Here is a 67,049-nt window from a genome sequence, read left to right as displayed (position 1 = left end):
TCATGCCAGGTCTGGGCTAGAGGCTGGGATACATTGATGAGAGGGTGCACTAATTTTCCTGCCCTCCTGAAGCTTCCAATCCAGGAAAAACCAACTTTCAAGAAAACAGAGACTGCTTTCCCCTAGAAGCCAACAACATGGTCCTGAATAAGCTTAAAAATGTTTTTTCAAAAAGTGGAGAAATAGCACAATCTAGCAATACGTAGGAACTAAAATGGGTGAGCTGATTCTTCATTCACCTGGCAAATATCCACTGAGTACCTATTCAAGCATTCCTGGCACAGGCATGAACACTTAAACAGTCAAACAGAATACCAGAAAGTCAAAGTCAGTGTTCCCACAGAGAACACAGAGAATGTGGCAGCACCAGAGAGAAGCTAACTCAGCCTGACAAGCCAAGAGGACTTGGAGGCTTCATCTGAGACGGGTCTTGAAAGACAGAAAGGTATTTGCAAGACGTAGAAAGGAAAAAGCATTCTAGGTAAAGGAAACTTCACTTAAAAAGATAGAAAGGTGTGACAAATAGATAATCTAAGATCACACCTCAAGGAGCTAGAGAAGCAAGAACAAACCAAACCCAAACCCAGCAGAAAAAAGGAAATAACCAAGATCAGAGCAGAACTAAATAAAATTGAAACAAAAAAAAAATACAAAGATAAAATGAAACAAAAAGCTGGTTCTTTGAAAAGATAAATAAAATGTATAGACTATTAGTGAGATTAACCAAGAAAAGAAGAAAGAAGATCCAAATAAGCACAATTAGAAATTAAATGGGAAATATTTACAACCAATACCACAGAAATACAAACGATCATTCAAGGCTACTATGAACACCTTTAGAAAATCTGGAGGAGATGGATAAATTCCTGGAAATATACAATCCTCCTAGATTAAACTAGGAATAAATAGAAACTCTGAACAGATTAATAACAAGCAGTGAGATTGAAATGGCAACTTAAAAGCTACCAAAAAAAAAAAAAAAAAAAAAAAAAAGGCCAGGACCAGATGGATTCACAGCTGAATTCTGTCAGACATTCAAAGAAGGATTGGTACTAATCCCATTGACACTACTTCAAAAGATAGAGAGAGGGAATCCTCCATAAATCATTCTATGAAGCCAGTGTCACTCTGATACCAAAACCAAGAAAGGAGGCCGGGCGCGGTGGCTCAAGCCTGTAATCCCAGCACTTTGGGAGGCCGAGACGGGCGGATCACGAGGTCAGGAGATCGAGACCATCCTGGCGAACACGGTGAAACCCCGTCTCTACTAAAAAAATACAAAAAACTAGCCAGGCGAGGTGGCGGGCGCCTGTAGTCCCAGCTACACAGGAGGCTGAGGCAGGAGAATGGCGTAAACCCGGGAGGCAGAGCTTGCAGTGAGCTGAGATCCGGCCACTGCGCTCCAGCCCCGGCGACAGAGCGAGACTCCGTCTCAAAAAAAAAAAAAAAAAAAAAAAAAAAAACCAAGAAAGGACATAGCAAAAAGAGAAAACTACAGACCAATATCCCCAATGAATATATGTGTAAAAATCCTCAACAAAATACTAAATAACTGAATCCAACAGCATATCAAAAAGATGATCAAAAAGACCATGATCAAGTAGGTTTTATACCAAGGATGGTTTAACATAAATGAATCAATAAATGTGACAGACCACATAAACAGAATTTAAAACAAAAATCACAGGATCATCTCAATAGATGCAGAAAAACCAGTTGACAAATTCCAGCATCACTTTATGATTAAAACCCTCAGCAAAATCGGCATAGAAGGGACATACCGTAAGGCAATAAAAGCCATCTATGACAAACCCACAGTCAATATTATACTGAACAGAGAAAAGTTGAAAGCTTCCCCTTGAGAACTGGAACAAGACAAGGACTCTCACTTTCACCACTTCTATTCAGCATAGTACTGGAAGTCCTAGCCAGAGCAATCAGACAAGAAAAAGAAATAAAGGATATCCAAATCAGTAAAGAGGAAGTCAAACTGTCACCATTTGCTGATGACATGATCATATACCTAGAAACCCCTAAAGACTCATCCAAAAAGCTCCTAGAACTTGTAAATGAATTCAGCAAAGTTGTAGGATAAAAAATTAATATACACAAATCAGTAGCCCTGTTATACACCAACAGTGACCGAGCTGAGAATCAAATCAAGAACTCAACCCTTTTACAATAGCTGCAAAAATAAAAATAAAATACTTAGGAATATACTTAACTAAGGAGGTGAAAGACCTCTACAAGGAAAACTACAAAACACTGCTGAAAGAAATCATAGATGACACAAACAATTGGAAACACATCCCATGCTCATGTGAAACTGTGAAAATGACTATACTGCCAAAAGCAATCTGTACATTCTTTGCAATTCCCATCAAAATACCACTATCATTCTTCACAGAATGAGAAAAAAAAATCCTAAAATTCAAATGGAACAAAAAAAGAGCCTGCATAGCCAAAGCAAGACTAAACAAAAAGAACTAATCTGGAGGCATCACGTTACCCAACTTCAAACTACAGTATAAGGCCATAGTCACCAAAACAGCATGGTACTGGTATAAAAATAGGCACATAGACCAATGGAACAGAATAGAGAACCTAGAAATAAAGCCAAATACTTAGAATCAACTGATCTTCAAGAAAGAAAACAAAAACATAAAATAGGGAAAGGACACCCTATTCAACAAAATGATGCTGGGATAAGTGGCAAGCCATTTGTAGAAGAATGAAACCTGATCCTCATGTCTCACCCTATGCAAAAATCAACTCAAGATGGATCAAGGACTTAAATCTAAGACCTGAAATCATAAAAAAAGACAGCATTGAAAAACCCTTCTAGACATTGACTTGGGACAGGATTTCATGACCAAGAACCCAAAAGCAAACACAACAAAAACAAAGATAAATAGAAGGATAAATAGAAGGAACTTAATTAAACTAAAAAGGTTCTACACAGAAAAAGAAATAATCAGCAGAGTAGACAGACAACCCACAGAGTGGGAGAAAATCTTCACAATCTATACATCTGACAAAGAACTAATATCCAGGGTCTACAAGGAACTCGAACAAATGAGCAAGAGAAAAGCAAACAATCCCATCAAAAAGTGGGCTAAGGACATGAATAGACAATTCTCAAAAGAAGATATACAAATGGCCAGCAAACACATGAAAACATGCTCAACATCACTAATGATCAGGGCAATGCAAATCAAAACCACAATATGATAGCACCTTACTCCTGCAAGAATGGCCATAATCAAAAAAATAAAAAACTAACAGATGTTGACATGGATGTGGCAAAAAGGGAACATTTTTATTCTGTTGGTGGGAATGTAAACTAATAAAACCACTATGGAAAACTGTGTGGAGACTCCTTAAAGAACTAGAAGGGATCTGCCATTTGATCCAGCAATCCCACTCCTGGGTATCTACCCAGAGGAAAAGAAGTCATTATACGAAAAAGATATTTGCACATGTATGTTTATAGCAGCACAATTTGCAATTGCAAAAACATGGAACCAGCCCAAATGCCCATCACTCAATGAGTGGATAAAGAAAATGTGATATATACGTGTGTGTGTGTGTGTACATATATGTGTATACATATATATACCCATATATATGTGTGTATATATAAACGTGTGTATATATAATATATGTAACATATATAAGATATTGTGTGTATATATAGTGTGTGTATATACGCGCACGCGCGCGTGTGTGTGTGTATATATAAAAAATGGAATACTACTCAGCCATAAAAAGGAATGAAATAATGGCATTCCCAGCAACCTGGAGGGAGTTGGAACCATTATACTAAGTGAAGTAACTCAGGAATGGAAAACCAAACATCATATGTTCTGACTTATAAGTGGGAGCTAAGCTATGAGGACACAAAGGCATAAGAATAATACAATGGACTGTGGGGACTTGGGGGAAGGGGTAGGAGGGGGGTGAGAGATAAAATACTACACATTGTGCATAGTGTACCCTGCTTGGTTGATGGGTGCACCAAAATCTCAGAAATCACCACTGAAGAAAACCATGTAACCGAAAACCAACTGTTTCCCCAAAACCTAATGAAATCAAGGGAAAAAAAAGAAAGCTAGAAAGGAGTGAAGATCGGTCTATTTGGGTAAGTACAAGTGGCGCAGTGTGGCTGGGACAAAGAAGAGGGCTCTCAAGGGAGGAGAAATAGGCAGAGGCAGAATTATGAAGGAGTTTCTGCACCAATCAGAGGCATTCAAACCTCCTTAAGCCTCAATTTTCTCCTCAGTGGATGAACATCATGAGGCTCTTATAAAGAGAAAATGCACTAATGCAAGGGAAGATGTTTATATGACATCTGGCATCTCACTGGCCCTCAGGGAGCAGTAGTCACTTTATGCTAAGAATTGCAGAATTTTAAACAGCACAACAGCACAGTCAGCTTGGAGCCTTGCAAGATGCCAGTGAGGAGGCTGCTGTGATCTAAAGGGAGACACTGGCTGCCTGGAGTCCACATGCCCTTGGCCTACTCCAGAGGTCACCTGCATAAGTTGCAAACATGCAAACAGATTCTTACATCTTGCTGCCTGAGAACTTGGTCTAGTATTGGATTCTACTTAGCTACATGCAGGGCAGACCAGAGTGCTGATGAATTAATGCCCCAGGAGCAACTCTCAACCCATAAGGCATGGGCATTGGTGGATGCGTGTCCCTCAGTGGGACAATTCTGAGGAGTATTCCACACAGCCTCTCAGAGGACCCCTAGTTGGACTGAGCTCCAGGGACCCCTCCACAGGTAACCCGCTCATTAATCTAACCTTTCTTAGCTTCTCTCCCTTTTGTGTCTCACTTCCCCACTCCCTCACAGTGCTTCCTAGGATCACCTCCCAAATAAACTTCTCACACCCAAATTCTCAGGATCTACTTTTGGAGAAATGCAAACTGAACAGTTGGTACCAGATGACCCTGTAAAGTAGAACTCAGGAGAGGATTCTGGAATTAAATCACTAACCAACCAGACAGGAAAAAAATATATCAATTCTGGTAGCAAGTGGCATGCTTTTTGCAACATCACAATTCATAAGACTCCCCTGTGATGGACTGGGCACATATACAAGTAGAAGGAGAATCAAAGGGTATGTCATAGCTTCAGCACTCCAGCACTTGAAAGACACGGCAGTGGCAGCTACAGGGGCTATGGAGTTGATGAGTTTTTGTTGTCTGCCACTGAAGCCTTAAAGAAAGAGGATCTGTTGAGCTCAGGTAAGTACACCATCAGCTCAGGACACTTTATGAAACTTGGGAAGTCTCAGAGGCACCATTTAAAGAGACACTCGTCTCCTGCAACTGTAGGGTGGACTGTGCCAAAAACCAGAGCTCAAAATTTTACTGTAAGCATGCTTGAATCATAAAATTCACAGCCTCAGTCAGTTAGGCCCCCAGTACAGCAGAAGAAGTAGGACCATGAGACTTGGGATTCAGACTTCAGAACTTTTGACCCGAATATTCTCCTAAGCCTTGTAGGTTGGCATAAGTGTCTTCCTTCCCCTTCAAAGAACAGCCTCCCATTGCCAGGAGCCCATGCAATAGTTCTCGCCTACAACATATGTCTTCCAAGGTAATGGTTGTCCTCCTGCCTCTCCCTCATCACATCCCACCCTTAGACCAAAAACTATGTGTGGTCTCATCTCAGCATGGCTTGAGGGAAGTGGTGTTTCTTACATGGGACCTAACAGATTATTCACCATCAGAGCTGCTGAAATTAATTAAAATATACCAAGAGGAACTGGAAGATTATGTGTGAGAGTGTGTCTTGAGGACATTGCATCATGGTGGAGGGAGACTATAAAGGCTAGGTAGGAGATAGTTTATTGAAGTGGGTGCTCCTGTAAGTTGCTGCTGTAACTCAAGATTTCACATCCTAACAAGAAGAATGCGCAAAGCCAGTCTTAAGACATAGCTAGAATGGTTCCTTAAAGCTTGAAGTACTTTAGAGCTTGGAGTACTGTACAGGCCTACAGTAAATTAGGTAGAAATGCCATAACTATGTTGGCAGAGTATTACAGAAGGGATCAGAGAACTGGGCATGCTAGAATGGATTTATGGCATAAGACCAAACAGCCACTAAGTTAAGTAAGAGGGCTAGAGAGCACTCAGTTTGCTAAATGAGTGTGCACTATGGAATAAAGAATGTACTATGAGAAACTCCGTGGTGGCTTTCTTCTGTAAGCCAAGTTGATGGTAAAGATGTAACTGTGGAATTGAGCTATCTAATGTAAATAGGAAGATTGATTCTGAAGTGTCAGGGTCCTGGTAGTGACACTTAATCAGAGGCAAGGTGTGTGTTATAGGCAGCAAAACTGGAATGGGAAGCAGAGACTCTGACCTTCAGGGATCTGTGGTGATGGCTAATAGAACATGGTGTCTCTAGAGATGAGACAGATGGGCAGCCAACTAGGGTTGACTTACAAACCAAAAAATATACAAAGCGTGAAAGCTGAAGACTGACAACCAGTTGCCACAGTGGAAAATAATAATTCATGGCAATCTGAAGACTTGAGCCTATTCTCAGCCAGAGTCCATTGATTGGAGAGGTGCCCAAATCCCCTTGAGGAAGGATGCCACAATGACTTAGCATGCATGTGTAATACATATAAAGCCCTTTCTCAAAAAGCACTATATTCAGTTACCAGACTAATTGTCTACTGGAGAAAGGAGGATACCCAAGTCTTTTTTTCAGCTTTATTGAGGTGTACTTGACCTCCTGGGCTCAAGTGACCCTCCTTTGGTATATGTATATATTGTGAAACAATTATCACATTCATGCTAATTAACATATCTATTACCTTACATAGTTATGATTTGTGTGTATATGTATTTGGTGAAACACTTAAGATCAACTCTCTCAGCAAACTTCAAGTGTACAAACCAGTATTATTAACTATAGTCACCATGTTGTACATTAGATCTCCAGAGCTTATTCATCCCGAATAACTGAATCCTAGTACCCTTTGACCAATATCTCCTCATTTCCCCCATCCCTCAGCCCTTGGCAACCACCATTCTACTCTGCTTTTATGAGTTCAACATTTTTTAGATTCCATATATGAGTGAGATCATGCTGTGAGTCTATGTCTGGCTGATTTTACTTAGCATGATGTCCTCCAAGCTCATCCATGCTGTCCCCAAGGGCAGGGTCTCCTTTGTAAAGGCTGAATAATATTCCATTGTATATATCTTCCACATTTTCTTTATCCATTCTTTTCATATCTTGGCTATTGTAAATAATGTTGCAGTGAACATGGGGGTGCCAATATATCTTCAAGATACTACTTTCATCTCTTTTGAGCATATATGTGCCCAGAAGTGGGATTGCTGGAACATACGCTAACTCTATTTTAATTTTTTGAGGACATCCATACTATTTTCCATAATGACTATACCAATTTACAATCCAATCAACTGTGTATATGGGTTTCTGTTTCTCCACATCCTCACCAACACTCGTTTTCTTTTGACAATACCATTTTAACAAGTGTGAGATGATATCTTGTGCTTTTGATTTGCACTTCCATGATGATTACTGATGTTTTGCACCTTTTCATGTGTCTTTTGGCTATTTGTATGTCTTTTAAGAAATGTCTATTCAATTCTTTAACCCATTTTGAAAAGGGGTCTTTTTTTTTTCTTTTTTCTTTTTTCTTTTTTCTTTTTTCTTTTTTTTTTTTTTTGCTATGGAGTTGTTTGGATTTCTTATATATTTTGGATATTAACTCCCTATCAGATGTATGACTTGCAAATATATTTTCCCCATTCTGTAGGTTGCCTTTTGACTCTGTTGATTATTTCCTTTGCTGTGCAGAGCTTTTTCGTTTGATGCAATCCTATGTGTCTCCTTTTGCATTTGTTACCTGTGCTTTTGGTGTCATAGCCAAGAAAACATTTCCCAGACCAATGTAAAGACGATTTCTTTCTATGTTTTCTTCTAGCATTTTATGATTTCAGGCTTACATTTAAATATTTAATCCATTCAAACTGATTTTTCTGTGGGTGTGAGATAAGGATCCAGCTTCATTCTTCTGCATGTGGATACCCAATTTCCCCAAAATCATGTATTGAAGAGACAGTCTTTCTATTGCTGCTGATGTGAGTAGGCAAAGAATAAAATAAAACCGAATTTAAAAGTATGAAGAGACCATCCCTGATCCATTATATGTTCTTGGCACCTTTGTCAAAGATTAGTTGACTCTAGATACATGGATTTATTTCTGGACTCTCTGTTTTATTTTATTCCATTGGTTTATATGTCTGTTTTTATGCCAGTACCATACTATTGTGATTACTGTAGCTTTGTAATATATTTTGAAATCAGAAGTGTAATGCCCTCCAGCTTTGTTCTTTAAGCTCAAGATTGCTTTGGCTATTTGGGGTTTTGTAAGAATTTTAAGACATTGTTTTTCTATTTCTGTAAAGAATGCCATTGGGATTTTGATAGGGATTGAACTGAATCTATAGATCACTTTGGGTAGTATGGACATTTTAGCAATATTAATTCTTCCAATTCATGGACGTGAGATGTCTTTTCATCTTTATCTTCTTTAATTTCCTTCAGTGTTTTATAATTTTTAGCATACAAGTCTTTCACCTCTTTGGTTAAGCCTATTCTGAAGTATTTTATTCCTTTTGTGGTTATTGAGAATGGGATTGTTTTCTTAATTTTGAATAGTTCATTGTGTATAGAAACACAAGAAGTTTTTTTTTTTTTCTTTTCTCAACTTCTATTTTAGGTTCAGGGGTTACATGTACAGGTTTGTTACACGGTAAATTGTGTGTTGCTGGGTTTGGTATCCAAATGATTTAATCACCCAGGAAGCGGGCATAGTACCCAACAAGTAGTTTTTCAACCCTTACCTCCTGTCATCCTCCCCTCTGAAGTAGGTCCCTATTGTTCCCATCTTTGTGTCCATGTGTACTCAATCACAACAGATTTTTGTATGTTGATCTTTTTATCCTACAGTTTTCTAAATTCTTTTAAGTCTAACAGTTGTTTGTTGAGTCTTTAGGATTTTCTACACATATGATCGTATCATCTGCAAACAGATAATTGTGCTTCTTTTCTGATTTGAAGACCTATTTCTGTTTTTAATCACTAATTTCTTTTTAATTATTGATTGATTGATTGATTGATTTTTTTACAGATGGGTTCTCGCTATGTTGCCCACACTGAACTTGAACTCCTGGGCTCAAGGGATTCTCCTGTCTCAGCTTCCCAAGCAGCTGGGACTACAGGTATGTGCCACCAACCTGGCTTATTTTTTTATTTTTTAATTGACACATGTAATTGTGCATATTTATGGGATACAATTTGATATTCCAATACATACATATGTTATATAATGATCGAATCAGGGTAGTTAGCACATCCATCACCCATGTATTTATCATTTCTTTGAGGTGAGAACATTCAAAAGCCTGACTTTCTGGCTATTTTGTAATATACAATACCTTACTATTAACCATTGTAACCCTACTGCGCAGTAGAACATTCCTGTCTTATTGTAACTTTGTACTTGTCTCCCAACCTCTCCCCCTTTCCCTCCTCCCCAGTCTCTGGCAACAACTGTTTTACTCTCTACTTCCATGATTTCTTTCTAAGATTCTACATATGAGTGAGAATGAGCAGTATTTGTCTTTCTGTGCCTGGCTTATTTACCTTAACATGATGTCCTTCATGCTCTTCCATGTTCTCACAATTGACAGCATTTCATTCTTTTTATGGCTGAATAATATTCCATTGTGTATATATAACGTATTTTCTTTATCCATTCATCCATTGTTGGACACTTAGTTTGATTCCATATCTTGGCTATTGTAAATAGTGCTGCAATAAATATGGGAGTGCAAATATCTCTTCGATGTGCTGATTTCATTTCCTTTGGATGAACCCAGTAATGGGGTTGCTGGATCATAGAGTAGTTCTAGTTTTAATTTTTTGAGGGACCTCCGCACTGTGTTCCATAATGGCTGTACTAATTTACAATCCCACCAACTGTGTGCAAGTGTTCTGTTTTATCCACATTGTCACCAACACTTTTTTTTTTTTTTTTTTTTTTGAGACAGGGTTTCGCTCTGTCCCCCAGGCTGGAGTGCAATGGCACAATTGTGGTTCACTGTAACCTTGACTCTCGGGCTCAAGTGATCCTCTTGCCTCAGCCTCCTGAGTAGCTGGGACCACAGGCATGAGCCACTACACCTGGCCTATGTGTGTCCTTAAAACTAACGTGGGTCTCTTATAGACAGCATATTGTTGGATTTTTAAAATGCTCCAGTCATCTATGTTTTTTGATTGGAGAATTCAATCCATTCACATCTAAAGTAATTCTTAATAGATGAGGGCTTACTTTCACCATTTTGCTCATTGTATTCTGTTTTGTAGTTTCTGTCTTTCTTCCTCTCTCGCTGTCTTCCTTTGTGATTTGATGTGGATTCTTTTTTTGACAGTGGTATGCCTTAATTCCTTTTTCTTTATCTTTTGTGTATCTCCTAGAGGTTTTTTCCCTTGTGCTTACTATGAGGCTTACATAAAGCATCTTATAGTTATAACTGTCTATTTTTAGCTGATAACCACAATCACATATAAAAATATACCCAAGTCTTTTGAGAGTTGTTAGATAACAGTTCTGAACTGGCATTTTTACCAGGAAACCTGTTTTGTCATCATTGCTCCCTTGTTATAGTGAGGTCATATGAAAGATGATACATGGAGTCCTGGCCCACGTCCATCTTCTACTAGGGTCCATACTGTGATCATTTCAGTATTGGTTCTCTGAGAAGTGAAAGAACTTATGGGAGAAAAGGTCAAGTGAGAGCCCCTGAAACTTTTCCCCACCCTGGCCAAGAGAGGGAATCAGAAGCAATGCTACATGATGGGTGGAAGTTAATGGGCAGAAACTAATGCCACCCTTAATGATTTAAAGGATGCGAGGGTGGCGATTTTTACTATGTTTCTATTTAACTTACTATCATATCCCCTGCAAAAGAAATATAAATCAGGGTGAACAATGGTGTACTTCCATAAACTTAACCAACTACAACCACTGTGCCAGATATGGTGTATCTACTAGAATCAATCAACACTTAGTTGTTGCTATTGATAAGGCAAATGTATTCTTTTCATCTCCATCATAAAGGAAGATCAAAAGCAGGGTACAGTTATTTCACATTCACCTAGTGTGAACAGCAGTACACATTGCTGGGGCTCTGATAATTCTCTTTTCTGTCACAATATAAGCCAAAAGAATTTTGATCATTTTGACATTTCTACAAAACATTATGATGGTCTACTATACTGATGACATATTCATTAGACCTGGTGAACAGAAGGAGTACTTTGGATGCCTTGTATCTTAGTCCGCTTGGGCTGCCACAACAAAATATGATACACTGGGTGGCTTCAACAAAAGGAATGTCTTTCTCACAGTTCTGGAGGCTGGGAAGTTGAAGATCAAGATGCTGGCCAGTCCGGTTCCCTGGTGAGGGCTCTCTTCCTGACTTGCAGAGGGCAAACCTTCTCACTGTGTCCTCACATGGCAGGGACAGGGAAAAAGAGAAAGAGGAAGTAAGCCCTCTATGTCTCTTTTCATGAGGGCACCAACTCCACCATGAGAACCCTACCCTCATGAACTCATCTAAACCCAATTATCTCCCAAAGACCCTGTCTCCAAATACCATCACATTAGGGTTAGGGCTTCAACACATGAATTTTGGGAGGACAGATTCAATCCATAGCACCTTGGAAATAAACATGCATGCCAGAAAGTTAGAGATTAACCTTACAACGATTGATATGTCTGTCACATCAATAAGATTGACCTCCCGGGCTCAAGTGATCCATCTGCTTCAACCTCCTCAGTAGCTAGGACTAAGGTGTGCACCACCACTTCGGGCTAATTTTCTTATTTTTATTTTTTGTAGAGATGCGGTCTTGCTGTGTTGTGCAGGCTGGTCTTGAACTCCTGGGCTCAAGCAATCTTCCCACCTTGACCTCCTAAAGTGCTGGAAATACAGGTGTGAGCCCATGCCCAGCCAGGAGGCCATTGTTTTGGACTAAACTCCTACACTGGGCCCCAAGAGACAAGACTAAACCTCAAAATGGAGTTACCTAGGCTCACCAAACCAAAACTGAGCTGTTATGGCCTTTTGAGAAAACAGGAGTGAGAAAGAGCCTAATTGCCCAAACAGGCCAATTTCAACTTTCTATCAGCATGAGAATGAAGTTTCCTGTGTTTTAATCCTTACAACAGAGTAACCTGGAGTAACCTGTTGTTAACCCATCAGTTATCTTCCCATTGTTCTGTCTGTCTTCCTGTCCCTGACTTACAAAGAAAGTAACTTTGAAATGAACAATACACTTTTTGTTATTTGTTTTGCTTTCTTCAGCCCTTTTACTGTCTATAAAGCCAACATCCTCTGCTTGAGCCATGGGAACAATTATTCTAGTTTATGGAATAAGTGTTGCCCAATTCTTGAACCTTGATAAAGCCAACCGAGACCTTTAAACTAAATTTGTTGCAACTTTTTTTTTGATAATATGATATGCAGTTTTTGTGTCCTCTTAATGCTTTTGAGATTCATACATCTCTGCATCTATTAATATTACATTCATTTTTATTGCTGAAAATATAATTCCATTGTATGAGTATACAACAGTTTTTTTTTTTCTTTTTTCTTTTTTTTTTTGAGACGGAGTCTCCCTCTGTCATCCAGGCTGGAGTGCAGTGGTGCAATCTCGGCTCACTGCACACTCCACCTCCCGGGTTCACGCCATTCTCCTGCCTCAGCCTCCCGAGTAGCTGGGACTACAGGCACCCGCCACCACGCCTGGCTAATTTTTTTTTTTGTATTTTCAGTAGAGACAGGGTTTCACCGTGTTATCCAGGATGGTCTCGATCTCCTGACCTCGTGATCCACCCATCTTGGCCTCCCAAAGCGCTGGGACTACAGGCGTGAGCCACCGCGCCCGGCCACAACAGTTTCTTTATCCATGATGGACATTTGTGTTTTCCCCAGCTTTTGGCTATCATTAATAAAGCTGCTGTAAACATTCCAGTACAAGTCTTTGTGTGGACATGTGTTTTATTTTTCTCTTGAAAAAAAAACACCTAAGAATAGAATTTTTGGAAAATATCAGAGCATGTTTAATTTTATTAGATATGCCAAGCTGCTTTTCAAAGTAGTCGAACAATTTTGCATTCCCATCAGCATGTATGAAAGTTCTAATTATGCCACAAGCTCGTCATCACTTGATAGTATCAGACTTTTTCACTTTAAGGATTCTAGTGGTTGGGTAATGGTATTCCATTATAGTTTTCATTTGCATTTCCCTGATGATGGTGATACTGAATATCTTTTCTTATGCAACTCTTAATTTTATAATTTTCTCTTGCACTAAAATTATAATTTTATAATTTTCTTTTGCACTGAAAATTATGGTTGCTGACAGCTGTTTGTTTGCATTAATGGATTTATTTCCCTATATCTTTTGCACTGCTATTAGTTGCTGGCTGTAAGATTCAATAATTCATGGGAAGCAGCAGAGTGAGACAGTGAGGCTTTTGGAGTCTGTACTGACCCTGTACCAACACCTTCAGCTGAGTGATCTTGGACAAGTCCCTTAAGATCTCCAAGCCTGTGTCTCTTATTTTTTAAAGGGAGATTGTTATCATCAATAATAATTGTTATTATTAACTACTGTTCATTAAACACCTTCTAAATTCTAGGCTTTATGCTAAGTGCATTACTTACATAATAAGTATGGTTATGTTATGTAAAGTACTTAGAACAGTGCCTAGAACAGAGTGAGCACTATATTTGTATTATATTTTTAAAATTTATTTTTATTGTAGTAAAATAGTCACAACATAAAATCTACCATTTTAACCATTTTTAAGTGTACAGTTCAGTAGCATGAATTACCCTTACTTTGTTGTGCAACCATCATCACCACTCCATCTCCTGAACTTTAAGCATCCATACTAAAACCCTGTACCCATGAAACATCCTCTTTTCCCCTCCCTCCAGCCCCTGACAGCCACTGTTCTACTTTATTTATCTATAAATTTGACTATTCTACGTACCTCATGTAAGTGTAATAATACATTATTTGTCCTTTTTTGTCTGATTTATTTCACTTAGCATAATATCTTCAAGGTTCATCTATGTTGTGTATCAGAACCTCATCGCTTTTTAAGGCTGCCTTACTTATTTTCTGCCTGGTTGTTTCATCCATTATCGAAAGTGGGTTACTGAATACTATGACTATTATTGTAGAACATTCTACTATCTTCAATTTTGTCAACTTTTCCTTCATATATTTTGAGGGTCTGTTACTAGGTGTATAAATGTAGTAATCATTATCATCATCATTATTAATCTTGACGACAAACGACAATTTTTTTTTTTTTTTGAGATGGAGTCTTGCTCTGTCACCCAGGCTGGAGTGCAGTGGCGTGATCTCAGCTCACTGCAACCTCCACTTCCCAGGTTCAAGCGATTCTTCTGCCTCAGCCTCCCAAGTAGCTGGGACTACAGGCTTTTGCCACCATACCCAGCTAATTTGTGTGATTTTAGTAGAGACGTGGTGTCACCACATTGGCCAGGATGGTCTCAAACTCCTGACCTTGTGATCTGCCCGCCTCAGCCTCCCAAAGTGCTGGGATTATAAGCATGAGCCACCGTGCTCAGCAAAGTAAGACCATTTTTATCCCCATTTTGTATAAGAGGAAAATAATACACAGAGAAAAGAAGTATCTTACCTGAGGTCAACACTTATAATAATATTTTTTTTTAAAAAAGAGATTAGGTCTCGCTATGTTGCCCAGGTTGGTTTCAAACTCCTGGCCTACAATGATCCTCTTATCTCACCTTCCCAATGTGCTGGGATTACTGACATGAGCCACTACACCTGGCTCATAGTGATAATTTTTTTAAATGCATTTATCATTATTGGAGATAGCTACTGTGTCCATTCTTAACTCTGAATTTGGCAATTAATGGAAATTATTAAGCATTGACCCTGACTTTCCTATTCAAACTGCATGTCAAATTATATATAACCATATAGCCTTGACTGATGAGGAAATATTTATCTCTTACAAAAGAATTCCAGCTAGAAAGTATTGATGAAATTAGAAAAACACTTTTTTGTAACCCCCTCATGGAATAATGTTCTAGGTAATAATGAACAATGGATACAAAATACATTCAATGAAAGTTCAGTGGATATTAGTTTCCTATTGCTACTGTAACAAATTACCAGAAAGTATGTGGCTTAAAACAATAATAAAGTAAATGTATTATCTTATAGTTCTGAAGGTTAGAAGTCTAAAGTGCATTTCAATGAGCTGAAATCAAGGTTCACACAGGCTGTGTTCCTAATGCAGGCCTGTCCTAGTCTGTCTTGTGCTGTTATAACAGAATACTGCAGATTGGCTAATTTATAATGAATAAAAATGTATTGCCTCACAGTTCTGGAGGCTGGGAAGTCCAATATCTAGGTGCCAGCACCTGGTAAGGGCCTTCTTGCTGCATCATGGCATGGCAGAAGGCATCACATGGTGGAAGGGCAAAGAGAGGCAGAAGAGGGCCAAACTTGCCCTTTTACAATGGCATTAATCTCACCCATTAGGGCAGAGTCCTCATGGCCTAATCACTCCTTAAAGGTGATTTAATAACAATGGCTATTAAATTTCAACATGAGTCTTGGGGAAGATAACGATTCAAACCATAGCCAGGCCCTAGGAAAGAATCAAAGTCTTTGCCTTTTCCAGGTTCTAGAAGCTGCCTGCATTCCTTGGCTAGTTGTCCCCTCCTTTCTTCAATGCCGGCAGTGGAACAGCTTCAAACCTCTCTCTGACTCTGACCCCCTCTAAGCCTCCCTTTTCCACTTTAAAGGACCTTGTGATTAATTGGGTTCACCTGTGTTATCCATGATACTCCCATGATAATCTTTTTAAGGTCAGCTGATCAGCAACTTTAATTCCATCTGCAACCTTTATTTTATCTTGCCATGTAACAACATATTCACAGATTCTAGAGATTAGGGCATAAACCTGTCTAGGAGAGGCATTATTTTGCCTGCCACAATCGGGAACTGGAGACTTATGAGGTGTCAAATTATCAACTCACAGATGAGAGGTTATAAGGTGGAAAATACACCTTAACAGTGAAGGAGTCAGACTATCCCCACCTGAACCCACTGGTAGATCTTGACATCTCTAGTGGCGGAACATCAAACGTGGCGTGCATTCTAATGTTATGTAATATAAATAACATTGCCTGTGAAATATTCTTACCAAGAAAGCTTGACATTACTTTAAACAACCTTTTGGGACTTACAGTTTACCAGAAATACAGGGAATAGTAGAAAAAGTTAAGTGATACCATGAAGAAACAATCAGACAAATCCTGAAGATGGGTCGTTCTAGCGGAAAGCTGCCTCTGTTTCCTTAGTAAATCACTGGCATTAAAAAAAAAAAAAACAGTTGGGGGCCAGGCGTGGTGGCTCACACCTGTAATCCCAGCACTTTGGGAGGCCGAGGTGGGGGCATCACGAGGCCAAGAGCTCGAGACCATCCTGGCCAACGTGGTGAAACCCCGTCTCTACCAAAAATGTGAAAAACAGCTGGGCCTGGTAGCGTGCGCCTGTAGTCCCAGCTACTCGGGAGGCTGAGGCAGGAGAATGGCGTGAACCCGGGAGGCAGAGCTTGCAATGAGCTGAGATCCGGCCATTGCACTCCAGCCTGGGCGACAGAGCAAGACTCCGTCTCAAGAAAAAAAAAAAAGTTGAGGACTGTTCCAGATGAAATGATACTGATTCCTCCAGGAGCCGACCCTGATACATGGATCCGAGTTTATTTGGGAGGTAGGAGAGATACCAGTAGAGAAGCGAGGCAGTGAAACAGAAAAAGAAGAGAGTCCACGATGGGTTTGTTGTTGAGCTGGCCGCCACAATGAGCAGCCGGACCTCAATCCCACGAGAAACTCACAGTGACACAAAACACCAGATTCACAAAAGGCAAAGCCGCCTAAGTTTTATACACTGACTCACAAAAGTAATTTGTAGAGAACTGGTCCTTGGGGGTGTTAATTTGGCACTTTGGGCCTGTGGTAAGCAGGGAAAGCTGTCTTTTACCAGTGGTGTACCTCAGATATTTCACACCTGTGGGGCATTGCAATTTAAGTCCCTTTCTCTATATGAAAAACTAGGTTCATAAATTATTATGAAATAAAATGAAAATAGTGGGAAAAATTACATAAATAGAAATGCAGACAGTGACAGTTCTTTTGTTGAACTCTGTATGTGTAAGTATGACATTATAAAATAATACTAAATAAAAATTACAAGATCAAAAGGGAAAACATAAACACTTTAAAGATAATTAAAGCCTTACATTACATTAAAGTCTTATATTTCACTTTTTTTTTCTTTAAAAGGAGTGAGTTGTGTACAGAGGGGTTAAATGCTTTTTAGACAAGGAAAAAAACTGCACTAGAATCAACTTATTCATCATCATCTTCTTCACCTTCATCTTCCTCCTCCTCCTGATCCTCTTCATCTTCCTCCCCTTCCTTCTTCCTCTTGCTCTTTTCAGCCTTGGTGACTCCCTTTTTTTGCTGCATCAGGCTTTCCTTTAGTTCAATATGCAGCAAGATCCTTTTTGTATTTTTCCTTCAGCCTCGCAACCTTCTTTTCATAAGGCTGCTTGTCATCTGCAGCAGTGCTATTCCACATGTCTCCCAGTTTCTTTGCAACATCACCAATGGACAGGCCAAGATGTTCTTTGATTTGGGGGCGACACTCAGAGCAGAACACGAAACAGGCTGCAGGAGGCCTCTTGGGTGCATTGGACTTGAACTTCTTTTTTGTCTCCCCTTTAGGGGGGATATAGATTTTCATTTCTCTTTCATAACGGGCCTTGTTTGCCTTTGCTGTATCTTCAAATTTTCCTTTCTCTTTAGCAGACATGGTCTTCCACCTCGCTGAGCACTTTTTTTAAATTTTTTCGGAGACAGAGTCTCTCTGTCGTCCAGGGTGGAACCCAGTGGTGAGGTCTTGGCTCACTCACTGCAGCCTCTGCCTCCTGGGTTCAAGTGATTCTCTTGCCTCAGCCTCCCGAGGAGCTAGGATTACAGACAACTGCCACCAAGACTGGCTAATATTTGGATTTTTAGTAGAGACAGGGTTCCACCATGTTGACCAGGCTAGTCTTGAACTGCTGACATCAAGTGATCTGCCTGCCTCGGCCTCCCAAAGTGCTGGGATTACAGGCATGAGCCACCGCACCTGGCCTCTCTCTGAGCATTTCTTAGAAAACTCTCAGAAGTTGACTGAAGCTTCTTATGCTCCTTCTCACAAGTTTGCACAGGAAATGCATATGATAACATTTTGCCTCTTGGCTTCTTAGGATCTCCTTTGCCCATGTTTAGTTATTTTTTCCTCAGCGAGGCACAGAGTCACTCAGTGTCCATCTGGCTCCCACTTGCCCTGGCGCTGTGTCTATGGAGCTCAATGTACTGTAACAGCTGTGAGAGCAGGCCTCCTCACTCTCTCCACTCTGTGAAAAGTTTCTTTTACATGAAGCAACCCATATATAAAGGGTTTGTCAAAAATTCCCAAAAACCAGTTTCACAAGTTCCAAATATGATAATACTGTACATTACTTTGTTTTAGGGGGATGAGTTTTAGTGGATTTCAGTGGTCTCCAGAGTTGAAAATTGCCACTAGGCCGGGTGCGGTGGCTCACACCTGTAATCCCAGCACTTTGGGAGGCCGAGGTGGGTGGATCACGCGGTCAGGAGATCGAGACCAGCCTGGCTAACATGGTGAAACCCCATCTCTACTAAAAATACAAAAAATTAGCCAGGCGTGGTGGCGGGCGCCTGTAGTCCCAGCTACTCAGGAGGCTGAGGCAGGAGAACGACGTGAACCCGGGAGGCGGAGCTTGCAGTGAGCCGAGATCGCGCCACTGTACTCCAGCCTGGGCGACAGAGAGAGACTCCGTCTCAAAAAAAAAAAAAAAGAAAAAAAAAAGAAAATTGCCACTAGAGAATTTTCACAATTCAACACAAAAACAAATGAACAAACAAACAAACCCTCCATTTTATTTTGAAAATCAGATAATATGGCTGAATGATAGCAAATATTGACATTATTTGAGTCATTGCTTTAAAATGAGTATACAGCTCTTGGTAGAAATGATCAAGTCATTCAAGCATAATCTTTTTATTTATTCTGGCATCTTTTGTCGTTTCTCCTGGGATTCTTCTTCAAAGTTTGATTCTTTTTTCCATGTAAATATTCATTCTTTTTGTGTGGCATAGCCAAAAGTCTTCTCCACATTTTTTTATGTGCCAGACTTCAAGACTGAGATTTACTATACATTACTCAAGGCTGATTCTGGCTCTTCACAAAAATTTTTGTCTTATTTTAAGAAATGACCATAACCACCTCAACTTTCAGCAGTCACCAACCTGATAAGTCAGCAGCCATCAGTACTGAAGCAAGACCCTCCACCAGCAAAAAAATTATGACTCGCTGAAGGCTTAGCTGATCACCAGCGTTTTTTAGCAATAAAGTATTTTCAATTAAGGTATGTACATTATTGCCTTTGATATAATGCTAGTGTATACTTAATAGACTATGGTATAGTATAAACATAACTTTTATACACACCGAGAAACCAAAATTTGTGTGACTTGCTTTATTATGAATTCACTTTATTGCAGTCATCTGAAACTGAATCCACAATATCTTGAAGGTATGACTGTATTTCGAAAGTCAACATTAACCTAACATCACAACTAAAAGAACTAGAGAGCCAAGAGCAAACAAATCCCAAAGCTGGCAGAAGACAGGAAATAACCAAAATCAAGGCTGAAATGATAGACATTGAGACACAAAAAATCATTCAAAAGATCAACAAACCCTGAAGCTGATCTTTTGAAAAAAATTAATAAAATAGACCACTAACTAGACTAATAAAGAAGAAAGAGAGAAGATTCAAATAAACACAATTGGAAACAACAAAGGGGATATTAACACTGACCCCACAGAAATACAAGCAACTGCCAGGATAGTACAAAAATCTCTATGCACATAAACTAGAAAATCTAGGAGAAATTGGTGAATTCCTAGACACATATACTCTACCAAGACTGAAGCAGGAAGAAATTGAATCCCTGCACAGATCAATAATGAGCTCTGAAATTGTCAGTAATAGCTTACCAACCAAAAACAGCCCAAGACCAGATGGATTCACAGCCGAATGCTACCTCATGTACAAAGAAGAGCTGGCACCATTCTTGCTGAAACTATCACAAAAAAATTGAGGAGGAGAGAATCCTCCCTAACTCATTCTGTGAGTTCAGCATCATCCTGATAGTAAAACCTGGTAGAGACATGAAAACAAAAAACAAAACAAAAAAAAAATACCCACTTTAGGCCAGTAATATCCTTGGTGAACATTGATGCAAAAGTCCTCAACAAAATACTGGCAAACTGAATCCAATAGCACATCAAGAAGCTTATCTGCCACAATCAAGTAGGCTTCATCTCTGGGATGCAAGTTTGGTTCAACATACACAAATCAAAAAATGTGATTCATCACATAAACACAAGTAAAAACAAAAACCACATGATTATATCAATAGATGCAGAAAATGCTTTCAATAAAATTCAACACCCCTTCATGTTAAAAACTCTCAATAAACTCGATATTGAAGGAATATATCTCAAAATAATGAGAGCCATCTATGACAAACCCACAGCCAACATCATACTGAATGGGCAAAAGCTGGAAGCATTTCCCTTGAAAATCAGCACAAGGCAAGGATGCCCTCTCTCACCACTCCTGTTCAACATAGTATTGGAAGTCCTGGGCTGGGCAGTCAGGCAAGAGGAAGAAATAAAGGGCATCCAACTAAGAAGAGAAGAAGTCAAACTATCCCTGTTTGCAGACAACATAATCCTATATCTAGAAAACCCCATAGTCTCAGTCCAAAAGCTCCTTAAGCTGATAAACAACTTCAGCAAAGTCTCACAATACAAAATCAATGTGCAAAAATCACTAACATTCCTATACATCAATAACAGTCAAACCGAGAGCCAAATTAGGAACACAATCCCATTCACAATTGCCATGAAAAATTATAAAATACCTAGGAATACAGCTAACCAGGGAGGTGAACAATCTTTACAAAGAGAACTATAAAACACTGCTCAAAAAAATTAGAGATGACACAAACAAATGGAAAAACATTCCATGCTCACAAATAGAAAGAATAAATATCATTAAAATGGCCATACTGCCCAAAGCAATTCATACATTCAATGCTATTCCTATTAAACTATCATTGATATTTTTCACATAACTCGAAAAACACTATTTTAAAATTCATATGGAACCATAAAAAAAAAAAAACCCTGAAGAGCTAAGACAAACAAACTCCACTCAAACTATACTACAGGGCTACAGTAATCAAAGCAACACAGCACTGGTACAAAAACAGACACATAGAGTAATGGAATAGAACCGAGAGCCTAGAAATAAGGCCACACAGCTACAACTATCTGATCTTCAACAAAGCTGACAAAAATAAGCAATGGGGAAAGGATTCCCTGTTCAATGAATGGTGCTGGGATAACTGTCTACCGATATGCAGAAAATTGAGATTGGACCCCTTCCTTACACCATATGCAAAAATTAACTCAAGATGAATTAAAGACTTAAATGGAAAACTTAAAACTATAAAATCCCTGGAAGACAACCTAGGTAATACCATTCTGGAGTTAGATTTCATGATGAAGACACCAAAAGCAATTGCAACAAAAGCAAAAATTGACAAATGAGATCTATTTATATTAACAAGCTTCTGGACAGCAAAGGAAACTATCAACAGAGTGAACAGACAACCTATAAAATGGGAGAAAATTTTTATAAGCTATGCATCTGACAAAGGTATAATATCGACAATAATGCAATCCACAATAATGCTATCCACAATAGCATCTATCAGGAACTTAACCAAATTTACAAATAACAACAAACAACCCCATTAAAGTGGGCAAACGACATGAACACTTTTCAAAAGAAGACATACATGTGGCCAACAATCATATGAAAAAAAGCTCAACATCACTGATCATTAGAGAAATGCAAATCAAAACCACAGTGACAGGCCATCTCACAACAGTCAGAATGGCCATTATTAAAAAGTCAAAAAACAACAGATGCTGGCATGGTTGTGGAGAAAAGGGAACACATTTACATGTTGATGGGAGCGTAAATTAGTTCATTGTGAAAGACAGTGTAGCAATTCCTCAAAAACCTAAAGACAGAAATACCATTCGACCCAGCAATCCCATTACTGGGTATATACCCAAAAGAATATAAGTCATTCTATCGTAAAGACATGCATGCATGCGTAGGTTCATTGCAACACTATTCACAATAGCAAATACATGGAATCAACCTAAATGCCCATCAACAGAAGACTGCACAAAGAAAATGTGGTTCATATATGCCATGGAATACTATGCAGCCATAAAAAGAATGAAATCATGTCCTTTGCAGGAACATAGATGGAGCTGGAGGCCATTATCCTTAGCAAACTAACTCAGGAACAGAAAACCAAATACCGCATGTTCTCACTTATAAGTAGGAGCTAAATGATGAGACCACATGGACACAAAGAGGGAAACAACAAACACTGGGGCTTACCAGAGGGTAGAGGTTGGGAGGAGGGAGAGGAGCAGAAAAAATAACTATTGGGTAGTAGGCTGAGTACCTGGGTGATGAAATAATCTGTATACCAAACCCCTGTGCCACGAGTTTACCTGTATAAAAAACCTGCATCCCTGAACTTAAAAGTTAAATAAAAAAATAAAAATAAATTATCCTTACTGTGCACACAGCTTAATTTGCCTGGTATAGTCTGTTTCACTGTTATAACTACATTTGGCAGCAGATTTTATAGATGAGGAGAGATTGAAAAGAATGGATAATGTTAGACGCAACAAAAATTTTTTATTGTAAATTGACAATTTATAATCGTATAAATTTACGGGTTACAAAGTGATGTCATAAATTGTGGATACAATGTAGAATAATTAAATCAAGCTAGTTAACATACCCAATACTTCAAATTTCAAATACATTTCTTTTTTTTTCTTTTTTTTTTTTTTTTTGAGATGGAGTTTCGCTCCTGTTGCCCAGGCGGGAGTGTAATGGTAAGATCTCAGCTTACCACAACCTCCGCCTCCTGGGTTCAAGCGATTTTCCCACCTCAGCCTCCTGAGTAGCTGGGATTACAGGCATTCGCCATCACGCCCAGCTAATTTTGTGTTTTTAGTAGAGACACGGTTTCTCCATGTTGGCCAGGCTGGTCTCAAACTCGTGACCTCAGGTGATCCTCCCGTCTTGGCCTCCCAAAGTGCTGCGATTACAGGCGTAAGCCACCATGCCTGGCAGTTCAAATACATTTCTGTGATGAGAACATCAATTTTGAAATGCATAATACTCCACTGTTAAGTATATGCACCACTCAAAAAAAGTATAACAGAATTGTACAACAGAACTCCAAAAAAGTATAAAACATATTTTTCCTGTCTGAGATTTTGCACCCTTTGACCATCATTAATTTTTTTTTTTTTTAGGCAGTCTCACTCTGTCACCTAGGCTGGAATGCAGTGGCGCAATCCCGGCCCACCACAACCTCCACCTCCTGGGTTCAAGTGACTCTTCTGCCTCAGCCTCCCCAGCAGCCAGGACCACAGGCACGCAGCACCACACCCGGCCAACTTTTTCTGTATTTTTATTAGAGATGGGGTTTTGCCATGTTGCCTAGGCTGGTCTCAAACTCCTGACCTCAGGTGGTCTGCCCACCTAGGCCTCCCAAAGTGCTGGGACCACAGGTGCAAACCACTGTCCCTGGCCTAAAATTTTTATGAGACAAAATATCAATTTCAAAACAGCATCAAAAAGTGAGCAGGCCAGGTACGATGGCCACGCCTGCAATCCCAGCACCCTAGGAGGCCAAGGAATATTTTTCTGTACTAAAAATACAAAAATATTTGTCTCTACTAAAAAATACCAAAAAAAGAAAAGAAAAGAAAAAAAAAAAAGTCTGCTGGGCATGGTGGCGCATGCCTGCAACCCCAGTCACTCGGGAGGCTGAGGCAGGAGAACTGCCCAAACCGGGGAGGCAGAGGGTGCAGCGAGCCAAGATCACGCCACTGTACCCCAGCCTGGGCAACAAGAGCGAAACTTCATCTCAAAAAAAAAAAAAAAAAAAAAAAAGAGTGAGCATATTTAACCATCCTCAGCTCATAATAGAGCTAATAGGTCAACAGAATAAAAATTCATGCTATTGCATGTGTAATGAACTGGCAACAAGAGAAAGTTGGTGGAAGGAAAGGCAGAGGAACTGTGTCTTGTAAGAATTAGAATTGAGGGGCTCCATAATCAACTGGCATCCATTCAATGTTGTATCTATGGTTAGAAACATACATGATAGGAACTCCAGGAATCTTACAGATTCTTCTTTTAAGGTCCCAGTCAACTGTGGCCATAATGTGACACTTATGCTGAGTTACTTCTGTACTAAGCAGTCATATGCATAGGTTCCTTTGTGTGTACATGGTAATAGTTGAAATCTTGGATCCTTGGTGATCCTTAAAGCCACTTGATACTTCTGCCCCAATTTCTCAGTTTCAGCCATTACACAATCAGTTATACAAGGGATACACTTGGCATACAGACAATCCATCACTGACTGCACTAAGTCCAGTTTGGCTTTTATGGAAAAGTTGATAAAGTTGGTATCAACGAGGATGTGGTAAGGTGGGCCGAGCTGTGTATTATATTGGAAAAATAAGCAGGAAGGGTGTTGGGGAACTCCTCTTTCCCCAACGAGAAGAATCCCCAATCCCAATGGGATTCTTCTTTTCTTTCTTTTTAGATTTTAATCTATCCTTTTCTTTAAGCCTCTGACCTCTGACACTAAGCATTCGCCTCATGTTTGCATATTTCCTTGTTTTATTTTGCTTCCCCATGGTCACACCACACTTTTGTTTCTTCCGTAATCACCAACAAAATGGATTTTTTTAACAAAGTTTTAACAAATGTCACACATTAAAAACACTTCTGAAAGTGTGAATACCATAAAGATTCAGAAAATGATTATACAAGAGACAAGTAAAGATTTGGGATTAACAGCTTCCATTTTTACGTGAACTGCACTATGCATACCAAACAAAAATATTGTGCCTCAGAATTCACACTTTGTTTTATTGTTTTAAATTTTTAACACAAATAAAATCTCTAAGAGGGCACACAAAGTAACAGATTTAAATAACTCAGGTTCTGATTCTTCACCTTCAACTCACTAAACTATCATTTATTTCATATCTACCATTTAAATACCATTTAAATAGGAATATGTAGTACAACAGAGGTTGGAGGAACAGACTACACCCTAAGCAAGTGCCCACAGTTCCAAACCTTTATAAACTTACTCTTGAAATAAATGTGGCTCATATGTTGAGTCTACATATGTTGGGATTGACTGTTTAACTGGGATTCCTCTGAATTAACTTCCATGTCGAATATAATGCGTAGTGAAGAATATGTAATTTTAAAATGATCATTTGGTTCTGGTTCCAGTTAAGATGAAGTAAGCACATTCCACCCTGTCTCTTACATTGAATGCAACAAAAAATCCTGGAAAAAATGCATGAAGCAGCAATCTGAGGACTCTGAAAAGTAAATAGTAACAAGAGGATTGGAAAAGGAAACCAAAACTTGAAGAATCATTACTATAGTGGTGAGTTTTCTTGGTTTTTATTCCTCCAATATCTCCCAATCTGGATGTAGAGGCAGCCTGAATCCCAGAACACCACACCCAGTACGAATACCATATTTAATGGGGAAAGACTGAATCTTTGCACTCCAAAATGGGACAAAGCAAGAATCTCTACTCTCATGACTACTATTCAATATTGTAGTAAAACTATCCTTACTTACAGATGACATGATTATCCATGTAGGAAATTCCAAGGAATATACAAGCAAAGCTCCTATAAATAATAAGTGAATGTAGCAAAGTTGCTTTATACAATGTCAGCATTTAAATATGAAATGTTCATCTATATAATAGTAATGAACAATTGGAGACCAAATAGGTATAAATCTTAAAAAAAAAAAAAAAAAAAGAAATAGGGGGGTCGGGCAAGGGGGCTCGTGCCTGTAATCCCAGCACTTTGGGAGGGAGGCCGAGGCGGGCGGATCACTTGAGGTCAGGAGTTCAAGACCAGCCTGGCCAACATGGTGAAAACCCGTATCTACTAAAAATACAAAAAATTAGCCAGGCGTGGTGATGCATGCCTATAATCCCAGCTACTCGGGGGGCTGAGACAGGAGAATTGCTTGAGGCAGAAGTTGCAGTGAGCCAAGATCATGCCATTGCACCACTGCACCCCAGCCTAGGTGACAGAGCCAGACTAACACTCTCTCTTACAGGCTGAAATACAATGGTGCAATCATAGCTCACTGCAGCCTCGAACTCCTGGGCTCAAGCTATCCTACTACCTCAGTCTCCTGAGTAGCTGGGATTACAGGTGTAAGCCACCACAACTGGCTGAAACAGGTATAAATCTAACAGAACATGTTCAGAATCTGTAAGCTGAAAACTACAAAATGCTGACAAAAATAAATTTAAAAATCTAAATGGAAGGAAAATATATCATGTTTATGGGTTGGAATACTCAGTATAGTAAGAATTTTAACTCTCTCTAAATAGATCTATAGGTTTAATACAATTCCAATCAAAATCCCAGAAGTTGTTTTTGTAGATATAAACAGCCTATTCTAAAATTTATATGGAAGGCCAAAGGAACAAGAATGATCAAAAACATTTTCAAAAAAGAAGAATAAATTTTGAGAATTCATGGTACCCACTTTTAATATTTATTCTAAATCCAAAGTAATCAAAACAGCATGATATTAGCAAAAAAGATAAATACACAGATCAATGAAACAGAATAGAGTCCAGAAGTAGATGCACAGAAAGGGGTCAACTGATCTTTTGACGAAGGTAAAAAGACCATTCAATAAGAAAAAGCAATTTCAACATATAGCATTTAAACAATTGTTCATTCAAATGCAAAAGAATGAACTTCAATCCAAACTTATGTCTTATGCAAAAAAAACCCTAAAAATTAATCATAGATCTAATGGTAAAATGAAAAGCTATTAAAATCTTAGAAGAAAGGCCAGGAGAAAAATATCTGTTACTTTGAGTTAGGCAAAGAGTTCCTAGATATGACACCAAAACATAATGCATTTAAATATTGATAAATTGGACTTAGTAAAAATTAAAAACTTTTGCTCTGTAAAAGATACTGAGACAATGAAAAGACAATCTACAGACTGGAAGAAAACGTGTGCAAATCATATTCAACAAAGGACTTGTATAAAGAATAGTTAAAGAAATGTCAACACTTGAATTAGTCCATTTTCACACTGCTATAAAGAATACCTGAGGCAAGGTAGTTTATAAAGAAAGGAGGTTTAATTGACTCACAGTTCCACATGGCTGAGGAGGCCTCAGAAAACTTACAATCATGTAGAAGGTGTAGGGAAAGCAAGGAACATCTTACATGGCGGCAGGAGACACAGTGCAGAGAAAATAGCCACTTTCAAAACGACATATCTCATGAAAACTTCCTCACTATCACAAGAACAGCATGGGGGAAACCACCTGCATGATCTAATCACCTCCCACCAGGTCTCTTCTTCAAAAAAGGGGATTGCAATTCGAGATGAGATTTGGATGGGGACACAGAGCCAAATTACATCAACACTCAACAATAAAATGAGCAAACTAAACTAAAAGGAAGCAGAAAGAAGAAAATGATAAAGATTAAAGTGGAAATTAATGAAAAACAATAAAGAAAATTGAAAAACAATTTGTCCTTTGAAAGGATAAACAAAATTGACAAACCTTTAGCTAGACTGACCAATTAAAAAAGACTGAGGACTCGAATTACTAAAATTGGCCGGGCACAGTGCCTGTAATCCCAGCACTTTGGGAGGCTGAGGTGGGCAGATCGAATTGAGATCAGGAGTTCAAGACTAGCCTGGCCAACATGGTGAAACCCCATCTCTAATAAAAATACAAAAATTAGCCGAGTGTGGTGGCACATGTCTTTAATCCCAGCTTCTTGGGAGGCTGAGGTAGGAGAATCACTTGAACCTGGGAGGTGGAGGTTGCAGTGAGCTGAGATTGTGCCACTGCACTCCAGCCTGGGTGACAGGGCAAGACTCTGTCTCAAAAAAACAAACAAACAAACAAAACAAAAAACAAACAAACAAACAAAAAAGCAAAAAACTAAAAGCAGGAGTGAAAGAAGGGACATTACTACTGACCTTACAGAAATAATAAGGGACAAATTCTTTATTAAAATAGGAACAAATTCCTAGAAAGACACAAACTACTGAAACTGGTTGAAGAAGCAATAGAAAAACCTGAACAGATCTATAACAAGAGATTGAATTAGTAATCAAAACCTACCCATAAAGAAAAGCCCAGACCCAGATGGTTTCACTGGCAAATTCTACCAAACACTTCAAGAATTAATACCAATTCTTCACAAACTTTTCTGACAAATCAGAGGAGGGACCATTTCCCAACTCATTCTATGAGGCCAGATTATGTTGATACTAAAGCCAGACAAAGACATCACAAGAAAAGAAAACTACAGACCAATATCTTTTATGAATATAGATTTAAAAATTCTCAGCAAAATACTAACAAGCTAAATTCAGCAACATACAAAAAGTATTATACACCATGACCAAGTGGAATTTAACCCAAGATTATGAAGTTGCTTTAAAATTTGAAAACCAATTAATAGACTATACCATATCATGGCAGGGTGCAGTGGCTCATGCTTGTAATCTCAGTACTTTGGGAGGCTGAGGCAGGCAGATCACCTGAGGTCAGGAGTTTGAGACCACCTGGCCAACATGGTGAAACCCCATCGCTACTAAAAATACAAAAATTAGGCAGGCATGTGCCTGTACTCCCAACTACTTGGGAGGCTGAGGCAGAATCATCACTCGAATCCAGGAGGTGGAGGTTGCAGTGAGCCGAGATCACATCACTTCACTCCAGCCTGGAAAACAGAGCAAGACTCCATCTCAAAAAAAAAAAAAAAAAAAAAAAAATTAATTTATATATATATATATATATACACACACACACACACCATATCAATATAATAAATGATTTTTAAAAACCGTATGATTTTCTCAATGCAGAAAAAAAACATTTTATAAAATTTAACACCTCATAATAAAAACATTCAGTAAACTAGAATAGAAAGAAACTTCTTCAACCTGATAAAGGACATCTACAAAAAATAACAACTAACATTATATTTAATGGGGAAAGATTAAATGATTTCACCTGAAGAACAGGAACAAAACAAGGATATCCAGTCTTGCTGCTTATATTCAACATTTTACTGAAGGTTCTAGCCAGGAAAATTAGGCAAGAAAATGAAATAAAAGGCATCCAGATTTGAAATGTATAAGTGAAACTATCTGTTTTCAGAAGACATAATCTTGTAAAAGGAATATCCTAAGGAACCCACTTAAAACAATTAGAACTAACAAATTAGTTTGGTAAAGTTGCAGGACGCTAGGTCAATATTCATAAATTAATCATATTGCTATATATTTGCAAAGAACAATCCAAATATGAAATTAAGGAAGCAATTCAATTTACAGTAGTATCAAAAACAGTAAAATACTTACGAATATATTTAGCAAAAGAAATGCAAAACTTATGCTCTGAAAACTACAAAGTATTGTTGAAAGAAATTAAAGAAGACTCTAATAAATAGAAAGACATCCCATGTTCATGGATAAAAAATATTGTTAAGATGGTAATACTTATCAAGTTGATCTACAAATTTAATGTGATTCACATCAGTTTCCAGCTAACTACTTTGTAGAAATTGACAGGCAGATTCTAAAATTTATATGGAAATTCAAGGGACACCATGTGGTCAAAACAATCTTGGAAAAGAAGCTGGAAGATTCATACTTCCCAATTTCAAACTTAGTAATTGATACAGTGTGGTACTGGTATAAAGATAGGTATATAGATCAATAGAATAAACTGAGAGTTCAGAAATAAACCCTCACATTTATGGTTAGTTGAGAAATTCTTTTTGTTTAGATTTTTTGTTTTCTTTCATTGTCAAAGCTCTTCTCAGGCTTAATTGAGTTTTGATAAGGGTCCCAAGACAATTCAATGGGGAAAGAACAATCTTTCTTTTTAAAATTTTTGTACTTTTTTGTGGGTACATAGTAGGTGTATATTTATTTGGTATATGAGATATTTTGATACAGACATGCAATGTGTAATAATCACATCATGGGAAATGGAATACCTATCCCTTCAAGCATTGATCCTTTGAGGTATAGTTTTTTCAACAAATAATGCTGGGGCAATTGGATATTCACATGTAAAAGAATGAATTAAGATAATATCTCATACATATGCAAAAATTAACTCAGAATGAATTAAAAACTTAAATATAAGATCTAAAACTATAAAACTATTTGAAGAAGAAAATATAGATGTATATCTTCATGACCTTGGTCTAGGTAGTAGTTTCTTAGATGTGATACGAAAAATACAAACTACAAAAAAAAAAAAAAAAAAAAAAAAAAACCGATGAACTGGACTTCATCAAAACTAAAAACTTTTGTGTTACAAAAGACACCGCCAAGAAAGTGAAAAGAAAAACCACAGAATAGAAGAAAATACTTGTAATTCACCTAACTAATAAGGGGCTTGTATCTAGAAGATATAAATAAATTTTACAACTCAAAAGTAAAAAGACAAATACAATTTCAAAGTAGTCAAATGACTTGAATAGACATTTTTCCAAAAAAGACACACAAATGGCCAGAAAGCACATGAAAAGATGTTCAACATTATTAATTGTCAGGGAAATACAAATCAGAACCACAGCAAGATGCCACTTCACACCCACTAGGATGGCTAGAACTAAAAAGACAGATAAAAATATCCAGGCAAAGTAGCTCACACTTGTAAGGCCATCACTTTGGGAGGCTGAGGCAGGAGGATTGCTTGAGTCCAGCAGCTCAAGACGAGCCTGGGCAACATAAACATAAGAAGACCCCAAGTCTACAAAAAATTTAAAAATTAGCTGGGCATGGTGGCATGCATTTGTAGTCCCAGCTACTCGGGAGGCTGATGTGAGAGGATCACTTGAGCCCAAAGGTCAAGGTTGCAGTGAGCTGATATCTCGCCACTACACTCCAGCCTGGGCGATAGAGTGAGACCCTGTCTCAAAAAAACAAAACAAAAAAAAGACAGATAAAAACAAGCGTTGGTGAGGATGTGAAGAAACTGATACTACCCTATTGCATTGCTTGTGGGAATGTAAAATGATGCAGTTGCTGTGTAAAAAAAAAATTGGTAGTTCTTCCAAAGGTTAACATAGAGAAAAATGACCCAGCATTTCCCCTCCTAAGTATATACCAAGAGAATGAAAACATATAGCAGAAGTATTCATAATAGCCAAAAAGTGGAAACAACCCAAATGTCCATCAACTGATGAATGGATAAATTATATATATATCAATATATATGAATATTATTTGGCTATGAAAAGGAATGATGAACTGATGCATGATGCAACATGGATGAACCTTGAAAACATTTATGCTAAGTGAAAGAAGCCAGTCACAAAAGGCCATATATTATATGATTCTATTTGTATGAATTGTCCAGACTAAACAAATTTATAGAGACAGAAAGTAGATTAGATGCAGAAACTCCTCTAGGATTGGGAGGTATTTTCCTGGAGAAGTGAAAACTTGTGATCACACAAAAGCCTGTTTGTGAATGTTTATAGCAACCTCATTTGTAATTACCAAAAACTGAAACAACCCAAATGTCCCGTAACCGTGAGTGAATAAACAAATAGTGGTAGATCAATACAATTGAATATTATCCAGCAGTAAAAAGGAATGGGCTATTGACGCGTGCAACAATTTGGATGGATCGCAAAGGGATTATGCTAAATGAAAGAAATCAGTCTCCAAAGGCTGCATACTGTCTAGTTTCGTTTGTATAACATTCTGGAAAAGAAGAAACTGTAAAGACAGAGAACAGATCAGTGGTTTCCAGAGATTACGGGTAGGGGAGAGGGTTTGATTATAAAGGGGCAGCACAGGGACGTTTTCTGGGGTGACAGAGCTGTTCTGAATCCTGATTGTGATGGTGGTTAGACAAATCTATACATACGGTCAACCTTTTAGAAATGTACTATGAAAAAGTCAATTTTACTGTATGTAAACAAAAATAATAGTTGTGACGATTTGTGATATATGTAAAGAAATATGTATAGTGTGGGTGTGTTTGTGTGTATACACACACACATAATTTAAACTCAACAATCACTGCAGGGATTGTTTAGAATTTAGACCACCAACAAAAGTTCTTTGAGGTGAGAAACATTTTATCTCTGACATTGTTCAAAATTGCTGGGAAATGGTAATAACTTAAAAAGCAGACCAACTTTTAGTATTATTATTGTTTTAAATATTCTACAAACAATGAACCTTTTATCACCTTCTCTAGGAAGGATGGGTCTCATCGTTACAACCCTGGTATGTCTCTCCCTTTTGTGGTTCTAAAATAGAAGCCTTTAGGCCCAGAGAAACTGGTCTTGAAAGTTGGAAATCAGTAGACTGAAAGGTCCAAGGGCTATGGGTGGGGCTCTGACAGTGTCTGCTATAGGCAACCAAATCCTGGTTTGAACAAATCAACTGTTAAATTTATAAAGTATTTCCAACTGGGGCAATTAGGTAAATTTTAATATATATTAAATATTAGGTTATATAAAGGGATTATTTTTAATATTGATAGTATACTAATATATTGTGGCTTTGTTTAGAGATGAAGTATTCATATTGAGGTATTTCACAGTGACATTTCACAATGTCTGTAATTTGCTTTTAAATTTGTCAAAAACTAAGGTGGAATAAATGTGACAAAATGTTAAATAGTTATTAAATTTATATGATTAGTATACAAATATTCAGATTTATTATACTATTCTCTACTTTCTTATACACTTGAAAGTTTTTACAGTAAAAAGTTTTTAAAGTAAAAAGCACATTGGAAAAGCATTTCTTAGTGCCAAAGCCAGTGAACCTTCACTCTAATAAGATCCCATGACCCTGTTATGGCACATCGCAATATGCTGAATCAAAGAACACCTGGAGCATGTCAGTAGTAGCCTTCGGAAAAGAAAATGGAAAAGCAAGTAACATCCTTCTAAAGCTCCTACCCTAAAATGCTAGAACAAAGACTATTTAGGGCTGAAATGGGCAAACATTCAGCTATCCTGAAAGCTTGATTTTCCAGTAGGTCCCATTCTCCATTGGTTCTGGGATGGAAAGATGATAAAAGTCTAGTCAATGAGCCATTTTCAAAATGTTTCGTTTAACTACAAAAGAGAAAGTAGAATGCAAGCCTGAGGCCACTGATGGCCATTTGTACTTCATTTGGAGAAAGTCTGCCTGACATGAAGACAACTTAGAGTACAGCTGATCTAAGAGATGGAGAAAAGCAGCTCAGCTGATGGTGTTTGAACACCTGATTCCTACTCTCCCTGAGATATACTCTGGAAATTTTAGTTGTAAATGTCTATAATTATTATTATTGTCATTACTATGAAGAAGAAAAAAAGAAAATTCCTTCTTTTTAAGTCAGTGTGACTTGAGTGTCAATCACTTGCAAATAATACACTCTTGTCATATCCTCTGACCTATGAGGTTAGGTCATAAAAGGTCATGTAACTTCCACTTTGCTCTCTGGGACATCTGCCTTGGAACCCTGAGTCAACATGTAAGAGGTCTGATATCTTGAGGATACCATGATGGAAGTGCTCCAATCAACTGTCCAGCTGAGCCCAGCCTTCCAGCCATTCATACCAAGGAGTCAGACATGTGACTGAACCTGTCTTGGGATCTCCAGACCAACACATCTACCAGCCGAATACCACCAAGAGATCTTGGTCAACAATAAAAAAAGCTCTGCCCAAATTTCTGACCCATAAATGATACAATAAAATGGTTATTGTTTAAACCACTACATTTTGGGGTCATTTGTTATGCAACAGTAGTTAAAGGAACAGGCAGCCATGAGGGTGCAGCTAAACTGGGCAGTGGCAGATGCAGTTTTTTTGTTTTGTTTGTTTATTTGTTTGTTTTTTGTTTTTTGTTTTTGAGACAGAGTCTCGCTCTGTTGTCCAGGCTGGAGTGCAGTGGTGTGATCTCTGCTCACTGCAAGCCCCATCTCCTGGGTTCCCGCCATTCTTCTGCCTCAGCCTCCTGAGTAGCTGGGACTACAGGCACCCACCACCACACCTGGCTAATTTTTTGTAGTTTTAGTAGAGATGGGGTTTCACTGTGCTATCCAGGATGGTCTCGATCTCCTGACCTCGTGATCTGCCCACCTTGGCCTCCCAAAGTATTGGGATTACAGGCGTGAGCCACCATGCCCAGCAGGCAGATGCAGTTTTTAATGGAGCCTGAAGTTTTAAGATAGAAGTCGCTTGACTGTATGCACAAAGTGCAAAACCTTGAGAGGAACATGCCAGGTGTGGATCCCTGAAGGTTAAGCTTCACTGGTTCACAGTAAGTCCACCTGTGAAACTGGACCCTAGGGAAAGTGAGGAGAATCCTTAAAGAAGAGGAAAATGAGAAGAGCTTTCCAGGCAGAGGTGACCTCCATGGGCAAGGCACGGTCTGTTACGTTAAGAGGCCAGTCCTCCTGGCACCAAGAGACATGGTGAGAGGGTCTCAACACCTCTCCCAGGGCCATGGCCTCCACTAACGGAGTCCTGTGTCTTCTGGGGACAGTTATGTAGGTCTGAGGAGCACAGCATGGCCAGAGGTCAGAGGCATAGGGAGGCAGCGGTGGACAGATGGGGAGAGGGGAGAAAAGCAGCTGAAACTACAGCTTCAGGGAGCAGAGGGCAGGGACAGGTTGAAAGGGACTTGTACAGGTGGGGAGCCCTGACATTTAAGATTTGGTGTCACAATTAACCCAAGGACAGGCTGTCTGCCTCAGAACGATGACCTTAACAGCGTGCAAAATTTTAAGAGAATGATTTTAAGAGGCCAGTCCTCTTGGCACCAAGAGACATGGTGAGAGGGTCTCAACATCTCTCTCAGGCCCATGGCCTCCGCTAATGGAGTCCTGTGTCCTCAGGGCCAGGGAGCTGGGCCACCTCATTCCTCCCAAGACAACAGTTGACTCTTTCTACAATTTGGTGTCCATGCTGAGAAGACCTACATGTCCCTCAAACTCTGAAGTTGAACACAAAGCTTCTCCACGCCCTCCAATCTTGTCTCTTCTCCAGATGGGAATCAGCTGTCTTCCTCACTTACTCCCAACACCAGATCAACAATGGGTTGTTTGGCTCCTAGCAGTTCTTGCAGGGGCCCTCTTGTCTCCCTCTCCCTACTTCTACTGATTCCTTTTTGACACTACTATTTGTCATGGCTCCTGAGGGAGAGGTTGGGCTGTCTCCAAATAATCTACCAAATCCAGATGCAAATCTTACCAGGTCCTGTTGTCAACAGCTCCCAGTACTGAAGTCCAGGCCCAGTTTCTGGCACTCAAGGTTCTCCATGATCTAACCACTGACTCTGTGTGACCTCAACAGCCTGTCTCCACCTCCTCCCTTTCCAGTTGCTAGTCCAGCGGGACCCCTGACTGCTTCCCCAACCTCCCACCACAGATCATAGTGCTGCCCCTGGCCAACCCCCTCAGGACTCACTTCCTCTGAGGCATTTATAGAACCACACTCTGCCATCTGTCTGTGTGGCCCCTTGCCCTGGGCGGGGATGTCTCCCATAATCTGTGACACTTTAGAGGGCTCAGAAGCCCCATTTGCTCCAGTCACTGGATCTCTCTGAGCTGTTGACTCCTTTGTTGAATGAGACCACACCATCCACACCAAAGGATATGACAATTGTAATAGTGAACACCTAGTGAGCAAGCACTGAGCTGAGAGCTTTTGGATATTATTTCATTTACTCCTCACAGCACCCAGAGAGACAGACCCTACTATTCCACCATTTAACTGAGGCAGAGTGCCTTGCCGAAGGGGCCTTCCCGGGCCAGACCTCCCTTGTGTGCACTTGTGTATCACAGGGTCCTAGGACTGGGCCTGACATACAATGAGTACTTAGCAAATATTTGCTGACTGAAGTAATTCAAGAATGAATAACCTCAGCCGGCGATTGTGCCTGGACCCCAGCTCTAGGCTCTTCCTTGCCCACTGATCAGGATTCTGCTGGGGAACATGGTTGGGACAGAACTTGGCATACAGTAGGTGCTAGTGTGTCGCTGCTGCTGCTGCTGTTGTGCAGGAGGGGTGGGGCGGGGAAGGGAAAAGGACGGCTTCTACTTCGAGTCGGTCTCCCCCACCAGTCGGAGCTACCCGCGGCAACCCGGGTTCGCATCCTCCCAGTGCCCAGGCCGAGTGGGCTCCAGCTTGCTTTGGGAAGCATTCAGGAATAAACGTGGACAGTAGCGGTCAGGAAGGGGATTCCCTTTCCCCCATCTCCCAGGAGGAAAAGAAGTAACGCTGCCGCTACTGCCCTCTCTTTCCAGAGTGCGACCAGGGTACCACACATTCCTCCCTAGCGCTAATCTCAGCGAAGCTCAGGCCGCAGTCCCCTCCTGCCGGCTGCGGAAGCTCCAAGAAGCGGAGACTCACTCGCCCCCCTGCCCCTGCCACCAGGCCAGAGAGTCTGGAGTTCCGATTCTGGCTCCCTGGGGCCTGAGTGTGCGACCAGGCCGGTCATTGTAGGTCTCTGTGCCTCCCTGTTCCTGACTGTGCAATGGCAGCGCGTCAGGGGCGCGCCGTGGGCGCAGGACGTTCCCAGGCGCCAAGGGCTGTGACTGACCGACCTGGGCTTCCACTGTGGGGCTTGGGACATGCAGACGCTCCGGGACGGGAAGTGGGGACTTCGGGTGCCCCACTATCCCACTCCTAGAACGCCCACCGCTCACGAAGCCTTCCTGAGCTCTACCCGAAGGAGCTGACAGCCTGGAGCCGAGGCCTGGGCGCTTGGGGGCCCACTGCTTCTCTTTGGGCCTCCTATGTTCACGGAAGGGGAGTTTCCGCAAACCTCCCACTCTCGACCAGCAGATCCCGCTTCATGAGAGAAGGAGACCCACCAGGGGCGGTGGAGAGGCAAAGTGATCTAGGGTCCCGGAAAATTGGACAATTCGCTGGACCAGATGGCCCTCAGTTTCCTCCTCTGTAAAATGGGGCCTGTAATAAGCAACTCTCTGGATTCACCCTGGTTTGCTGTGAGGATGAACTAACATACTAGTCTTGAAGTCTGTGACGCTCCAGATGTTCTTGGGAATGATGAGTAACGCGGGTCCACAGGCCGCCGCCTCGGGTCCGGCCAGAGCACCCGCAGGAACCGAGGAGCCTCGACCCAGCGTAGGTCCTTCCCGAAACAAACACCTTGGGTGCGGTGGGGCAGAGGACCGGGACGAGGCGGCCAGAACTGCCCTGCGGAGAGAGGCTGGGAGGCTCCGAAAACCTCCGAAAACCTAGGGGGAGCGCACCGGGGCTTTAGGGGGCGCAGCGGCCAAGGGCAAGAAAGTTTACATTCCCAGAAACTTCCGCACTCTTTCTCCCGCCTTCCTCTTTTCTAACTCTTCCCTTTCCTCTCTCCTCTCTCCCTCTTTTTTCTCCTTTTTTGTCCCCTTTTCCTCCATCGCTTTTGCCGGCATCTTTCTTCTCTGGGTCCTTCTCCCCCACTTTCATCTCATCGCGCTCGCACTTCATCACCAGACAGCCAAACCCCCTTTCCAATTAAAGTGGAATTAGGCAACTCAATCAAATTAGTTCCCCATTAAAGCCCTTCTTTATTAAACCGTTTTCTTGTCCTGCTATTAAGTTTCACTGCCTGGCGGAACTCGAGCCGGCCCCAGAAGTTTACCTTGGGATGTCGCCGGACCCAGCCGAGGGGAGGAGTCACTCTTTTCCTGGAGCGGGGGAGTCACCCTGCGGGGAGCGGGAGGGACTGGAGGTTGAAGGAGAGGGTCGGCCCAGGAGCGGCTAATTTGCTCAGCTCGGCGTGAGGAGGGAAGGTGAAAGGGTGAGAGACGAGGTCTGGCTCGAAGTCGCGTACTCACGGCCACTCTCCCAGATTACACTTTTTCAAGGAAGGCAGCATGCCACCCCCAACCTCCCAGAACCCCAAAACTCCCAGGCTGTAGCCCTTGTCAGGAGAACGGTAGCAGCCACCCTGCTCAGCCGTCGCCTTCGCTGCCTGTGGTGCCAAGCCTGAGATGGGGAGCGCGCAGTGTGCGACGCGAGTTACATCCAAATCCGCAGCCGGGAAAGAGCGGGAACTGGGCCCCCAGCCTTGCAAGATCCCTGTGACGACTCCAGCCCGCGATCCAAAAACTAAGAGCCCTGGCAAGGCGACCCCTCCGCAGCCTGGGTGCCCAAGCTGGGGTACACACTGGGTTCCCGCTGTTCAGCGGTCGCGGGCCCTTCGGGAGTTGTGAGCTCCGCGCCGCTCTGGTGGGATAGGTCCTCCGGTACCACAGGAAGCCTCCTCTCCCAGTAGCCCCGAGGGTCGGAGATCCCACGGGACCTCGGTCTAGCGTCTCCTTAGCGCCGCGGCCTGAGCGGGAAATCAAGACCTTCTCCCGTGACCCCCCGACCCCCTACTTCTCGAGGAGCGGGACGGGATTCGGCGTCGTTTTCTTAGAAAATAACATTTATTTCTAGCTCATATCTATGCAAAGGAAAGCACAAAGTGCTGCTCCGGAGCAGCGTTTTCCGCTGCCGGCCCTTCAGTCAGGGCGTTTGGCGAGTCCCGGGAGGCGAGAATGAGCCCGCGAGCGGGCGGTTCTGGCTCAGTCACACGTCGCTCTGTTCCTGCTTCAGTGCGCACCTTGACGGCTCCTTAGGGACAGACCAGCCGCAGGCAAGAGGGGTAGGTGGGCAGGATTCGTCCCGAGTTTCCAATATATTTAATCTATAAACCTGATAAGTACAATGAGCGCATAGTCTAATTTTTTTTCCATTTGTCCTTTTTTTTTGCTTGTTTTTGAATGTTTCTCACGTTAATATCGAGGTCACCTACAGATTACAATTAATAACTTAGAATTCCATTTTATAACATTATACACTGGCTTGTATATATATATGTATAGATTATATATAGATTTATACATATATAAAAACACACTGCACCAAGGAAACCCATGCTTAACGGCGTAAGCAACAAAGAGAGCGACAAATAACGCAACTAGGAAAGTGCACCTTAGAACTTGTTTCCTTTTTTTTTTCACAATTGTATCGATATATATGTGTGTCCCAAAGACTCGACTCAGTGCCAAGAGATTTATACATCCTAAATTTATATTTGTTAGAGCGAATATTTAGATTTTTTTTTAAAAAGTGGGGGATGGGGAGACACAGAAAAGACTCTCGGATTATCCTGCCATCCACTGAGAGCCGGATGAGCACAGCTAAGGAGCCGCAGGAGCCTGCGCTGCTGTCGCAGCCTCTGAATTCTCATGAATTCCCGGCCTTTTGGAAAGGGGGCTGGGTGAGGCTGGAAGAGGGATCCAGAGGTGGGAAATGAGAACCCAGGCCGCGTACCCTCTCCGAGAACACCTTCACCTGTCTGTAGCTGCTCCCCCTTCGCTCAGCCTTCCCCACCCACCCTCCTAAACAAACCCCAAAAACCATCTTGGAGTGAGAAGACCCCAGCCAGGGCGCAGAGAGCGCGCTGGGCGAAGAGGGGTCGGCGGCCCGCGGAGACAGGGCTGGGATTCCTGTTTGGGGAGCGGCCGGCTGCCAGGCCCCTTGCCCTACTGCTTCTCCGGAGCGCCATTGACCATAGGCCCGTACAGGCCGCCGCCATAGGTTGGCTCCTTGTGCACCGCCGCAGCAGCGGCGGCCGAGCGGTCACGCATGAGATCGCTGAAGGCGTAGTCCATGGGCGGGCGGAAGCCGAGCGTGGGCACCAGGCCGGCAGTGGAGTAGGGAGCCATGAAGGCCAAACCCCGACTGTGCGCCGCCGCCGCGGAGTAGGCCAGGCGCAGCGGACTGAGGCCGAGCGGCGCGCCCAGCGGGTAGGCGCCCGCTTCGGCACCGAAGTGACTGGCGTTGGGCTGCAGTGGCGAGAAGGCTGAGCGGCTGCTCAGCGATCCCAGCGCTCCAGGCGCCATGGCGCCGGCCAGCAAGGGTCTGTGGTGTGGGGGTGCGGCGGGCCCGGCCTGCAGCGGAGCGGGCAGCCCAGGACCCCCGCTGGCGGCGGCGTCGACGCGGCCGGGCCACGCATCGTCTGCAGCTGCTGCAGCACCCACGGCGGCCTTATCCGGGGGCGCCGCAGGGCCCAGGCCAGCAGCCAGGCCCCCACGGTGGTGGTTCAGCACCTGCTCGATGGCCTGCACCACGTCGCCGCCGCAGCCCTGCAACACCAGCTCCAGGACGCCTCGCCGGTGGCCCGGGAAGACGCGTGTCAAGATGTCCAGCGGCGTCCGCTGCCGTGGACCCGAGCCTCCGCCCAGCCCCGGCGCCGGCGCGGCCTCACCCTCTTCTTTGTCAGCCTCTGAACCGGATTCAGAGCCCAGAGGGCTAGCGGAGCCCGGGCTGTCCTCCTCGCCGCCACCGCCACCAGGACCGGCGCTGCCTGGGCAGCTGCCACCTGCCTCTTTGGAGGCCCGAGCTAGGGGCGAACCCGAAAAGGACTCGCCATCACCGTTCTCCGAGCCTGAGCCGGGCCGCACCTCTGGGGACGACGTCCCAGGCCCCGAGTCTGCGCCGTCGGGTGATAAGGGCTTCACCGGCGGCGGCTGCGGGCTGCCCGGGCGACCTGCCTGAAGCAGCGTCTTGGGAAACAGGTCAAACTTCTGCAACTTGGCCTCTGGGAGGGGAGAAAACGTGTCGTGAGGAGCGGTTAGCTAGAAGACAGCAGTCACAGCACCTCGGCCCTTTGGATCTCAGTTTCCTCTCCCTCAGCCCCACAGCCCTTATTCACTAGGCTCCAGTGCTCCCCTTTCTTTTTGCTCTAGCATTCCTTCCGCTCTGAGCCCCTACAGCCTTGTCTCTCTTTCCCTGACCCCAGGGCTCCCTCTCTTTCTGTACTCCTCAGAACCCCAACTACCTGTGCCCTGTAAACTCGATATTCAGTGCTGCTTTCCCCCACATCTGTGCCCCAACACATCCACCTTTAACTTCCTTTCCAGGCCTGCCCTGCCCTGGAGAAATGGCCAGGTCCAGGGTTCAAACAAGAGACAACATAACTTCTGCCTATACCACGCTGTACAGAAGAGCCCACTGTACAGAAGATGCCTGCCCTGGCAGTGCAGCCTGTAAGGAAAAGCGCCTTGGTTATCTAGGAGGTCCCAACCTTCTCTACAGGCAGAAGTAGAGCCCCTATTTCTAATCCACCCTTTCCAAAATTGAGACCTAAGAAGTTCTTCCCTCCCAAGTTTAGAGCGGATCCTTCCTTTCCCTCAATGGCCCTGGTCTAATTTCTTTCCTCCCCACAAAAAGCCACGGGGGTCCAGAAAAAGAGGGTGGGGCTAGGCAGGGTGTAGGAAGCGAAGAGGAAAAGATATAGGAAAAAAGACCTGAGAAACCAGGGAGGGTGCGGCAGAAGCTAGAAGGAGGGAGGGCGCAGCAAGCGGTTGTCCAGAGCATTAGGAATGCGAGAAGGGGAAAAGAAACTAGGGCGTCTCACTTCCTAGGGAAAGCAATGGGGCGGGTGTCAGTTAAAAGAGGGGAGGGATTCCTTAAGAGAGTTGGGAAGGAGCAGAGGGAAAGGGCCTGTGGAGAAGCACGGAGGGAAGGAAGATGCGCAGGTTTCCACCTGGGTAGAAGACGAAGCAAAGAAGCAGGGACCTGCCTGCCTTTGGGTAGAGGCGAGTGAAAAAATTAAAGCGTGTCCGTTTGGGCCGGCTGCAGGAGAAAGGGGTAAAGTGCAAATGCTACAGAAGCGGGAGGAAGGAGAGTTTCTGTATCCACGCTCCATACCCGAGGCTGGGCGAGCGGTGAATCCTAGCAGTCGGGGCGACTGGACACGGGGTTTCTACTCTTTCCGAACGGAGACAAGCCCCTGGGCCAGGCGCCCCAGAGCTACGATCCTGCTGCCCCTACCTGCGGCCTGGCCGCGCTCTCACCTGAACCGCCTGCGCCAGCTGCTCCGCCTCCGGTCCCCGCGGGCGCTCCCGCTCCGGGTCCCCCGCCGTCGGCGGCGCACACTGAACCGAAGACCTCGTAGGCGGGCCTCGGGGGGATGATGCCGTTGGCTGCGGCCAGCGCCAGCCCCTCGGCAGTACCGTAGAGCAGCTGCAGCTCGCGCGCCTCGTTCTCCTCCTGCGCCTGCTGCCTGCGCAGCGCCACCTGCGCCGCCATGACACGCTGGCGCTCCGCGATGAGCGTGCACTTGGCGCACAGGCAGTCCTTCCAGCGACAGTAGCGTTTGTGGCCCTTGAGTGCAGACACCACGCCATGGTTGCGACAGCGCGCGCACTTGGGGGTCCGCGGGTACTTCTCGGCTGCCCGCAGCAACAGTGGCGGCCCCCGCAGCAAGCCGCCTGCCACGCTTACCGGTAGCGATGCGGCGGCTGCCGCGGCGGCCGCCACCGACGCCACCGACGCCACGGGCGGCCCAGTCGCTGTAGCCGCCGCTGCCGTCGCCGCGCCGGGCACGCTGGGCAGCTCCGAGCGCAGCTCCATGACAGGACCTGACCGGAAAGAAGGTGGGAGAGGGGAGAGACCGGGTGAGGAGCACACCGCGCACTAGGCCAAAGCGCAGCCTTGAGGAACCCAAGTTGGAGAGGGATATTTGGGCCACGGAGGCTGGGCTAGCGGGGCCAGAATTGCTGGGAGGAGGTACAGTCGGAACCTCCTTGTGAGCCCTAGCGCCTTCACCCCAGTCCAGCCACTGCTGCTCTTAGACCTGATTTACACGCTGGGGTTAAGATTTTGTCTGAATCAGTAATTCTGCTGGAAAAAATAAAGAGACATGTAAAGTGTGAAAGTCACTGATTCAGGTGGTTGTAATGAGGATTTGGAAAAGTTAAGATGATACCCTAAAGCTTAGCCTAATTGAGGTGAGACGGGTGAGAAAAATGTTCGTTTGACAGGACTGGGATTAGAGCCACAGTTTTGGCCCAGAACTTAGGCCGATGCCAAGGGCAAAACAGGAAAATCCGGAGCAAAACGGCCAGTCTGGCGGAAGGGTGAAGAGGAGAGAGATGTGAAGGAGCAGAGTTGAGCTGGTTGGGCCCGAGTTTTGTTTCTTTTTGTTTGTTTATTTTTAATGCAGGTGGGGGCAGAAGCTTTGGAGAGAAAAATCAGCAACAGAAAGAATAGCTTTAGGAAGTAGAATGGGGGCGAAGAAACAATTCGTGCAAAGTTAGGCCCAGTGGCTCTGGGACCGGTAAAAATGTGAGCCCCAAAAGTTCCACGGTGCGGGCCTCCAGAGAGGGGGAGAGAAAATGTGTGTGGAGTTTAGTTTAGGACTGGGAAGTATTAAAGAGAAAAATTCGGCCAAAGAAACTTTCTGTATAGGCAAACCCAGCCCAAAGATGAGCTTCATGGGCAAGGAAAACAGCGAAAAGCAGCTGATCTGGGTGTCCGGGATCCAGGGTCCGCGCCCAGGAGAGGGGAATGTGTAAGTAAAAAACTCCACAGGCAAAGGCTGGGGGAGAGGATTGGGTAAAACCTGCGGTGCAATTTTTTAGCTTCGCAGTCTGGAGTAGTAGTCGGGGCGGAAGACGTATCCTGCGGAAAGTTAGGCATTTCGGGAGGGGGATCTTTCTCGAACACCACCTCACACTGCCCTCCCCTCCCCTCCGGGTTTAGGAACAGAGTCGTCAGACACACCCTCCCCGTCTTGGGGTCCCAGGGGACCCCGATCGAGCGCAGGCTCCTGCGTCCTGATCTCAGAGTTGGGGTCCTAGGACGCGGATGGCCCAGCGGGCCGCACCAAGCCAGAGAAGTCGCCTTCGCAACTGGCCATAAACGGATACCAGAGTCCCACCCGCGCCGCAGCCCCACAAGGCCCAAGCAGGCCCAGCTCCCCGCTTCTGCCGCAGTCTCCTCTGCTTCCCGTGTTCCCCGTCCCTGCCAGAGCCCGGGACAGAGTCCTTGTGTCTCCATCCGAGAGTCCCAGACCTCCTCTCTATGAGCGTTGCCTCCTCTCCCAGACCCCTCGGGCCGCGCCGTCCCTAAGCCCACGGGGCCCAGGCCTCCTCAACAGGGGCCGCAGACCAGGTCGCCACCCCCTGCTGTCCCTGCGGCTCTCAACTACCTGCCTTGGGTTCCGGGATCCTCCTCCGCTGGCGCTGCACGCGCCTCCCGGCTCCACTGGCGACGCTGGCGCTCTTGGCCTCTTCCCTTTGCCCCCGGCCCCTTATCTGACCACGTCACCCTCCTTCAGTCACCATGTCTGAACTTCCGGACCCCTCAGAACGTAGCGCAGTCCAACCCTTCCTTCAGAGATCCGGGTCGGAGGCTCCTCTGCCGGCCGCCTGGTTGGAACCCGCAACCTGACTCTCGCAGTGCCGAGTCCCCTCGCTGAGCGCGCTGGACGCTGCGCGCAGCCGGGGCCCAGTTGCCCCGCACTGCCAGACTCTCAATGAGAGGCTCGCCCGCTCTATTGTTGCTCCTTAGGGCTCCATTAGACAGAATTGGACAACAATGTGGCGCCTGCCATTGGCCAGGGGAGGCAGACGGCACTCTGATTGGCCGGGCCCGCGCCCGGGGAGCCCCGCATTCTACAGTGTCCGAAAGATTCGAAACTCCAAAAGCTCCACTGTGTGCTCCGGGAGGGGAGGGGGTGCGCCAGGAAAGGAGTGGAAAAAAGTGGGCGAGGAGGAGCGTTGAAACTTTCGTGACAAGTAGTTTCCGTGCGCCCGAGAGCGTGTGAATTGCTCCTAATTACCGTGTCCGGTGCGCCTCTCTGCGTAGACTTGTGTAACCCCTCGGCTTCTGGGGCGCCGACTCGGCTGCGCCGCTCTCACTGGCCGGGGGCGCTTGGCAAAGCTGAGCTTCCCAAGTGGCCCTGGAGCCCTGGGGCGGGATGGGGGGCAGGTGACAATTCAATTACTGCGGTCGGGGTGGGGGCGGGACAGGGGTGCGGGGGTGGGGAAGGGAGGGTGTTCAAGGCATAAATGCCAGGACGATTTTTCCTGCCTTCTTCCTGCTACGTTTCGGCGCGCTCCCAAGTCGGACGAGTTTGGGGTAGTTGAGGGCTGCTTTGGTTTTTTCCTCCTGTCACCTTTAAAGTTCAGTTATTTTGTTTTGAAAGTCCTGATACGATAGTCATCCTGGAGGGTAAGTGTGGTTTATGAAGATTTTCGTGTTTAAAGAGAAGCTCAGCGAAGAGAAACGAGATTGCGCTTCCTGTCGGTGCCCGCCGCATCCGCATCCCTCGCGCCCTGAGCCTTTCCTCTCCCTGCCCCTCTTTCGCGTCCCTCGGCCCCTTTTGCTCTTTCTTTTCCTCATTTTTCAGCATCTCGGTTTCTTTTCCTTGGTGATGGGATTCTTTTTGTCTTTATTGTAAATGAACAAACAGCCCCCCTCCTTTTTTTGTTTCTTTTCTAAACGAAAGTAAAAAGTGGCCTCTGTGTCTCCGCAGCTTCTTTTAGACTCAGGACGCGCATCGGTCTGTCCGACCTTCCCCGCAAGAGACAAAGTGACTGCTGGGAGGCCCCCGCGGACAGTTTTCAGTTTTAACTTTCGCCTTATTCTTATCCTGTCCTGATGTCACGGCCCTGAGGAACAGCTCATTCTGAAGAAGAGGTAACAGGTTTCAGATTTTGTTTCCTTTTTGAAAGGCAACATCTGGAATTAATGCCGCGGCCCTCGGGCGGGTCGCCCTCGGTTCTTGTAGCTCTACCTCTGTCTTTTCATTCTGTTTTTCCCTCTAATATCTAATGTTCTATCACTCTCGTTTTTGTTCTCTACTTTTCTCTCTCTCCTTCAGAGTAAAGAAAATTCGTTTAAATAATGAGGAAAATGAGCGTTCCTGGCATTCTCCGTCCACTCTTGACCGTGCGTCTCCGCGTTACTCTTTCGAACCTCCAGGCCGGCGGGAATCTGGGCGCGTAGATTCGGCCGGGGCCGTCGCGGCCTCAGGACGCAGCCCTCCCGCCTGGCACGACTACTGGGCCGCGCCCTGTCAGTCTATCCGCTTCTGAGCCCAGGGCTGGGGTTGGGGGAAAGAAGGTGCGACCAACGGGCCCCCACCCGAAGACCGCAGAACCTGGCGCCCCGGGAGAGCCTTGGAAGAAGCCCACCCGGAGGCTGAGGCTGGAGGGAAAAGGGGATGGGGATGATGCGCTCGAGGACCGGGCGGAGAGCTTCCAGAAAGTTCACCAGGCCCCGGCGCGAGGGCGCTCTGACACGAACAAGGTCTATGATAGCGATAAAAACCTGGTCACTAGCTCCCAGAAAATGCCACTTGCTGGAGTCTGTGAATGGGTTTAGGAGAGAGAAGGGTGTCAGCCCCCGCGAGGGTCTCCCGCGTGAAGCGAGGATAAGGGGGTGCTTCAGGGATAATATGTCCTCTAGGAGCGCAGGACCCAGACCCCACCTTCCAACACCTGGAGGTTCCGAGGCCAAGTACGTCTAGTAGCCCCGGCTGCACCTGGGGAGGAGAGCCATGAGGTTGGGGGAAGAGCGCCGACCACCGCCGGATTCCGCGCCGGGGCCGTCAGGTGCCTTCTCCCAGAGCTCCTTTGGACAAAGTTTTCGGGAAATTATATTAAACCGAAAACGAAATAAACTATATAAATCTGCCTAGCTTTTCGGGGGGGCGGTGGCCCAGGTATCCTTCGCGCTTGAGGCCAGGTCACCGTGAGATTTCCCCACTCCGGACGGGGGATTCCTCAGAAGCCAAGGGTGTAACCACGAGGACTCGGGAACCCTAGGCGGCCCCACAGATGCGTGAGGAACTTCATTTTCTAAGGAGTGGGAGGAGGAGCATCCTGGCATCTAATACAGCCCAACCAGAGGGAATCCGCCCACCCCTAGTGGAGGAACCTCTCTCTTCTCTCGCCCCTCTTTCCTGGCATTCACATCTCCACAGGTCTGGGACCCACAGCCTTTTCTCCCACTCCCCGGAGGTTAGGGTTTTCATGTGAGTGAATGTGTTATGGAGGGAGGCAAAATAAACCCCAGGTCATCTCACCCACACTTTGACCAGGCAGGAATCCTCTGCCCAGCTTCCCAGGCCACTCCAGGGCCAGTTCCTCCTGATTTGAATTGGGTCGGTCGAAGGGGAAAGGAAAGGCATGGCCGAACTGAGCCGTCAGCACGAGAAGAGCACGCTCAGGTTGAGTCAGCAGGGTCTACCCGCTCCCCAGCCTGAGTGTAGCTTCACACTTGGACACACCCCCTCCCCCGTGCGTGTGACCACTCTCTGCAAAGTATGGGACACACTGTCACGCCAGCATTCAGAGAGCACCACGGGGCCCAGGCTCAACTCTGATACTACCCTCCAACCCAAGGGGACCCCTTCAGTGAATTTGACCTCAGTGTTCTCATAAGCATGTCCCCATCCTGGGACATCCACTCGGTGTGTGACGTTCCCAGACTCCCACAGATTTCCACATCGGTGACAGCACACGCCGACAGGAGCACATCCTCACGCACGTATGCCCTGGTTTATGCGCGGAGCCCCAGCCTTACTTCTACAGTTGGGCCCCAGGCAGAAAAAGCCACAGCCTTCCAGGACAAATGAGGCGGCTGAGAGCAGAGGGTCTTCCTCACACATTCACACGCGTACTCTTAGCTCAGAATCATTTGCTGACGCCTCTGCTGTGCCAGGGGCTGGGGGTCCGGGTGAGAGGGCCCGGCCAAGAAAATACACCCCATCCCTATTCGCCCCTGGCCCCATCCCCCACGCCCACGCCCAGGCACTGGTGGCGTCCAAAGGGACTGCGCTGGGATGAGGCCGGGGTTGAGGGCCTGGGGCGTAGAGCCGGCTGTAGGCGCGGCGTGGGGAAGGGCGCCGAGGGTGAGTAGTGTAACTCTGAGTAGAAGAGCCAGGGGCGCCGATGGGGGACCCGGGAGGCACTGACTTTTGCGCTGTTTGCCCGCGGCCTCGGAGCAAGCAGACGCCATCTGTTTGCCGGCTGCGACGCGTCCCGTTTAATTACCCTCCCGGCAGCCTAATAGAGATGATATTAAACTAAATCTTTCTGACATTAAAAGTAATTATCCCCAAACCGGTGGCTCCGGGACGGAATGGCCCCTCCCGCACCCACCCCTTCCCTGGCTGTGCCGGATTCCGTTAGTTTGGCTGATACTCTCCGCCCGGGAATGGGGCGCAGAAGAAAGGGGGAACGTGCTTTTGGGAGAAGGAGTCTCCACGGGTTGCCTGACACGCGTTTTCCCGCAAACTACACTCTCCTGTTCCTATGTGGACACAAGCACGTGTACACACAGACACGTAGCGATATTTTCCTCCAGATCAACTCATGAGTCACGCTGATTAAGACCCTCAGCCGCGCACACCCTCTGTGAACAGGGAGACGCGCAGCTTGGTTTCCTGTCCCGTCCTCTGACACCGCTAAAATGGTCATTTTCCATGGTCATAGCCACGGATCTATGCCAGGACCGGGGACCGGGCATAATTTCGGAGCCAGAAAGAACTCCTATGGTGGCGCCGGGTTTCTCAGGCGCTGTTCCAGCTAAGGGCCAGGCGCCCAGCAATTTCTCTACAGTTGCTTACTGAAGTCGCACCACTCTCTGCGAGGCAGGTCCGATTATTCCACTTGTCAGGTGAGAGACTTGGAGCGGTGAGATGACTTGTTCCACATATCACAATTAGTGCGTAACAGAGCAAAAATCAAACCCGGGAGTACCCTCATCCAACGCCGGGTCAAGGCACCCCTCCACACCCGTTGGCCGAGAACCCTTTGGTGCTCAGCTTCTTCCCGGGCCCTGGACCTAAAGGCCGGGCCGAACAGCCAACTGAAGGTGGAGGAGAGAGGGCACTGGCTCTGAGTGAGCGGCAGGAGGCCCCGAGGCGGAGCCCCAGCGGCTGCAGCCCTCCTTTGGATCAAGCCCTCGCGTCTGCGGGGCAGGCGAAAGGGAGGCGTCTGCCCAGTGTCGCCAGGCTCCTCAGGATTTTCTGGTTGGGAGCATCTAAGCCTGAGACAAACGCGTGGAGAGTGGTGTTCACCGCCCCACTATTTGTTTCTATTTGTGAGCGCCTACTGAGTACAGCCACTCTGCTAAACACTTGGTGTGTGCTGTCTTGCTTGCCACGCAGTCCATGGGGGAAGATGCGATGGTCCACGTTTCAGACACAAGGTAGCCAAAGTTCAGCAAGGCGACACAACTTGCCTGGGGCCAGAGTGCTGCCGAACTTCGAAAAAGACAGAAATCCAGATCCAACTCCCACTCTCAGGTTTTTTTCTCCTCACCTTCCATGGGGGGGGGGGGTGGGTAGGATCAGACCTAGGAGCTTCCATTTGGTTCGGTTTCATTCAGTTCACTGATCGTTCACAGAAACATGAAAGTAAGAGTCATTCATTCATTCATTCATTCATTCATTCGTTTATGTAACAGCATTTGTTGAGCATCTAGTATGTGCCAAGCTCTGTGGATCCGAGACAAATCAACCATAATGGGCCCTTACAGAACTTGTTAGCCAACTGGGGACACAGTCCCCTATCAGTGACCTCACAGTGAGAAGTCTAATCTTGGGAATGGGGGAAGGAGGATGAGGGGAAGCTTCCCGAAGAAAGGGACCTCTGATGGTTAGGTTTCCCAAAGGGAAACACTGTTATTGCTTGTTCTGATAGAATAAAAGTCTTATAAAACATTTTAGAAAATTCAGCAAAATATATTTGGTGAATTTTGCTATTTTTTTCCCTGTCTACCCACACTGACAAAAACATACTTTACAGTACTTGTTTTTTGTTTACAATTATAAGGATTTTAATATTAATCTACCTACATAAGCTTTTAAAATGATTGTTTAATGTTCCATTGCATGGATCCATCTTTCTTTAGCCATTTCCCTGTTAATAGGTATTTTGTTTGTTTCGAGTTTTTGCTCTAATAAATATTGCTACCACAAACATCTTTTGTGCATTTGCCTAATTATTTACCTAGGATAAATTCCTAAAAATAAGATGGATTGGCCAGAAGCTTTTTACATTTTTTAAGGCTTTTGATAGCTATCAAATAGCCCACAGGAAAGGTATCAATGAACACACTCAATAGAAGGACATCTTGCTGATATTTTAAATCTTTGCCAATTCAAACAAGAAAAATAGTGTATCATTGTTATAATTTGCATTTCCTTAGTTATTCCTTACTTTTTCCTACATGGGTCGGTCAGTTGAGGTGTTTTAAAAATTATTTATATACATCATTTCCTTATTTTTCAACCATAGAGCTTCTATTTTCCTTAATTTGTAATCGTAATTTATATATCAAAGACAATAGTATCTTCTGTTTGCAACATGTGCTGTTTCCTCACGTTTTTGTGGCTGTCTTGCTATTGTTACACTGGAGTTTTAAAACGTTTATGTAGACCAAAGTTTATATTTTCTTTGTAGACTCTATTTACAGTTGTATATGTAAGGATTTGTATATGTAAGGATTTGGAGATTCTATTTACAGTTGTATATGTAAGGATTTCTCAAATCAAACCTTCTAAAAGCATTGGCCTATATTTGTATTATCTCTTTTTTCATTATTTACATTTATATCTTTAGTTTATTGGAAATTAATTTTGATGGAAGGTGTGGTTTGTAGCTTAATTTTCCCCAATGATTAGCTATTTATCACAGCCCTCTTCAATGAACCATTTCCCCTACTGACCATATGCTATAGACCAAATTCTCAGGTGGCTGTAGGTTGGTATCAGCATATTCTCTTCAAGGGAGCTGTTTACTCTTGCACTAGCCTCACTATTTTAATTATTGCAGTTCTGTAGTATTTGGGAGGGCAAGTCATCCTTCTGATTTTTCTTTTTTCCACATTCTCATGGCTATTTTCAAAATACAGGCTTCTGAATAAATATTTTAGGAATTTTAAAGCTACTTCCAAAAAAATAAAGTAAAAAATATTGTCGGGGGGGGATTTAAGTACCTTTAGAAATTAATTTGAGGGAGATTGTGCATCTTCACAATGTGAGACAATTCCATCTAGGACTTGGTGTGACGTTATCATGACTTTTATGTCTCTTGATAACTGCTGTCACTTTTTCTCAACAATTGTGTTTCTTAAATTCCTCCCCTCCGTATTTTATGTAGCTATTGTGAATGGAATCTTTTCACCCATTACAGCATCTAACCGGTTATGACAGGAGCATAAGAAAGTTACTGATAATAGTATATTTATCTTGGAACCCGCCTCCTTTGTGACCTCTCTCCCATTAACAATTTTTAAGTTAGTTTTTACAGTCTTCCCACCCAGCTGAGTTTGGGAGGACCCGGAAATGACCAGGAGGAGGGAGGGAGGAGGATGTACACAGTGATTTGTAGGTCTTCCTGGGGCATTGCGGATGGTGTGCACCGGCTACGTGGTCTTCTTTGTGCCATCCTTCTCCTGGTTTCCATCTTCCAAGAGGACCCCTCGAAATAGCGATTCTGAGACTCGGCTCCGGGGCTGGTGAGCCATCCAGATACGGAGCTTCCGCAGCGCTGTGTGACCGTTAGCGAGTCGCCAGCCCTCTCTGGGCTCGCCTCCCGGCCACCCCGGAGTCAGGCTGCCTGGAGGATAGCGCAGCCAGGCCACTACAGGTGGAGAAAGGAGACTGTAGACAGGAGGGGCATTCGAGCTGGTTCCTGGGCCGAGTCAGCCTGGGTTTGAGTCCAGACTCCCTCCCTCCGCAGTGCAGCGAGTGACCTTGGGCAGCCAGGTACTCCCAGCCTATTCCCAGCCTGTAACCTTCGGGTCACCCACCAAACTGGAGATAAGGGGAACAGGTCTGGGAGGGGGAAGCCTAATACACACACACACACACACACACACACACACACACACACACACACACACACACACCTGTTGGCGGCTTTCCTTCTACTCGGACTTCTTCCCCCAACCTTCACATTTCATGGTAAAGTAAAACTTTCATTGGGTCATTGTGAGGACTCAATAATGCAATTCATGTAAAGTCCTTCTCATTGCCTGACATACAGTAAACATTCAATAAGTGCTGGATACTATAATTTATTAGGCAGTTACTGAATGAGTGAATCCCTCTCTGCCTTCAGTCCGGAGAGGAACAGTTCCCTTCTCAGCACCCTTCTGCCTTCATGAGAAGGAAGACTGGGGAGCTGGGAGCCAGCAATAGGAGGTGCCTAGTCAGGTGCTTCTGATTTTGAACCCTATTCTTAAAACTCCCTTCAGAACCAGAATTCTGGAAGATTTGCATGGCCCAGACTCTTCACTGGCCTGGGATACTCAAAATCCCAGAGAGAGTCTGGGCCATCTCCTTCCCTAGGTCACTTCACCCACTCCACCTACCACCCTCTCCAGAGGCTCCATTAACCGGAACGTGTTTGCCACATGGCACAAAGCGGTACTGCCCCAGTAAATAGGGAGATGCACAGCCCCGGGCCTGCCCCAAGCCTCTATGGGAAGTGCACCTGCTCTCCTTGACCTCATCTCTTCTCAGGATCTCCACTCTTTGGGGCACACGCTGGCACTGCTGGTTCCTAGTGGGGCTCCCCAAAGGCAGCGGCTGGGCTCCATGCCCCCATAACACAGTACCACTTTTATTGCAGAGAATGTGTTCTTCTCTCTGAGCCCCTGACCTCCTGCAACATGTAAAAGATGCATACAATGCACAGTTGGAAGAAACCAAGGTGTGCAAGTGATAGCTGCACAAACTAGTTCCTCACTGATGCTTGCTTTGGTTAAAGGCATGCCAGAATGGAGGCCGTGGCAAGTCACTTCACTGCTCTAAGCCTGTTTCTCCATCTATAGAATGAGGAAAGATAGACCTACTGCATCTGGAAATGATCTGAAATGAGACAAGCAGACACAGGAAGATTATGATTCTTGTGTGAGATGCTCAGCTGAGCCCTTGGTGCCCATCTCTGGGAATATACAAGTTCCCAGCTGCCCACCTGACCCCCAAATCAGAGAAGTTTCAGTAAGACTCTCCTTGTTGTCTCCTCAGAAGTCCTATACAAATGTTACCAGTGTGTAAAGCAGGTAACATTTCCAGGAGTCTGGAGATCTTCTCCCAGAAGGGCAAGCTCCATTCTGATCCTGTAGGATGCCTCCTTTTTCTAATTCCAGGATCTCAGATTACCAGGTTCCCAGATGGGGTTTACTAATCCCCAGAAGCCTTTCTGAAGCCCAGACTGGGGGCCTCCTCTGGGTTCCCATAGCTCCTGGAACTCTTTCAGTACCACCCTGAAATTGGTGGCCCCAACCCGCTCCAGCTTGGAAGTTCTGGGTCAAAGGTAGAAGCTGAGGATCCGGTGTTTAACTAAAGACCTCAACAATGAATGGATGAGTCAAAGCTAACCTGCTCTCCATAAGGCAAAGGTACTTTGGTATTTAAATGCTGGTTTGCCAGAAATGCATGGTGGGAAAAATATTTGCTTTGGAGATAGACAGGCTCACTCATGGGTCATGGATATGTCATATAGTAGTTATGAGACTTTGGGCAAATGATTTAACTGCTCTAAGCCTCAGTTTATCAATGTATGAAACAGGTACGGTATGATCCACCTCATAGGGTAGTTTTGGAGTTCATTCATTCATGTAACACTTACTGTCTGTGCCCTGTGTCGGGTCCCATGAAGATGGACCTGTCAGGGTCTAGAGAGGGAGACTTCTGTACAAATAATCACAATAATGTGATAACTGCTCTGCTAGGGGCAAAGAAAGGGACTAGAAGAGGCCTTTGACTTGTCCTGGGGGTTCAGGAGCCTTCCTGGAGAAATAGCGAAGTTTAGTACTATCCTGAACTCTGGAGCCAAATTGCCTGTGCTTGAACCCTGGCTCTTTGGTTTACTAGCTTTGTGAATGTGGGCAAATTACCACTTGTGCCTCATTTTGCTCACAAATAAGGTGAGGATAATAGCTCCTTCTTTATAAGGTTGTTGTGAGGAGTGAATGAGTTAATACAAATAAATCTCATAGTGACTGGCATACAATAAACATGATATAAATGATATATGTATTCACTATATTATCAATAGGTACTTATCAAGCACCTGCGCAGGGTCAGACCTGTGATGAGGATAAGACAAGTCAGACTGACCCTACTCTCACGGAGTTTAGACCTTACGCAAAATCGGAGCCGAGTCTCAAAGTACAAATTGCCTCTTATCTAAGGAGAGTTTGAGAGAAGAGCAGCGAACTGAGGAAGGAACTCAGGGGCTGCTGACGTTTAATAGGCAGGCAGAAAACCCTACAAAAGAGACAGAGAAGGATCTTTCAGGGAGGTGAGAAGAAAGTGAGTGCAGTGCAGTATCCTAGAAAGCAAGGGGGGTGGGAGTGTGTGAGGATTTTTATTATACTCTACTCTCTGTGTGTTAGAAGTTCTACCACTGAAGCATCTCAGGAATGGGGACCTCATCAATGAGGGAAAAACGCAAGCATGAGCTTTGGGCATAGATCCAGAGTAGAAGCCCAACTCCTCTCCCTACTACCTGTGTCTCTGAGACAAGTGACCCAATCTCTCTGAATGTTTTCTTAGCTGTAAAGTAAGGATAATAATAGTATCAACCTCACAGAATAATTCTGAGGATGGCATGGGAGGACAGAGTATATTAAGACCCTAGCATTGTGCTGGGCTCACCTAGGTACTCAAAACCAATTCCTTTACTCTTTTTCTTTCCTTAGCAGCTCCAGTTGTTTTTGCTTCAGCTCCAATTAATGGCTTCAGTAACCATTGGGTGTGTGACTGTTATGTGCCAGACCCTGGGCTGACTCTGGGAATAAACAGATGATTAAGATCTGGTCTCTGCCCTCTCAATGTTCCCACATGAGTTGGATACTAGAGATGGAAGTGGCCATCTAATTAGTACATGGATGCCATTATTTATAAATTCAGTTAATAAATCCAAATGTACTGTGTGCTTTTTATGTACTAGCCATTTTACTAGGCTTCAAGAATATGAAGTGACCCAGGCCCTTTGTGGGAGTCTCAGTCTGGGGCTTAGGGGAGAAAGAGTATCTAAGCTGAGAATTACAGTTCAGAGTGATCCAGTACTATGAAAAGGGCAGCAACAAGTCTGAAGACTCACAGCACTCCTGTGTCTGACCCGAGGAGTGTGAGGAGGGTGTGGCAATGGTCAAGAAACCATCTTGAAGGACGTGATGTATAAACTGAAGGTGAAGGATGGATGGATGGTAGAAATCTATTAGGGCAGAGGACACAGTGTGCAAGGCCAGAGATGACAGAGAACTGGCACTTTCAGGAAACTGCAGGTAGCTCAGGATGTGTGTGAGGGCATGGCTGGAGATACAGATGGGGAGGGAAGTAGGGGCCAGATGACAGAGGTTTAAATCCAAGCCAAGAGTTTGGATTTTAATTGGAGGGCAACAGCAAGCCTTTGAGAGGATCAAAGCAGGGTGTGACACCGTGAAGCAGGTGTTTTAGAAAGCTCTTTTTGGCAGTTGTGTGGTAAATGGTCTGTAAGAGAAGGGACTGGAGAAAGGGAGATCAATCAGGGTGTAGTTTTTTGTTTTTTGAGATGAAGTTTCACTCCTGTTGCCCAGGCTGGAGTGTGATGGCATGATCTCGGCTCACAGCAACCTCTGCCTCCCGGGTTCAAGTGATTCTTCTGTCTCAGCCTCCAGAGTAGCTGGGATTTCAGGCATGCGCCACCACGCCTGGCTAATTTTGTATTTTTAGTAGAGACGGGGTTTCTCCATGTTGGCCAGGCTGGTCTTGAACTCCCGACCTCAGACGATCTGCCTGCCTCGGTCTCCCAAAGTGCTGGGATTACAGGCTTGAGCCACCACGCCCGGCCTAGGGTGTACTTTTATAACCCAAGTGACAGACAATAAAGGTCTGAAGGGAAGAAAAGGCAGTGGGATGAAGGATGAAGGAGCAGAGAATGGATTTTGAAGATGTCAAATAAGTAGAATATATAGGATCCTTCTTAAATCACTGCATGCACTTATAAGGTGTGCTTAAATTCTGGCTCCTGACACAACATTTCTATATAATAGTAGCACTAAGAACCGTTTGAAGAATGAGTATTTTGGAGAGCTGAGTTTACTATAAAAATATGACTTTACCCCTCTTAGCATCCACCAATACTTTAAAAAATGTTATTATTATTGCCATTATTAATTGCAACGCCTTAGGCTGGGTATGGAGGCTCACTCCTGTAATCCCAACAGTTCGGTAGGCTGAGGCGGGAGGACTGCTTGAGCCAAGAAGTTCAAGACCAGCCTGGGCAACATAGCAAGACCTTGTCTCTAAGAAAGAAAGAAAAAAAAAAATGCCTTGGTCATATATGATACTTTCCTTGAAGACACTGCATTGTCATAAACACAGCAGGGGTTTTTGAGTCAAAGGTCTTGGTCCAAAACTCTGCTCTGTTTTTCACTAGCTGTTGAAATCAGGCAAATCATTTCACCTCTTTGAGCTTGTTCCCTCTTCAAAATAGGGTCAAGACCACCATCTCACAGTTATTGTGAGGTTACATGAGGAAAGAGGTCTGTAATGCTCCGAGCACAGTACTGGGCACGTCGTAAGTGCTCAGCAAGGCAGTTCTCCTCCTCCTCCTCTATCATATCATGTCTAGGCTTATCCTTAGACACCCGTAACACAGTGACATTGTGCAGGGCTCTCTGACCCTTCTATGATGGGTCCTAGAGCAGTGCTCCTGGACCTCCTGTGTCTACTTTTCACATTTTCTGTGTCCTCGCCCATAAACAGACACTTCTCACTGCTGCCATCACCCACTCTCCTTTCCTATGATAATCCCATGAGTTTACAGAACAGATAATAGCTTCCTAACTGCTCCACATTAATTCACTGAATCTTCATAAAACCTTATCAACCAGGTACTGTTATTTTCATTTTATAGTTAAAAAGCTGAGGCACAGGAATGTGAATGTGAAGTGACTTCTTAAGGACACGTTGTTAGTAAGTGGAGGAGTGGCTCAGACTCAGGCAATACGGTTCCAGAGGCTATGTTCTTAACCACACATCATACCACCTCTGAGAGCCAAGAACCACAACTAATAGACAGTGTACAAAGAGTTTATAGACTGAAGACTGGAGATCATGTCTCTTTTATTAATATTTTCTTTCAGACCAACTTTCCAAATGTAGCAATGAGGAGCTGTATGGCCAGTTGGGGTTAAGTGTCACCTTCCAAAGCAGATTATTTGAGACAATGACAAAATACTAAATGCAGAGATATTCAAGGCAAGAAAGTCTAGTGATTGTATTTCATCCTCTGGAGGTTTCTTTTAGATAAAAATATGGCTTGATAAAAAGAATGGATAGATTCTTCTTCCCAAATAGAATGATGTAAATGGTGATTCTTAAAATTTTTTGATTAATAGGTCCCACTGAGAATCTGATGAATACAGATTCCCTTTCCAGGAAAATGCATGTTTAACTTTTTTTTTTAAAGAGATGAGGTCTTACTCTGATGCCTAGGCCAGAGTAGCAGTTGCACTATCATGGCTCACTGCAGCCTTGAACTCCTGGGCCCAAGCGATCACTCTGCCTCAGTCTCAACAGTAGCTGGGACTACAGGCAAGTACATGCCTGGCGAATTAAAAAGGTTTTTTTTTTTTTTTTTTAGAGACAGGTCTTGGTATATGGTAAGTGCTGGTCTTGAATTCCTGGCCTCAAGCAATCCTCCTACCTTTGCCTCCCAAAGTGACGTTTTAACTTTTTATGTACAACTGTAAAAGATTCCAAGATCCATTCTTGAATATAAAATTTAGAGATTCTTGGCTGGGCACGGTGGCTCACGCCTGTAATCCCAGCACTTTGGGAGGCCGAGGTGGGCGGATTACCTGAGGTCAGGAGTTTTAGACCAGCCTGGCCAACATGGTGAAACCCCGTCTCTACCAAAAATACAAAAATTAGCTGGGCATGGTGGCACATGCCTGTAATCCCAGCTACTTGAGAAGCTGAGGCAAGAGAAATGCTTGAGCCTGGGAGATGGAGGTTGCAGTGAGCTGAGATCATGACACTGCACTCTAGCCTGGCTGACAGAGTGAGTCTCTGTCTCAAAAAAAAAAAAAAAAAAAAAAAAAAAAAAAATTACAGATTCTTTATAGACAAGCAGTGGAAAATTAGAGTCAGTACTTTAAATCCTGATTCTTCTACTGACATGCTGTGTGATTTTAGGCAAGCCACTATCCTCTAAGCCCCTTGTGCAAAAATGGAATCAACATCTTTGCCCTGCTTGTGTCATAGCAGTAGACTATTATGAGTGTGAAAGGTGCAGACAATTGCAAAGTGCTATCAGAATGTTGTAAGGATGCTGAGTTTCAGAGGTTACTTACCTTAAGGTCACACAGCTACTAAGTGGCAGAAGAGAGGTTCGACTTGGAAGACACTAAAATCTCTGGAATGTGTGTGTATGTGGTTGTGGTTATATGTATGTGAAGATCTCTCTTCCTCTAAGAATTTTAAAAAGGATCAAGAGAGAAAATACAGGTGAAAGGGTTACACAGACTATAATGTGCAATGCCTATATGAGTTACTCCTGGACTGAACTAAAGACTCCAAGTCTCATCCACTTGTGGGGACGCAGGACTGGGTGGCTAAGGGATTGAGAAGGATGGGTAGAAATGTGTCAATCAGTGATGCTGTTGTGGAGAGAATTAAGACCCTCTCCCACATCCAAATGAAAAAGTCTATATTTTGGGGGAAATTTGCCAGAGCTCTCCAACCTCTTAAAAACCTATTCCATTGACCAGCACACTTAGATGTTGGTATGTGATTAATATGCTTCTAATGTCAGCAACAAGTAAAATCTATAAAAGCCTAACTCTTATTCTCTTATGTTAAAAAGACAGATTCCATAAAAGATGCTCTCATTCAACTTTGATTCTGGATGCTTACAATCCAGAGACGAACATCTTTGTGTGCTATAAAACTAGTAGTGCCAGAGAATGGCAACATCCCAAACCGGAAACCTCCAAAAAAACCCCTGCACCTTCTTAAAGGCAATGAGAAATCGGCAACACTTCCTTTAACTTTCAAACTAATGCTGCAACTGCACATTCAGCAGTCCAAGAACACAAGGGAGTAAACTGGAATAGGGGATGACAAAGAGTCCTGGAGCTTCACTGTCAACAGCTGGGCATAAGAATGCCGAGCAAATATTCAGATTGACTCTGGGCCTGGAGGCTGGGATGTAAAGCCCAAGGAAGCCTAATGGTAGGAGGAAGAACTGCAGAGGACACTGTGATAGGAAGTCATTTTAATGCTGTGCTTGTATGAAAAAGTATACAATTGCTTTGGCCTTTTGTCTGAAGCTTAGTAGACCATCATTTCTTTTTTTTTTTTTGAGACAGAGTCTCGCTTTGTTGCCCAGGCTGGAGGGCAGTGGTGTGATCTCAGCTCACTGCAAGCTCCGCCTCCCGGGTTCACGCCATTCTCCTGCCTCAGCCTCCTGAATAGTTGGGATGACAGGCACCCGCCACCACGCCCGGCTAATTTTTTTGTATTTTTAGTAGAGACAGGGTTTCATCGTGTTAGCCAGGATGGTCTCCATCTCCTGACCTCGTGATCCACCCGCCTCGGCCTCCCAAAGTGCTGGGATTAGAGGCGTGAGCCACCGCGCCCGGCTCATCATGTCTTGAGTGAACAGTGACAATTAGCTGAGGCCTTTCCCAGTTATGAGGCCTAGAGTATAGGAAATCATGGGGCTGAGTAGGCCAGACTGAGAAGAACTTTCCAAGGCAGGTTGAAAAAGATTGTGTCAACTTCACACACATTCAAGTAGCATTTAATAACTTTTATGAAATTGGCTTTAGAGTAAAGTCTATATTGTTGTAATACAGAAGTGAAGGTGAATGAGAGGGAGCAATATAATGAAGAAACCCAAGTCAGATGGAACAGGTTAAATATGAAGGTGAATTCAGAGTACCTTCCCTCAAACCCCAACCACACCCCTGCTGCTGTTCCTGAGTATGACCTGAGTTCAGGGCTGCAGTTTCTTCACAGCAGCTACAGAACAAGGTCTACCTAGAAAAAAAAGAGGTGGTGCCCTGGTGCATCTGCAGCACCGGAAATGACTATCTTGTAGAGCCATTAGATTAGGAAGACAGGAATAGAGCTGGAGAGAAGTGTTCTGTTTGAACTCCCCTGAACGATCTCCCTTCCTTTCAGCCTCCCTAGAGAGAGCCCTGGTGCCAGAGAAAGGCCACACCTAGGCAGATGTAGCACTAGTCTGTGCTAGATAGTAATCTGGAGAGGGCTCTGGTTAGAGCATCAGAGAAGACACAAGGTGTAATTTTCCTGGCCAACATTCACTTCTGGGCAGAAGGAGAATGAGCAGGCATATCTCCAGCTTTGGTTAGAGTCTTCTGAGAACCCTTTGGCTGAGACTGGGGGAAGAAACCCAGCACTTGAACTCTTTTTTGGACAAGTACAAAATGTCAAAATCAGGATCCCAACCCCTAGGATAAAAACCACAGGTGACACAAAAACAGATATGGAGAAATATTTCAAGACTAAAAATAAATCATTGGCTGTGAACGTATAAACGGTGTTCCCATGATCTAAACCCCAAACCCCAAATCTGTAGATTAAGAAAAATCCACACTTACTAAATCAAATAAAAAATTATTATATGCAGGTTTCAGGCAACACATGTCTTCTGAGTTGAGCCCCCAAGTTGGCTCTCTTCAACATATGAAGTCTGATTTTTCAGCCACAGAATGAGATCCCTTTCATTTGAGTCCAATATCAAATACCAAAACATTAAAAGAATAAAACAGTAGAGCAAGTTCCTTATTACAGGAGCGTCCATGGGGCTGCTGATCAGATTTTGTTGATAGACAAGGTGCTTAAACACCAACTGACAAGGTCCAAATGTGTGAAGGAGTAGAGAGAGAGAAAGCAAGAGAGAATTCTGTTCAGTTTACACTGATGGACTAGCAACTTGGGAGCTGGTATCTGTGAGGTTCTAATTGCCCAAATGCAAACCTAACAGTAGCCTCTTGCCACTGGGCCAGATACTGAAGTTCTGGTACTGGCCTCTCTGCACATGATCTCAGCGTTCACACTGTATGCTTGAACAGTTTCCCTGTGCTGCAGTGGAACAGCAAATACCTCCTAGGTAGAACCTGGAGACCCAAGGCAGCAGCAGTAAATAAGTATCTTGCATATATGTCAAATTCAGTCCTCAAACAAAACCTTACATCTTAGTAAAGCCTTCAGAAAGTACTAACAAAAATGGTATACCTTTTTTCCTACGTTTAATCTCCTTGCCGACAATGTCTCAGTTGACTTTTTTCCCTCTGCCCCTTAAAATTAGGTGACGAAGTAGAAATTCAGTCATGAAAATAAAAAGACATATATCAAATATACAGCATCCTGGTGTCACAGAACAGACAGAACTGTCCTAGACACTGGGGAAAGATGGGCACTGGAGAGGTAAAAATGCTATTTAGTGACCACTCCCACTTGCACAATGTATTCATCACTGAAGGAGGGTGAAGTGCTGGGGTAGGGGAGGGTGGCAGAGTTATAATTTTCTGTAATGAGGGTTGGGAATATATACTCATGGATGGGAAATCTTAAGTAGCTATATTTATTATTACTTTTTCCAGCAATTTTGCAAGAGGCAGAAGTGTGACATTGAATTGAGTGAGACGAGCGTGTGGGTGGGTTGGCGAGGAGCCCTTCTCCTGACGCAGGCTTCTGGCTTGTCAAGGAATGGCTGATTCCACCACTGGGCCGTGTTTACTCTTTTGCTTCAAGGAAAAGGGTTTCTTGAGGGAACAACTTTACCTCCAATAATGACTTATTTGGGTCCAGTTGAGTTACCTAAAAAGACAAAGAACACATATTCAAGAGACTGAAACAAGCACCATAACCTCTACACGGCATTCATTTTATCTATGCACACTGATTCTGAAACTATGCACTGGCATGAAGAGTCTCGCAGTATCTTAGTTGATCTTCAAAATAACCTGCAAGGCAGCTGTTGTTATTCTCATTTTATAAGTGAGGAAACCAGGGCTCAGGAAAATCAAATCTCGTAGTTGAGTTTGGTGGAAGTACCTTGCCTCCTGCACAGCTCAACCTGGCTGGCAGAACAGGGGCCCTTTGGAAAGGTGCTGGTTAACAACTGACTGGCATTCCTAGGGACCTCTGCTTGGTTAACCCCTAATAGAGGGGAGGGATTTTTTTGCTTGGCGGGACTGCAGCTAAGCCTTTGGGGCTGATCTTCCTATCAGAACCACGTTATAAAGTGTAGAATGGCCATTCCACCATGCCCAACGATGACTATCTTCCCTGGTGAGGGGAGGCATATCATATCCTTGTTGACGGTTTATTTAGTTTGGAAAAAAAAGAGTCAATATCATAATACAACTTTATATTTTCAAAATTAAAAAAATCATAATTTTGTAATATGAACTATTGAAAGTCAAGCTAGACAAAATCTTGCCTCAGTGGGATACGTTAATCATACAGGGATCCTAAATTAGGTTTATGCCTTCCTAGGCAAGGGGCAGGGATGGGACATGAAGGTTTTCTGAATTTGCGACTGAGAGAAGAAACAAAACTTTCCTGTTTATCAAAAGAGGTCAGGAATGTTTAAAAGTTGAGTAATACTGGTTTAGTGGAAAGGACACAGGTTTTGGAATTAGAAAGACTCTAAATTACAGCTGTGTTGGCTATCAGCTTTGTGGCTTTGAAGTTAGTATCAACCTTGCAGGACTGACTGTGAGAATTAAATGAGAAAAAATATATAATTAGCAAAGTGTCTTGCCCAGAACAGGTGTTCCATAATGATTGTGTGTGTGAGAGCAACTGTAAAGATGGCGGACACACAGATAAATGGGCAACTCCAAGTGTGTGATGGGAGGGCAAGCAATCTCTAGTCAGGCCTGAGGCTGCTGCTCTGGGCCTGACTGCAGCATCTGAGGCAGGCGGATCTTATCTTCTGCTTAACTCAAGCTGCTCCTGATAAGATGGTTCTGGTGTCTTCTTCCATGGTGGGGTGGGGGATATGGGGAAGGGGAAGCCCTGGGGGCCAATGCCAAGTATCAAAGCCATGCTGGCAAGGGGAAGGGGAAACTATCTTCAGCTGTATCTAGATGGAAACCTGGTATGCTCAGGAGCGTCATTAAAAAGACACATCCACCCCTGGAATCCTCTCTGCTTGTAAGGAACTCAGAGCAAAGCACACTGTATTTGTATCTCTTGGGTTGTGGGCAGATGGACAGGCAAGGAGTGGGAAGGGCCTAGCCTGCTGTCTATCTTCCAATGCACTGAGGGGCAAGCTGCTGGCAAATGTTTACCCACTTCCCCAATTAACGTACAATACTGCATTGGCTTCTGTCAACAAACAGAGCTACACTGCCTCTGCTTCTCACTCGTTGGCATTTTCTGTCCAGCTGCTTCTGATATTGTTCTTAATTAACATGCCAGAGCTCTTCCAGCATCTTCTACTTTGTTATTTATGGCTTGTAAATATGGTGTTTGCTGGGAGAAACGATCATTGTAATAGTGTGCTAGGAAGCAAAAGAGGGTGGAAGGCTGAAGTATCAGGCCTGAGTTGCACCATGCTGGGGTTGTCATATGCAAGATTAGAGATTCATAAACCACACCCAGTTTTCATATGAGAAAGTTGTGTCCAAGAAAAGTTAAATGGCTTTCTTCAGTCACTTTGAGTGGGAGAGCTGGAATTTGAGAAGGAGGCAACTAAAATTTCTTGAATGCCTATTATATGCCAGACAACATATCCATACAACAACCATGAAAGACAGTGGAGATGATTATATTGAAGCTCAAAGTGGTTACCACTTGTTTACAGCCATATGGTTAATAAGTGTTTATACAGCACAATGGTTAAAAAGAGTGAAGCAAACCTAGAGTCAAATCCTAGCTCTGTCACTTCTTACCAATATGACCTTGAATAAATTATATAACCTGAGAGCCAGTTTTCTCACCTGCAAAATGGGAATCATAGTTTCTTCTTCCTAGGTTGTTGTGATGATAGTTAAATGCAATAATGTTGGTGCAGCCTCTGGTACAGTGTCTGAGCCAGTGAGTACTCAGTAGGTTGCAGCCATTACTGACTGGGTAGGGGCCCTGATCTTTCTAACTTCAAAGCTGCAGCTCTTTCACCAAAAGCTCCTGGAACCCTGATCTACACCAGGCTATCTTTCTTGTTTCTTCCCCACTTCCCAGCAAGAGTGCCCCCCTTTTCCTGATCAGGTAATGCCTCCATCTCTGGAGACCCCTGTCTACAGGTTCGGTGAGGCTATGTCACCACTGGACTGCTCGAAGCAAATACGGCTGTGCTGACTGCTCCCTCTGGTGCCCTAAAAATAACATCTAGCAATGTTTTTTCTTTGAAGGCCATTTTAGGTAAGAATTTCAAAGTGAGCAAGACAATCTCTATTTCCATTCTCATTTGCCTGGCTGGACAAACTGATTGAGGGAAACCTAGGGGAATGTAGGACATCATGTTTCTCCCCAGCAAGATGGTGGCCACACTGTGAAACTGTCCTGCAGAGCTCTGGGCCCTGTTCAAAAAGGACATGGAGCATGCCAGGAGGGACCTCCTGCTTAGGGAAGAGCCTAAAAACTATGTTCTCTGAGAGACAGCTAAAGAATGGAAGATATCTCCCTGGAGAGGGGGCACTGAGAAGTGGAGGTGGCGATGTTGCTATACAGGTAGGGAAGGGGCTGTGCTAGCCCTCTTTGAATATCTGAAGGGCTGATAAGTAGAAGATAGAGCAGATGTGTTCTGTGCAGCTCTGGTGGATAGACCTAGGGCTGGTGAAATAAAATAACAGGGAAGCAGAACCCAGCTAGTCAGAAACAACTTTTTACAGACAGATAGCAGCTGCTGGTGTGGCTACTACTGCTTCTCTTATCTTTCTCTCTCCTCTCTCTATTCTTTATTTTCTTGTTCTTCAGTCATCATCACAGCAGCAACTATCATTTACTGAGTGCCTAGTATGTAGCTGGGAACCATGCTAAGTACTTTATGTTCTTTTTATATAGTATCTTAACTAGTCCTCACAACAGTTCGGTGAAATAGGTATGATTCTTTCCATTTTACGGATGAAGATACCATAGGTTATCTTGCCCAAGGCTGCAGACAGAATAAGGTTTCACACTCAGGTCTGACTCTAAAGCTGATATGAATGATTCTGACTAACATGTCAACAGGCTGCCCTGGGGAAATGGAGGGTAGGGAGGGTGGGATGGATGGATGAATTCTCTGCTGTTCCCAGAACTCAAATAGGGGCTTACTTGCAGATGATGATTATAATAGTTATTGTTTATTGAGCATTTACTTTGTGCCAGGTATATTCTAAGCACTTTAATATAAAAGGTAGGTTATCTGAGTTAGGGACAATTATTTTAATTGTATTTCAGTAGTTTTTGGGAAACAGGTGGTTCTTGGTTACATGGGTAGGTTCTTTAGTGGTTATTTCTAAGACTTTGGTGCACCCATCACCCAGGCACTGTACATTGTACCCAATGTGTAGTGTTTTATCCCTCATCCCTTGCAACCTTCCCTCTGAGTCCCCAAAGTCCATTATATCACTTTTATGCCTTTGCATTGAGGTAAGGACAATTATTATCCCCATTAAGCCAAAAGCCAATGGAGAAACTAAGCCCTGGAAAGATTAAGTAACTTGCCCAAGGTCTCAGAGCTATTAAGGGCAGAGCCAGGCTGTGAATCAAGGCAGTCTAGATTTGGAACCCACTACATTATATTGTCAGAGGTATTGCTGAGAGTAGGATTCACATAGAGAAAGAAGTTGGATGAGATGATCCTGAAGTTGTTTCTAACCAAGCTTCCGGGATATAAGATCTTCACTTTAAGAATGGCAACAGGTCAAGGTTCAGGAAAAAAAGTCCTGAAATATTTATAAAATATGAATACAAAAACCCAATCTGAGCTTGTGTTGTGCCATTTACTTGGGACTTTACTGAATTATTGACTCTCTAAATCAACAAAGCCCACCTTTTGGGACTCCTTGGGGGAGAAGGGTCATTCTCAGATAAGAGGTATGGTTTTTGACTTTGTCTATAGTTAGAAAAGAAAAGTCAGTCATCTTGACATTTTCTTCACTGTACTTGGAAAACCTGAATGGATATATTTTCTCATTAGTTTAATAATTTAGCAAATTGGCTTTGTGAAACACGTTTATGTAACAACGAGACAGGTGTTCTTTGCCAAACAGAGCTATTCCTTTCTAGATCAATTTTGTTAGTAGAGTGAAATTTCATATACTGTTTCTATTACTTCCCTGGGCTTCGGTTCCTTTTCTAAAAAGCCTATCAGCTGTAAGAAAAATGTGAATCCGTGTGACAGATTCTCATCCTAGGCCACACTGCGAATCCTGGAATGTTTGGGGGCAGAGGGAAGCTCCTTAAACGCCAAATTACCTAACCCCTTCATTTCATAGAAGGGCAATCTGAGGCTTAGAGAGGTCAAGTGACTTAGCCGAGGTCACACGGTTGAATAGGAACAGATGCACACTCTACCCACAGAGTTTCTGACTTCTGTTTTGGGGTTCTTTCTAGTCACATCATTCTGCCTCTCACTTTTTAGTACCTGAGCATAAATATAATACTACAGGATGAGTATCACTAATGAAAAAATTCAAAATATTTCAAAATCCAAAACTTTTTGAGTGCTGACATGATGCTCAAAACAAATGCTCCTTGGAGCATTTCAGATTTTGGATGTTCTGATTTGGGATG

The 67,049-nt window shown here is 43.9% G+C and overlaps 2 protein-coding genes, 1 long non-coding RNA gene and 2 pseudogenes across 8 annotated transcripts in view; 1 reads left to right on the top strand and 4 right to left on the bottom strand.

Annotated features, from left to right (window-relative positions):
- Positions 1-17,553: 17,553 nt before the first annotated feature.
- On the bottom strand, positions 17,554-18,570 carry LOC713945 (high mobility group protein B1-like; annotated as a pseudogene).
- Positions 18,571-24,493: 5,923 nt separating this feature from the next.
- On the bottom strand, positions 24,494-25,108 carry LOC711545 (rRNA-processing protein FCF1 homolog pseudogene; annotated as a pseudogene).
- A 13,797-nt stretch (positions 25,109-38,905) lies between these two features.
- On the bottom strand, positions 38,906-45,360 carry DMRTA2 (DMRT like family A2). Of its 2 annotated transcripts, none has more exons than XM_077957725.1 (3): positions 44,485-45,360; positions 42,343-42,909; positions 38,906-41,084 (listed from the first exon to the last, which is right to left on the bottom strand). In XM_077957725.1, the coding sequence occupies exons 2-3, from the start codon at positions 42,899-42,901 to the stop codon at positions 40,027-40,029; spliced, it is 1,617 nt and encodes a 538-aa protein (XP_077813851.1). In that variant the 5' UTR covers positions 42,902-42,909; positions 44,485-45,360; the 3' UTR covers positions 38,906-40,026. The 2 variants fall into 2 exon arrangements, with proteins under 2 accessions (XP_077813851.1, XP_077813848.1); XM_077957722.1 differs by having other exon boundaries at positions 38,934-41,084; positions 44,481-45,360.
- An 18-nt stretch (positions 45,361-45,378) lies between these two features.
- Positions 45,379-50,267, top strand: LOC106998526 (uncharacterized). The gene is made up of 4 exons (XR_013402217.1): positions 45,379-45,505; positions 45,810-45,973; positions 46,158-48,405; positions 49,218-50,267. It is a non-coding gene; the product is annotated as an uncharacterized LOC106998526 (long non-coding RNA).
- An 11,621-nt stretch (positions 50,268-61,888) lies between these two features.
- FAF1 (Fas associated factor 1) overlaps positions 61,889-67,049 on the bottom strand; it is a 518,996-nt gene continuing 513,835 nt past the window's right edge. For 4 of the 5 annotated variants that reach the window (XM_077993853.1, XM_077993852.1, XM_077993856.1 and 1 more), the window contains one exon: positions 61,889-62,138. In XM_077993853.1, the coding sequence (XP_077849979.1) occupies positions 62,055-62,138 (84 nt within the window). In that variant the 3' untranslated portion in view covers positions 61,889-62,054. 5 annotated transcript variants of the gene reach the window in all.

The sequence above is a fragment of the Macaca mulatta genome, chromosome 1 (genome assembly GCF_049350105.2).
Source record: "Macaca mulatta isolate MMU2019108-1 chromosome 1, T2T-MMU8v2.0, whole genome shotgun sequence".
Taxonomy (NCBI): domain Eukaryota; kingdom Metazoa; phylum Chordata; class Mammalia; order Primates; family Cercopithecidae; genus Macaca; species Macaca mulatta.
Note: the sequence above shows the minus strand (reverse complement) of the source record. Positions and strands in the feature narration are given on the sequence as shown.

Bases quoted from the DNA above. Each gene is read 5' to 3' on its own strand.
- DMRTA2 (XM_077957725.1), bottom strand. From the start codon at position 42,901: ATGGAGCTGCGCTCGGAGCTGCCCAGCGTGCCCGGCGCGGCGACGGCA. The intron at 41,085-42,342 runs GTGAGAGCGCGG...CTCCCCTCCCAG, and splicing joins AGCTGGCGCAGGCGGTTCAG to AGGCCAAGTTGCAGAAGTTT.